This window comes from Bubalus kerabau, chromosome X (genome assembly GCF_029407905.1).
Source record: "Bubalus kerabau isolate K-KA32 ecotype Philippines breed swamp buffalo chromosome X, PCC_UOA_SB_1v2, whole genome shotgun sequence".
Classification (NCBI taxonomy): Eukaryota; Metazoa; Chordata; class Mammalia; order Artiodactyla; family Bovidae; genus Bubalus; species Bubalus kerabau.
This window is the reverse complement of record NC_073647.1, coordinates 85,653,433-85,725,521: the sequence shown is the minus strand read 5'-3', so window position 1 is coordinate 85,725,521 and position 72,089 is coordinate 85,653,433. Positions and strand designations below refer to the sequence as shown.

The 72,089-nt window shown below is 37.1% G+C and overlaps 1 protein-coding gene and 1 pseudogene across 1 annotated transcript; one reads left to right on the top strand and one right to left on the bottom strand.

Moving 5' to 3' along the window:
• The first annotated feature begins 31,519 nt into the window (after positions 1–31,519).
• On the top strand, positions 31,520–32,920 carry LOC129639778 (TLR adapter interacting with SLC15A4 on the lysosome-like). The gene is given in 2 exon segments (XM_055565015.1): positions 31,520–32,131; positions 32,134–32,920. Coding segments are annotated over 2 exon segments (903 nt in total). The 3' UTR covers positions 32,425–32,920.
• A 7,840-nt stretch (positions 32,921–40,760) lies between these two features.
• Positions 40,761–46,174, bottom strand: LOC129640085 (biogenesis of lysosome-related organelles complex 1 subunit 5-like; annotated as a pseudogene).
• Between the last annotated feature and the right edge of the window lie 25,915 nt (positions 46,175–72,089).

The following is a 72,089-nucleotide window of genomic DNA, read 5'->3' as shown; positions in this document are numbered from 1 at the left end:
ACATTGAATCTGTAGATTTATCTGAGCATAGTATTGTCATTTTAACATTATCAAGTTTTCCATCCCATGAACACAGGATGTCTTTCCATTTATTTAGGTCTTTAATTTCCTTCATGAATAATTGGCAGTTTTCAGTGTGTAAGTATTTCACCTCCTTGGTAACATTTATGCTTAGTTATTTTATTCTTTTGGATGCTAAGTAAAGAATCCACCTGCAATGTAGGAGACCCTGGTTCAATTCTAGGGTTGGGATTCTTGGGTCGGGAAGATCCCCTCGTGAAGGGATAGGCTACCCACTCCAGTATTCTTGGGCCTCCCTGGTGGCTCAGCTGGTAAAGAATCCTCCTGCAATGTGGAGACATGGGTTTGACCCCTGGGTTGTCTTTTCTGGTATCTCAGCCGGTAATGAATCTGCCTGCAATGCAGGAGACCTCAGTTCAATTAAAATGGAATTATTTTCTTGATTTTTATTTTCATATTTTTCATCACTCTTGTACAGAGACAAACTGCTCTTTTTTGTGTTAATCTTTTACTCTGAAACTTTGCTGAATTAATTTAAGCTCTAGTTGCTTCTTTGTGGATTCTTTGAAATGTTCTATATATGAAATCACATTATCTGTGAATACTGATAGTTTAGCTTTATCCTTCCACATTGGATGTCTTTTATTTCTTTAACTTACCTAATTTTTATGGCTGGAACTTCCAGTAAGAGTGTTGAATAGCAGTGGAGAAAGCAGCCATTTTTGTCTTGTTCCTGATCTTAGGGGGAAAGGTTTCAGTCCACCAATTTATACTAATGCTAGCTGTGTTGTTGTTTATATAAATTCCCTTTATCATGTTGGATAAGTTTCCTTCTAATCCTAGTTTTCTGAAATTTTTTTTTTATCATGAAATGGTATTTGTCAAATGCTTTTTTTTAAATTCAATTGAGATGATTATGTGTTTTTACTTTCGTTAATGTAGTATATTGAAATGTTTGATTTTCTTATGTTGAACTACTCACATTTACAGGATAAGTCTTGCTTGTTTGTAATAATCATTTTAATATGTCGTTGCATGCAGTTTACAAGTAATTTGGTTAATATTTTTACAAGGATATTAATAAAAGATATTAGTCAGTAATTGTCCTTTCTTGCAATATCATAATGTGGCTTTGGTATGAGGGTATGCTGGCTTCATAGAATGAGTTAGAAAACATTTCATCATTCTCTATTTTTCATAGGAGTTTGAGAAAGATTGGTGTTAACTACTTTTTTTTCCAAATGTTTGTCAAAATTTACCATTAAAATTGTCCGGTCTTGGACTTTTCTTTGTTTGGAGGATTTTGATGACAGATTTAATCTCTTAGTTCTTTCCAGATTTTCAATTTTTTCTTGAGTCAGTTTTAGTTGTTTGTATGTTTCTCAGATTTTTTTTTTCATTTCATTTAGATTAACTAATTTGTTGGTCTAAAATCATTGATGGTATTCTCATTTTTTCAACTTCTCTGAGATTAACAGTAATGTCTGCACTCCTTATTTTAATATTTTGAGCCTTCTCCTTTTTTTTCATTTTTTCAGCATAGCTACAGTTTTATAAATCTTGTTGTTTTTTTCAGAAAACCAACTTTTGGTTCCATTGGTGCCCTGTATTGCTTTTACATTTTTCCTATCTGGTCTGATGAAGAGAATAGTCCATGCACTCTCAAGAAGAAGGTGTATTCTGCTGCTGTTGGGTGGAGTCCTAAATGTTTTCCTATATGTTTAGGTTATATTGTTTTTCAAGTTCCCTATTTTGTTATTAATTTTCTGAATACAAGTTATATCTGTTTTGAAAGTGGAGCATTGATATCTCCAGCTCTTATCATATAACTATCTCCCTACAGCGTCAACATTTGTTTTATATATTTTAAGGCTCCATTGTTTTCTGTGTATGTATATGGTCAAACTTTTTTGATACATTCACCCTTTTGTCAGTGTTTAATGTCTTTCTTTGCTTATTATAATAGTATTTGACTTAAAGTTTATTTTATTTGATGCTATTATAGATATTCCAGCTCTATTTTTATTATTTGCATGGGATTCTATTTACATTGTTTCAGTTATTATTATTATTTTTTTGAAGCGTGTGTCAGAACCTCCTTCCTTCCTCTTTAAGGTTGAATAATATTCCATTGTATACATTCACAGTTTTTAATTTATTTTAATATAAATTTATTTATTTTAATTGGAGGCTAATTACTTTACAATATTGAAGTGGTTTTGCCATACATTGACATGAATCAGCCATGGGTGTACATGTGTTCCCTATCCTGAAACCGCTTCCACCTCCCTCCCCATCCCATCCCTCTGGGTCATCCCAGTGCACCAACCCTGAACGCCATGTCTCATGCATCAAACCTGGGGTGGTGATCTGTTTCACATACGATAATATACATGTTTCAATGACATTCTCCCAAACTATCCCATCCTCGCCCTCTCCCACAGAGTCTAAAAGACTGTTCTATACATCTGTGTCTCTTTTGCTGTCGCACATACAGGGTTATCAGTACCATATTTCTAAATTCCATGTATATGTGTTAGTATAGTATATTGGTGTTTTTTTTTCCCTAACTTACTTCATTCTGGATAATTGGCTCCAGTTTCATCCACCTCATTAAAACTGATTCAAATGTATTATTTTTAATGGTTGAGTATTATTCCGTTGTGTATATGTACCACAACTTTCTTATCCATTCATATGCTGATGGGCATCTAGGTTGCTTCCATGTCCTGGCTATTATAAACAGTGCTGCGATGAACATTGGGGTACACGTGTCTCTTTCAATTCTGGTTTCCTCAGTGTGTATTCCCAGTAGTGGGATTGCTGGGTCATATGGCAATTCTATTTCCAGTTTTTTAAGGAATCTCCACACTGTTCTCCATAGTGGCTGAATTAGCTTGCATTCCTACCAACAGTGTAAGAGGGTTCCCTTTTCTCCACACCCTCTCCAGCATTTATTGCTTGTAGACTTTTGTATAGCAACCATTCTGAATGGCATGAAATGGTACCTCATTGTGGTTTTGATTTGCATTTCTCTGATAATGAGTGATGTTGAGCATCTTTTCATGTGTTTGTTAGCCATCTGCATGTCTTCTTTGGAGAAATGTGTTCTTTGGCCCATGTTTTGGTCGGGTCATTTACTTTTCTGGAATTGAGCTGCAGGAGTTGCTTGTATATTTTTGAGATTAATTGTTTGTTGGTTGCTTGGTTTGCTATTATTTTCTCCCATTCTGAAGTCTGTCTTTTCACCTTGTTTATACTTTCCTGTGTTGTTCAAAATCTTTTAAAATTAATTAGGTCCCATTTGTTTATTTTTGCTTTTATTTACAATATTCTGGGAGGTGGATCATAGAGGATCCTGCTGTGGTTTATGTCAGAGAGTGTTTTGCCTATGTTTTCCTCTAGGAGTTTTATAGTTTCTGGTCTTATGTTTAGATCTTTAATCCATTTTGAGTTTTTTTGTTTTGTTTTGTTTTATTTGTGTGTTTTTTTTTTTCTGTGTGTGTGTGTGTGTGTGTATCATGTTAGAAAGTGTTCTAGTTTCATTCTTTTACAAATTGTTGACCAGTTTTCCCAGTACCACTTGTTAAAGAGATTGTCTTTTCGATGTTATTCTTGCCTCCTTTGTCAAAAATAAAGTGTCCATAGGTGCATGGATTCATCTCTGGCCTTTTTATTTTGTTCCATTGATCTATATTTCTGTCTTTGTGCTAGTACCATGCATGATTTTGACTTTGTAGTAGAGCCTGAAGTCAGGCAGGTTGATTCCTCCAGATCCATTCTTTTTTCTCAAGATTGCTGTGGCTAGTCGAGGTTTTTTTTTGTATTTCCATACAAATTGTGAAATTATTTGTCTTAGTTCTGTGAAAAATTCCGTTGGTAGCTTGACAGGGATTGCATTGAATCTATAGATTGCTTTGGTAGTATACTCGTTTTCACTATATTGATTCTTCCAATCCATGAACATGGTATATTTCTCCATCTATTTGTGCCCTCTTTGATTTCTTTCACGAGTTTTTCATAGTTTTCTATATATAGGTCTTTTGTTTCTTTAGGTGAATCTCTTCCTAAGTATCTTATTCTTTTCGTTGCAATGGTGAATGGAATTATTTCCTTAATTTCTCTTTCTGTTATCTCATTGTTAGTGTATAGGAATGCAAGGGATTTCTCTGTGCTAATTTTATATCCTGAAATTTTACTATATTCATTGATTAGCTCTAGTAATTTTCTGGTGGAATCTTTAGGGTCTTCTATGTAGAGGATCATGTCATCTGCAAACAGTGAGAGCTTTGCTTCTTCTTTTCCAATCTGGATTCCTTTTATTTCTTTTTATGCTCTGATTGCTGTGGCCAAAATTTCCAAAACTATGTTGAATAGGAGTGGTGAGAGTGGGCACCCTTGTCTTGTTCCTGACTTTAGGGGAAATGCTTTCAGTTTTTCACCACTGATGATAATATTTGCTGTGGGTTTGTCATATATAACTTTTATTATGTTGAGATATGTTTCTTCTATGACTGCTTTCTGGAGGGTTTTTATCATAAATGGATGTTGAATTTTGTAAAAGGCTTTCTCTGCATCTATTGAGATAATCATATGGTTTTTACCATTTAATTTGTTAATGTGGTGTATTATGTTGATTGATTTGCAGATATTGAAGAATCCTTGCATCCCTGGGATACAGCCCACTTGGTCATGATGTATGATCTTTTTAATATGTTGTTGGATTATGTTTGCTAGAGTTTTGTTAAGGATTTTTCCATCTATGTTCATCAGTGATATTGGCCTTTAGTTTTCCTTTTTTTGTGGCATCTTTGTCTGGTTTTGGGTGATGGTGGCCTCATAGAATGATTTTGGAAATTTACCTTCCTTTGCCATTTTCTGGAAAAGTTTGAATAGGATAGGTGTTATGCCGGGAGCCACCTTGGGAGATCCCACCAATGACAAGGTCATGTGGAAGAGATCTGACGAGCAAGGCTGATCAGAACTCAAGGGACGCCCTGAATCTGTTCAAGCATCTACCCCGAAACCAAAATCTGTCTACTGTTTATTATATTATATCTTTTACCAACTCTTTTGTCATTAACAGGGGGCTATCCCCAACCAACTTTCTCTGGAAAAAATCAACTTAGGGCTTTAGTTAATTAGTCTCCTGGGCATGGTAGGAGTGTTTCAATTTAAACCCCTCTGATGGCTTTCTAGCTTGCCTGACAGGCTTATCTAGACTCTTGCAGCTACGCATGTGACTGTTCACAGCCTCCCAACCGTGAGAGACATGGGAAGCTTAAAACATTCTAAAACTATATAGCCTTTCAAAGAATTAAAAACTATTAGAGTAGTGCTGGTGTAGGATTTCATTGTTAAGCCAGTGCTTGCTGCCAAGTACCCATATCCCTTATCCATTGTACACCTGGGAGTGCATTAGTTAACATAGTTGGAATGTAAGAAAAACAAGTAACAGCCTTGGAATTAACCATATCAGACCTTTGAGCTAATTGGTTCTTTCTTTGTTGTAACTTACTGCACCTTTGCTCTGTGAGAATGTAACTCTGATTAGCACTTTCTAAGGCTGACATAGATTAGAAATATAAAGAAAAAACACTTCAAGAGAAAATAAGTTTTCTGGGTGAGCAGACTTTATCAAAAAAGGGTCATAAAATGTCCACAGGCCTCCAAGGCCAGATATTGTACACAACATTGTTTGTGGAAAATGTATGCAAAAAAAATCCTGGTTTTGATAATGACAAAACTGATGTAATGTTTGGGCTGACTCTGTATGACTTTGCATCTTTCATTTCCTTCTATGTACAAGTCAAGGTATAAAAGTTCCTTTTAAAAATAAAGTTATGGGCCTCGCTCACTGAAGCTTGGTCTCCCCATGTCATTCTTTTTTTTTTTTTTTTTCCTTTTCCCTCCTTTTCTCTCTGTTCTTCTTTCAGGAAGACTCCTTGGGGCACAGGGGCTCTCTGAGTTCACTTTTTTGCCTGGGCTTCTAGACCTGATCCGGAAGGCACCCTGCGTATTCACCAGGGAGGGGGCGCCCTGCATCCTCACCCCACCGAGAGGGTGCCTGCGGCCTCCGTGAACAGAACAAGTTCCGTGCCAGGAGTTTTATTGTCTTTCTGTGTTTAACAAGAAAGATCAAGCCCTGCTCTCTGCTTTGCTATCCTTTCACCTAGGTCGTCATCCTGAGGGTACCCCTGGATCCTGCTGGGGCTGGACCCTGGCAAGTGGCACCCAAACAGGGACCCAAAGGTAAGTCTCCCCCATTGTACAGTTTTTGGATGGCTTAGGACCCCACTCAGGGTGCCACAGAACCCCCTACATAAGATAGATAGGGTGAAGAGTGGAAAGTAAAAATCTTTTCAATAAAGAGATAAAAAAGATAGTAGACTTTCTGACATGGGTAACTCTAAAACTAAAAAACAAAAACTCTTAATAAAAATAATCTTAAAACTGTTAGACAAAAAAAAAAGTTAAGGTTAAAAAGGCTATTGTTCAATCTTTTTTTACATTTGTACAAAAACAGGAAAAAAAATTTTTTTTCCTCTCTGCTTCATTTATTTCTATCATTCTATCTTCTACCTCACTTATCCTATCTTCTGCCTCAATTACTCTACTGTTGGTTCCCTCCAGAGTGTTTTTGATCTCATTTATTGCATTATTCATTATTGATTGACTCTTTTTATTTCTTCTAGGTCCTTGTTAAACTTTTCTTGCATCTTCTCAATCCTTGTCTCTGGGATATTTATCTTTAATTCCATTTTGTTTTCAAAATTTTGGATCATTTTTACCATCATTATTCTGAATTCTTTTTCAGGTAGACTCCCTATCTCCTTCTCTTTTGTTTGGTTTGGTGGGCATTTATCCTTTACCTGCTGAGTGTTTCTCTTCCTTTTCATCTTGTTGAGATTGCTGTGTTTGTGTTGGCCTTTCTGTATCCTGGCAGTTTGTGGTTCCTTTTTATTGTGGAGGTTCCTCTCTGTGGGTAGGGTTGAATGGATGGCTTTTTGGGTTTCCTGGTTAGGGAAGCTTGCTGCAGTGTTCTGGTGGATTTAGCTGGATTTCTTATTTCTGGAGTGCAAATAAGTGTCCAGTAGTGAGTTTTAAGATGGAATTGATGTGACTTTGGGCAACCTTTATATTGGAGTTCTTGTGTTGCTGGAGAATTTGTGTGGTATGTCTTGCTCTGGAGCTTGTTGGCACTTGGGTGGAGGTCGGTTTCAGTGTAGGTATGGAGGCTTTTGGATGAGCTCTTATAGATTAATATTCCCTGGAGACAGAAGTTGTGCTGTTCTCAGGTTTGGGGCTTAAACTTCCTGTCTCTGGTGTTCAGTCTTATTCTTACAGTAGCCTCAAGACTTCTCCATCTATACAGCACCAATGATAAAACATCTAGGTTAATGATGAAAAGATTCTCCACAGTGAAGGACACCCAGAGAGGTTCACAGAGTTACATGGCAAAGAGAAGAGGGAGGAGGGAGATAGAAGTGACCAGGAAGAGAAGAGGTGGAATAAAAAGGGGAGAGAACAAGCTAGCCAGTAATCAATTCCCTACGTGTTCTCCACAGTCTGCAACCCTCAGAGAGGTTCACAGAATTACACTGAGAAAAGAAGAGGGAGGAAGGAGACAGAAGTGACCAGGAGGAGAAAAGGGGCAGTCAAAAGGAGAGAGACAGATCCAGCCAGTAACCAGTTTCCTAAGTGTTCTCCATAGCCTGGAACACACAAAGAGATTCACAGAGTTGGGTAGAGAAGAAAAGGAGGAGTTGGAGTTAGAGGCGACCTTGTGGAGAGAAAGGAGAGTCAAAATGGGTAGAGAGCAATCAAGCCAGTAATCACACTCCCAAGTAAAAATGGGTACTGAAGATTTTGTTTTTAAAGGTACAAAATTGATCACAAATACCAAAAAGCAAAGATTAAAAATCTAGAGTAGAGGTTAGGCTCTCAAAAATGCAATATTGTAAAGTTAAAAAAATAAGAAAAGAAAGAACAAAAAAAAATACAATATTAAAAAAACAAAGTCACAAAAATTATACAATATATATATGAAGTTTGCTTTAAACATAGTTTCTTTTTTTTTGCAAGGTAATAGTAGGTTATAAATATGAAAATTAAAGGGGTAATAGAGGACTAAAAATAAAAAAGAAATAAAACATTTTAAAATTGATAATAGTAAATATATATCTAGTAATTTCTCTGGAGCTGTTGTGGGCTGTGTGGGGTCAATTCAGTTTCAGATAGTTTCTTGATCTGGCTTATAATGGTCAAGATCTATAGGCCCCTTCCAATGTAGTCGGTGCTAACTGCAGGGTTTTAGTCTGTTGCACCTGTCACTTCTAAAGCTGTTCCCTTTGTTTATTTTAGCTTCTTCACTTTGCTGGTCTTTTCAGTGTCTAATTTCCCCCCTGACTCAAGGGGGTGTAAGTGGTCACTTATTTAGGCTCACTTGTTCAGTCATGCTGTGGGGAGGGAGGAACACTGCAAACATATATCACTGGCATGTGTGGGGAGTGCTCACAGTATCTTGGCCACACTGGGCTTGCCCGCACTCACGACATGTGCGCTTTCCCAGTCTACAATTCTCAGGCTCTAGGTTGCTCTGATGGGGAACTGTCTGAGGCGGGCCGTGCGTTGCATGCCCGTCCCAGGTCTAAGCCACTCAGTTTCAGGTTCTTGGGTACTCCACAAAGGTGCAGACTTGGTTGGGCCTGCGTTTTTTGCCCTTTCCAGGTCTGAGCATCTCAGACAACGAGGTGGTTGGTGAGCGCAGTCTCCCCAGGTGGTGAGTGCATCTTATCACCTCCCCAGTCCCAGCTGCTCAGTTTCCTGGGTGGCAGCAGGCGCGCCTGTCTCAAGTGTGCTGTGTGTCTCTTTTGGAGAGCTGATCTCTGTCTGTGACCCTCACGGTGAATGTCAACCATCCAGAATCCCAAGAAGTCTTGGTTAGCGACTGGAAGCCTGCTTACAGTTTGGTAGAGGATGCCTCTCTGGGACTGAGATTGTCCCTTTCCAGCTCTCGTTGCTCCCCCGCTACCTCCCTGTCTCTGGTTGGGGATGGGCTGGCCCACAGTCAGCTAGCTCTCCTCTAGTATTCGCTCAGTCCTTTGTTCTGCGAGCGTGCCTGGCAATGCCTTAGGTTAGGGCTTTTTGCAGGATAGTTCTCTCTCTCTCTCTCTCTCTCTCTCTTTTTTCTCTCTCTTTCTCTGGCTATCCCACAGTTTGGGTTGCTATCTCACATTAGTTCCCTCTGATTGCCCTCAGGGTATTCAGGCCCAGTCCTTACCCTAAGCAATGCAGCCTGCGCCTCCCTGTTCAGCCCCCGCTTGCTGGTGGTGGATGCGAGAGCTAGGAGTTGCTGTTAGGCACATAATCTGAGGGTTTTATTTATTTATTTATTTATATTTTCTCCCCATTATGTTGCCCTCTGAGATTCCAAAACTCCCCACAGACCCACTGGTCAGAGTGTTTCCTGGTGTTTGGAAACTTCCCCTCTTTAAAATTCCCTTCCCAGGCCAGATCTCCATCCCTATCTCTTTTGTGTTTCTTTTTATCTTTTATATTTTGTCCTACCTCCTTTCGAAGACAATGGGCTGCCTTTCTGGGTGCCTGATGTCCTCTGCCAGCATTCAGAAGTTGTTTTGTGGAATTTGCTCAGGGTCCAAATATTCTTTCAATGAATTTGTAGGGGAGAAAGTGATCTCCCTCTGTTATTCCTTCCACCAACTTAGGACCCCCCCCCCCCATCATTTCAGCTTTAACCTGTTTGTGTTTTGGGATATAAAGTGAGTTTCTTATAGACAGCATATAGTTAGACCGTGTTATTAAATCCATCTTTCAATATACACCTTTTAGTTGAAGTTACATTTGAAGTAATTACTAATAAATAGCAGTGCCTGTTATTTTGTATTTGTTTTGATATGACACCATTTCTGTCCTTCATCTCTCCCATTACTGCCATCATTTGTATTTGTTTTTTTTCTGTAGCCTATTTATGTAGGGAGTTTTGACTTCCTTCTTATTTCTATTTGTGTATATTTTAAATATATTTTCTTTGTGGTTATCACAGAAATTGCAATTAATATTCTAAATTTATAATGTTGTATTTCTAATTGATACAACCTTGTATAAAACAATATATAAAAATTTTACTCATGCATATTTTTCCAAAAACTTTTGTTTTTATCACAAATCCATCTTTATACATTATGTAACCAATAATGCAGATTTATTGTTTTTATGCATTATCTTTTAATTCATATAAGAATTAAAAAAAAGAGTTACAAACAAAAATAAAATAAAACTGGCATTTATATTTATTTGTGTGGTTATCAATACTGTAATTCTATATATCTTTTTATGTCTTTGAATCATTGTTTAGTGCCCTTTCATTTTATCCTAAATGAACCTTTTCAACATTTATTGTGTGGTAGCTCTACTGGGTCTATTGGTAACAAATGCCCTCAGCATTTGTTTATCTGGCAAAGGTGTTTTTATTTTTAAAATTTTCTTGCTTCTTTTAATTTTTTTAATTGAGATATAGTCAATGAACAAAAACTATGTAAGCTACAGGTGTAGAATATAGTGATTCACTATTTTAAGGGTTATACTGCATTTATAGGTATTATGAAATATTGGTTATATTCCTTGTTATACAATTTATCCTCATACTTTATTTATTTTATACATTACAGTCTGTACCTTTTAATCCCCTACTCCAAAATTTCTCCTCATTTCCCCTCTCCCAATTGGTAACCACTAATTTGTTCTCTATTCATAAGTCTGTTTCTGTTTTGTTATATTCATTGGTTTGTTTCATTTTTTTAATACTCCATATATAAGTGATGTCATAGAGTATCTGTCTGTCTTTGTCTGACATTTAATTTAGCATAATGTGCTTTAAATCCATCCATGGTGCTTGTTGCAAATGGAGAAATTTCATTCTTTTTATGACTGAGTAATGAAAAGTGAAAGTGAAAGTTGCTCAGCCGTGTCCAACTCTTTGCAACCCCATGGATTATACAGTCCATGGAATTCTCCAGGCCAGAATACTTGAGTGGGTAGCCTTTCCCTTCTCCAGGGGATATTCTCAACACAGGGATCGAACCCAGGTTTCCCACATTGCATGAGGATTCTTTATCATCTGAGCCACCAGGGAAGCCCAAGACTACTGGAGTGGGTAGCCTTTCCCTTCTCCAGTGGACCTTCCTGACCTAGGAATTTTGACCCTAGAATCGAACTGGGGTCTCCTGCATTCCTGCATTGCAGGTGGATTCTTTACCAGCTGAGCTACTGAGAAAGTCCATGGCTGAGTAATTATATATATATATATATATTTCTCTGTTGATAGACACAACTTACTTCCCTATATCAGCAATCATAAATAATGCTGTTATGAACATTGGAGTGCATGTATCTTTTCGAATGGGTGATTTTGTGTGTGTGTGTGTGTGTGTGTTGGATGTATACTCAGAAGTGATATTGCTGTGTCATGTGTTCAGTCACTGAGTCGTGTTTGACTCTTCACAACCCCATGGACTATAGCACACCAGGCTCCTATATCCTCCACTATCTCTTGGAGCTTCTCAGAATTCATGTCCACTGAGTCCATGATGCTATCTAACCATCTCATCCTCTGCTACCCCCTTCTCCTTTTGCCTTCAATCTTTCCCAGCCTCAGGGTCTTTTCCAATGAGTTGGCTCTTTACATCAGGTAGCCAATGTATTGAGGCTTCAACTTCAGCAAATAATCCTTCCAATGAATATTCAGAACTGATTTGCTTTAGGATTGACTGGTTTGGTCTCCTTGCAGCCCAAGGGACTCTCAAGAGTCTTCTCTGGCACCATGATTTGAAAGTATCAGTTCTCCAGCACTCAGACTTTGTGGTTCAGCTCTCACATCCATACATGAATACTGGAAAAACCATAGCTTTGACTACATGGACGTTTGTTGGCAAAGTGATTTCTCTGCTTTTTAATATACTGTCTAGGTTTGCAATAGCTTTCCTTCCAAAGAGCAAGTGTCTTTTAATTGCATGGCTGGAGTCACCATCCACAGTGATTTTGGAGCCCAAGAAAATAAAATCTGTCCATGCTTCCACTTTCTCCTCTTCCATTTGCCATGAAGTGATGGGACCAGATGCCATAATTTTAATTTTTAATGTGGACTTTCAAGCCAATTTTTCCAATCTCCACTTTCACCTTCATCAAAAGGCTCTTTAGTTCCTCTTCACTTTCTGCCATTAGAGTGGTATCATCTGTATATCTGAGGTTGTTGGTATTTCTTCCAGCAATTTTGATTCCAGCTTGTGATTCATCCAGCCCAGCATTTTGCACGATGCATTCTGCATATAGGGCTTCCTAGGTGGCACATTGGTAAAGAATCCACCTGCCAAAGCAGGAGATGCAAGAGAGGTGGATACAATCCCTGTGTCAGAAAGATTCCTTGGGGTAGACGAAGGCAGCCCACTCTAGTATTCTTACCTGGGAAATCCCATGGAGAGAGGAACTTGGTGGGCTACAGTCCAGGGAGTCACACCAAGTAGGACATGATTGAGTGACCGAGCACACACACACACACACACTGCTTAAAAGTTAAATAAGCAGGGTGACAATATACAGCCTTGAACTTTTTCCCAATTTTGAACCACTCAGTTTTTCCATGTCCAATTCTAACTGTTGTTTCTTGACCCTTATATAGGTTTCTCAGGAAATAGGTAAGGTGTAGTTCATCGTGATCTACACAAAGGGTCATGTGTTAGTTCTCTTTTTAGTTTCTGTAGGAATCTCCATACTATTTTCCATAGTAGCAGCACCACTTAACAATTAACAGTGTACGAGAGTTCCCTGTCCCTACATCCTCACCAAAAATTTTGTGGTCTTTTCGATGACAACCAGTCTGACAGTGTGAGGTAGTATCTCATTTTGTTTGGTTTTATTTCCATTTCTCTTATAATTCACAATGTTGAGCCTCTTTTCATGTGCTTTTTGTCCATCTGTATGGCATCTTTGGAAAATATCTATTTAGATCTTTTGCCCGGTTTTTTATTGTGTTGTTATTGTTATTTTTTTTGAAGTTTACTTGTATGAACTGTTTATATATTTTGGACATTAATCCATTATTGGTCATGTCATTAATAAATATTTTCTCCTATTCAGTAAATTTTCTTTTCATTTTATCAATGGATTCCTTTCCTGGGCAAAAGATTTTAAGTTTAATTAAGTCCCCTTTGTTTATTTCTCATTTCATTTCCTTAGCTTTAGATAGATAGATCCAAAAAAATTACTATGTTTTATGTCAAAGAGTGTTCTGCATAGGTTTCCTTCTAAGAGTTTAATGGTTTCTGGTATAATGTTTATGTCTTTAATGCATTTGAGTTTATTTTTGTATATAGTGTGAGAAATGTTCTAATTTCATTCTTTTACAGGTAGCTGTCCAGTTTTCACAATACCACTTATTGAAGAGTCTGTCTTTTCTCCATTGTATAATCTGCTTCCTTTGCTGTAGATCAATTAAATATAAGTGTATGGGTTTATTTTGGGCTATCTGTTCTGTTCTGTTGATTCATGTGTCTGTTTTTGTGCCAGTACCATAATGTTTTGATTACTATAGCTTTGTATTTTTAGTCTGAAGTCAGAGAGTGTGATTCCTCCAGCTCTGTTTCTCTTTCTCAAAATTGGTTCAGCTATTTGGGCCTTTTCATTTCCATAATATTTTAGTATTTTTTGTTCTAGTTCTGTGAAAATTGCCTGTCATGTTTTGATAGGGATTGCATTGAACCTGTAGATTGCCTTTAGTAGTATGATCATTTTAACAATATTAATTCTTCCCAATCAATGAACAGTATAATTTTTCATGTTTGTCCTTGACATTGTTTGACTTTCTAAATACACTAGTATACATGGGTACATTTGAATGCCCTAATTCCCCAAAGAAACTCATTCTTCAGGGATTCCTCTCAAGCTTTAGGCAATGTATTCTATATCTTAATTATAATTTTTGCCCCAGGTGACTGTGGGTTAATTCATCTTGAAAAGTTTTGAAGCAGTGCTCACTGCTTTTCTATCCTGAGTGAGTTCTGAGTTTAAAACTATTAAAAAATATATACTGTAGTATTTTCTTGTGTTTCATTTCATTTTTCAGAAATGCTGGTATCATACAACTATGTTAATTTCATTGTGTAGCCACTTTCCTTTTCAAACTATCTGCATTGCAGAATTTATAAAGGTTACTTGAGACTTGGGAATGACTCTTGCTTTATTCTACTAGCTTTTTCATTTATACTGTGAATTTAGGGGCATCCCTGTGTTCATCCTCTAATGGTATAATGGGAAACCTTTTCCTCTTTTGACTTTACTCACGTCCCTAGAAGTTTTTATTCTCTTTTGTCTTAATTTTGGGAAATTGCACATGGGGCATAATATGAGTTTCCTTTGACTTACATAACAAATTACCACAAAATGAGTGGCTTAAAATAGTAGATATTTAATATCTCACAACCCTGAGGTCAGAAGTTTGAAATAAACGTGTTAGTAGGTTTGCATTCCCTTTGGAGTCTCTTGGGAGAAACCATTCTTTGCCTCTTTCAGCTTCAATTGTTTCCAGACATTCTTTGGCAAGAGGTCACATCACTCCAATCTCTATCTCAGAGGTCATGGTGGCTTCTCTTCTTTCTATAATATCACTCTAATAAGGACTATTGTCATTACATTTAGGACCCACATGGATAATTCAGGGTGATTTCCTCATCTTAAGATTCTGACATTTGCAAAGGCCCCTTTTCCAAATAAGCTAGTATTAATAAATTCTAAGAATTAGGATGTGGACATATCTTTTCAGAGGCTACCATTCAATCCATTACAGGGAATTTTGAAGGGGAGATGATAAAAATGCCTTCTCAGTGGATGATTGTCAGGGTGTTGTATCTGCAAAGTCAGTAAACTTTTTATATTCCCCAGATTAATAGTCCTTTGGGCAGCTCAAGTTAATGTTGTTATGCTGGATGTCAATCATCCTGAGTTTTCTTATTCTCTGGGGAATAAGGGGTTAAAAGGGGCAAAATGTTTTCATATGATAGGCATTTTCTCTATTTTAAAGGAAAAGCTGATTTTAAATTGTCAATGATATATCTATCTCCCTTTATTCTCTGATCACCAGGTTCATAAAAGTCTCCCATCATCCATTTCGTGAACTTGAAGGTTTCTATATCTGCTGGCTCACCCTCAACCACCTTTGATCCTTTCTTATAATGGAATGTGAAACTGAATACACAAATAGACAAAGGCCAGTTCTTATATGAAAACAGACATCAAACCCATAACCTGCAACAGCTAACTCAGGAAGCCAAACCACAACCTTTGCAGTACTGAGCAGGAAGTCAAACAACCTCCTGTAGCAATAAGTTCAAAACAGCCAGAACACAATCAACAACTGCCAGCTTCCCTAATTTTTGGTTCTGCTTACAAATTAGGACTAAGTGACAGAAACAAAACATGCTTCCCTAACAGATTAAACCTAATATGCCCTGCTTCTAGTTAGTCTGCTTTCAGCTTCCCCTTGCCAACAGTTTCCAATCAGAGCATATCTGAAGCCTTCATTTTTTTCCATTATAAAGATTTCCTACTCCTTTGCTTGCCTTTAAGCTTTTGAAAAATGTAAGTGATGGTGACTACTTATTATAGCAATATCTGATTAAATAAGCCTTTATTGTTTTCACTTGGTTGGTCTTTGTTTATTCCCATAAGAGGCATGGGAAAGTTTGGGATGTTCTTTCATTCACTGTAATGGAGGAATAAGGGTTTACCAGGCTGCCCTCAGCCCCATTATCCTAGACCCTTGCTTAAGAATTTCAATTTCTCAGTTGTGATGCAATGAGAGGCTCTGGCTTGACTTTAGAAACAAGAGGTACCACTCTTTTCTGTTTTGTGGTTCCCCTAAACCTAGGTGGGATTTTTAAGGACTCTATTTCCCACCTTTCTGGGAATTTTGACCACAAGGAGGGCCAATATGTGAGACTTCTTTTATAGGGACACACACCATAGACTCACTTTTTGCTGCTTTCTCTCCTTTTAGATCCTCTTCTTCTCCATTAAAATAGGGCCTTTTACCTCACCTATGTAATGGGTCAAAAATCTAGATTTATCACTTATTAACTCTGTAGCTTTTTGAAAGTTTCTACTTGGCAATTCATTTTCCTCATTCATAAAATAGGTATGATTATAGCACCTATCTCACAGGGTTGTAAACACTCTATGTAGGTAAACTCATACAGAGCACTGTAGAACAGTGTCTGGAACATAGTGAACACTGAAGAAGTACTTACAATTATGACTTTCAAAGAAGACAGTAGTTCTAAACTGTTATTAGTGCTGTGATAAAAATAGGTATTAGGTACCATCTAGGTTTAAGGAAAAATGGTGTTTCATTCTGTTAGGACAAAAGAGGTCACAAAAGGCATTTTAGAGGAATTTTACTTAAAATTTCAGTAATTACTTGTCAAGCAGATGGCGAGACAATATGGGCTTGCAAGTGTGTAAAAAAAAGGCAAGATAATGCAAAACTTGTACATCTAGGAAACTATAAATAGGTAAGGAAGGTTAATGGGGAAGATAGTTGGATGTAACTAAAAAGTGTGAAAAGAATGATCTACAGAAATTTGTTTCACAGAATGAATATGGAGTTTAGATTTTTAACCTATAGATAAAAACTTCTCAAAAATTAGTACATAATCTGAAGCTGCTCATGTAAAATTCAAATATCTTTGCTCAGTTTTAGAGGTCTGGGGAAAGGTCCAGGAATCCACATGTTTATTAAGTTGTGCAGATGATTCTGAGGGCCGTGGTTTTCTCATACCACACTGTGAGAAACTTTTTGCTGCAGCTACATATATTTGATTAAATTTATGTTTTGAAAGATCTAATTCTATTGTTCACAACTCGAGGTGCACATTAAAATCATTAAAAATGGGATCCAGACAGTTTTTTAAATTCCTCAGATGATTCCAATGTTCAGTCAAGGTTGAAAAGTCTTGACTTAGCACCAATGCAAAGGGCAGATATTAGAATAGTAAAACTGGAAGCAAGCAGTTAAAATATTTGCAAGAATGATGAGGACAGGAAAAAGGGCAATAGCTGGAGAGCTGGAGGAGTAGCTGAGATATTAAGACTAGTACATCTAGAGTTTGGTAATTTATTGCATACAGAAGTGAGGGATTGGGCGATATTAACAGTGAGTCTCAGGATTTAGAGTTAGGGTTTGAGTGAAGGAAGGTGCCATTCAACAAGATAGAAACCACAGGAGGAGAAACAGATTTGGAAGAAGACTACCATTTTATAGCAGAAGTGGAGGGATGACCTAACATTTTTTTATTCTTTGGTACTGGTTCCCAGACTTTAGTATACCAAAAAGAAAAAAATAAAAGTCACCTGGGGGGTTTGTTAAAAATACAAATTCTTATTTCCTCCCTATTTCCATCTGGGAGGATTTGGAATGGAGCCCAGTGATCTTTTTTTTACTTTCATTCTTTTGAACAGCCCCAGTACAGTATATAGGCCTTTGTTAAATGTATTGATAAACGTTTACAAAAAGTAAATTAAAAATTGCACTAAAAGTCTATTTCATGACTATGAATTGACAGCTACTAATGATTTAAAAGAAGAGTCTGGTGTTGATATTAAACAATATTCTTCTTTTTATACAGTTCCAGATTAATAAAATGTTTACAGTATAATAGAGAGATTTTAATGCATAATGGAAATAGAAAGTCTCATATAAAAAAAAAGAAAGTCTCATATGTTAGTGATTACAACTTAGTCTAGGTAGTGATTAACTTTAATGAAAGTTTAACTCTTATAAATAAAAACAACTGATGTATATGGGAGTATATGTAGATCCACCTTGCTAAATATATTTTGTGTTATTGCTGACCATTAATTCTATCTTCAGAAATTTCAGAATCTCTTTGCTCTCTTTTGCCTTGTGAAGTATTTCAAAATCCTAAAAAAATGAATAAATAAAATAAAATAAAGTTATAATATCAATACTGATAATTTCCAGTATGAAGTTGTTAAACTCAAGTATCTAGGTAAGTTTGCTAATTATCTTACCTGGGCCTCTACAAACTGCTGCCAGCTAAGTTAGAGAAAAAAAATTTCCTCAGAGGATCAGTCATTTTATACTGTAATGTATGATGAAAAATACCAGATAAGTATCCCAAAACATGGTTCATGACAAAATTTCCTTTTGTGATGTTTTCATAATAAAATACAGATTTCCTTATCTTCAGGGACATAATTAAGTCATTCCAAAAATGGATATACCTGTACTTCTTATCCCATGAATATTTTATTTCCTCATATAAATGGCCTTAAAATATGAAGTCAAAATAAAACAAACATGGGCATTTATTCTTACTCCACAATATTCTCGGTCTTTGAATATCTGAGGTGGTAGAGCCTTAAGGGTGGAAATCTTCATCCTCATTTCTTGAAGTACTTTCAAACTGACAGAAATGTCTATTAATACATACTTTATTTTGTAAGTATCTAAAATTCTGGTCACTTCTTCCTGTCTCTGCTTCACCTAGATAGACAAAGATATAGAAAGGAAGAGTTCAACTGATCTCAATGTTTTATGTTTTATTTTCCCTGTCCATTATGCTATAGAAGAGGAACAGCTTTTAATGGCATAATATTTTTGAGGCACTCCAACATAAAAACAGACTTAAAGAATACAATATGTAACCATTTGACCTAAATTTACAGAGAAAAAGAAGTTAAGCAAAGTGAAGAAGCAGAGAACTACTCTCAATTGAAAGCAAGGCAAAACACTGAAAAAATAAATAATGAAACCAAAATAAAGAATTTACCAGATAGAACATTCAAAATATTGATAATAGTAGTGTTAAATCAATTACAAAAAAGAATCGATCCAAACACTGAATATTTAAACAAGGAACTAAAAACTAAAATATACCCGATCAAAAATAAGTAATTCAATACCTGATATAAAAATTACCCTACAATGAATGAATACTAGATAAAGAGATACAGAAAAATGAAAAAGTAATCTGGAAGATAGAATAATGGAAATCACACACTCAGAGCAGCAGAAAGAAAAACTAATGTTTTAAAAATGAAAGCAATCAAAGAGACTTCTGATATAACATTAAGCACTTTAATATTCACAGTATAGGGGTACCAGAGGTAGAAGAGAGAGAGAGGGGGGTGTCAAAAACTTATATGGAGTAATATGGATGAAAACTTCCCAAATTTGAAGAAAGGAACAGATATTCAGGTACAGGAAGCACAAAAGTTCCCAAATAAGATGAAGCCAAAGAATCCCATACCAAGATATGTCACAGTTAAAATGACAAAGATAAAAAAGATAATTCTAAAAGAAGCAAGAGAAAAACAATCAGTTACAAGGGAATCCCATAAAGCTATCAGCTAATTAATTTTACAGCAGAAACTTTGCAGACCAGAAGGAGTGGCATGATATTTAATATATTCAAAGTGTTGGAAGGGAAAAACCTGCAACCTCAGATGTTCTACCCAGAAAGATTATCATTTAGAATAGAAAAAGAAGGCTTCCCTGGTGGCTCAGTGGTAAAGAATCTGCCTGTCAATTGAGGAGACAGAGGTTCAATCTCTGATCGGGGAAGATCCCACATGCCTCGGAGCAACTAAGCCCATGTGTCACAACTATTGGGCCTATGCTCTGGAGCCTGGGAGTCACAACTACTGAAGTCTTCACACCCTGGAGCCCATGCTCCACAATAGGAGAAGCCACTCCAGTGAGAAACTCGAGCACTAAAACTGGAGAATAGGCCATGCTCTCCGAAACTAGAGAAAGCCAGAGCAGCAATGAAGACCTAGCATAGCCAAAAAGAGATAAATAAAATTATAAAAAGAAAAATAGAAAAAGAGATAAAGAACTTCCCAGACAATCAAAGACTAAAATAATTAATCAATACTAAACCTATCCTTAAAGAAATGTTGAAGGGTCTCTCTCAATGGAAAGAATTAAGAATTCACAGGAAAGGGAAAAATCCCACTAGGAAAGAAAAATATAGTAAAAAATGAAAAACACCTAAAGTAGCCAATATATAGATTAAAATACAAAGAAATTGTAAAAGCAACTACAATGAACTATTAAGGGATAAAAATGATGATGTAAAATAAGACATCAAAAAGAAAAAATATGAAAGAAGGGAGTAAACAATATAGATCCTTTAGAATGCATTTGTCATGAGAGGCTACTGTTAGCAACTATATTCCAATAAAAATGGACAGCCTGGAAGAAATGGACAAATTCTTAGAAAGGTACAAACCTCCAAGATTCAACCAGGAAGAAATAAAAAGTATGAACAGACTAATCACAAGTACTGAAATCAAAACTGTGATAAAAAGTCTTCCAACGGATGGCTTCACAGGCAAATTCTACCAAACATTTAGAGAAGAGCTAACACCTATTCTGTTTCACCCTGATACCAAAACCAGACAAAGATATCACACACAAAAAAAGAAAATTACAAGCCAATATCACTGATGAACATAGATGTAAAAATTCTCAACAAAGTCTAGCAAACAGAATCAACAACACATTAAAAGGATCAAACACCATGATCAAGTGGGGTTTATTCCAGGGATGTAAGGATTCTTCCATATATGCAAATCAATCAATGTGATACATCATATTAACTAATTTTTCAACACAGTTCAACACCCATATGCAATAAAAGCTCTCAGAAAATCAGCATAGAAGGAGTCTACCTTCTATAGTAAAGGTACATAATAAAGGTACAACAAACTCACAGCAAACATTACTGTCAATGGTGAAAAATTGAAACCATTTCCTCTAAGATCAGGAACAAGACAAGTGTGCCCACTGTCACCACTGTTATTCAATATAGTTCTGGAAGCCCTAGCCACAGCAGTCAGAGAAGGAAAAGAAATAAAAGTAATCCATACTGTAAAAGAAGAAGTAAAACTCTCACTATTTGTGGATGACATGATAATATATATAGAAAATCCTAAAGATAATATCAGAAAATTACTAGAGGTAATCATTGACTTTAGTAAAATCACAAATACAAAATTAATAAACAGATATCCCTTGCATTCCTATATACTAACAACAAAAAATCAGAAAAAGAAATTAAGGCAATAATGCCATTTATTATCACAACAAAAAGTATGATGCCTAGGAATAAACCTACCCAAAGAGACAAAAGACCTGTATGCAGAAAACTAAAAGACACTGATGAAAGAAATCAAAGATGACACAAACAGCTGGAGAGATACACCATGTTTTTGGATGGAAAAATAAATATTGTGTAAATGACTGTACTATCCAAAGCAATCTACAGATCCAATGCAATCCCTATCAAATATTTTCCAAAGAACTAGAAGAAAAAAAATTACAATTTGTATGGAGACACAAAGCCCCAAATAACAATTTTGAGAAAGAAGAATGGAGTTGGAAGAATCAACCTTCCTGACTTAAGACTATACTACAAAGCTGCAATCATCAAGACAGTAAGGTAATGGCACAATACTAGAAATATAGACCAATTGAACAAGATAGAAACCACAGAGATAAACCCACACACCTATTGACATGTTATCTTTGACAAAGGAGGCAAAATATACAATGGAGAAAAGAGCCTCTTCAATAAGTTATGCTGGGAAAATGGGACAGCTCTGTGTAAAAGAATGAAATTAGAATACTCCCTCAGTTCAGTTCAGTAGGTCAATCATGTCCGACTCTTTGCGACCCCATGAATCGCAGCACGCCAGGCCTCCCTGCCCATCACCAACTCCCAGAGTTCACTCAGACTCACACCCATCGAGTCAGTGATGCCATCCAGCCATCTCATCCTCTGTCGTCCCCTTCTCCTCCTGCCCCCAATCCCTCCCAGCATCAGAGTCGTTTCCAATGAGTCAACTCTTTACATGAGGTGGCCAAAGTACTGGAGTTTCAGCTTTAGCATCATTCCTTCCAAAGAAATCCCAGGGCTGATCTCCTTCAGAATGGACTGGTTGGATCTCCTTGCAGTCCAAGGGACTCTCAAGTGTCTTCTCCAACACCACAGTTCAAAAACATCAATTCTTTGGCACTCAGCCTTCTTTACAGTCCAACTCTCACATCCATATATGACCACAGGAAAAACCATAGCCTTGACTAGCCAGACCTTTGTTGGCAAAGTAATGTCTCTGCTTTTCAATATGCTATCTAGGTTGGACATAACTTTCCTTCCAAGGAGTAAGCGTCTTTTAATTTCATGGCTGCAGTCACCATCTGCAGTGATTTTAGAGCACCCAAAAATACAGTCTGACACTGTTTCCACTGTTTCCCCATCTATTTCCCATGAAGTGATGGGACCAGATGCCATGATCTTCGTTTTCTGAATGTTGAGCTTTAAGCCAACTTTTTCACTCTCCACTTTCACTTTCATCAAGAGGCTTTTTAGTTCCTCTTCACTTTGTCATCTGTTACTATACTGTATTTCCCCCATCGTCTTTTCCCCTGAAATACAGATTACCTCTAAAGTAAAACTGCAATAGTTGGTTATCTTTTAAAACTGTTTTATAACTACAACTTTTTGTTAATAGCTGTAACATAAATTTTAAACTTTGAGGTTTCTACATTTTCATATGATAGTCTTGGAATAAAACCTGTGATGAATAGAATTAGAAAACTTATGTGAAAGCGTTTTGACATGCACAAACTCCAGCTTATTCAAATAAGATTTTTTTGTTTGGTGACTTGAAAATGTTATCTAGTCATGCCTAGAAAATGATGCTTATTTCCAACCACTGAGACATTTCTGACATTTAAAACGCAGCATTTTCACTTTCTCAGGCTCATTCGTTTTCAAAATTGCAAAAGCATGATGCATGTGACTAAGTCAAATTTCTATAGTGGTTTTTCAAAACCTTTTCAGAAGAAACCATTAAGAGAACAGTTGCTTAGACCAATGCTAGTCTGAGTGTGGTTCATAAGACTAGCAGTATCTGCTTATCTCATCTGAAAACTACAGTCAGAATTTCTGGGAGTGGGTCTCAGGAATATTTTAATACATCTTCCAGATTTTTATGTTACAGTTTGAGCTACACAGATCAACACTTGGGTGAGACTTCTACTGTATCCACTGTAGTCTCTACTGATTGAAATCACTCCCTGTTACTCAGTACCATATCCAATAACATGATTCACAATGCTAAAAAAAAACAAAAACAAAAACATAATCAAATGGCCCATAATTTTCTTTTTTAAACTACTTTTTGTTATTGTTTCTTAGTTAAGTGTTAGTCACTCAGTCGTGTCTGACTCTTTGTGATCCCATGAAGAGTAGCCCGCCAGGCTCCACTGTCCATGGAATTTTCCAGGCAAGAATACTGGAGTGGGTTGCCATTCTCTTCTCCAGGGGATCTTCCTGACCCAAGGATTGAACCCCAGTCTCCTGAATTGCAGGAGAAGATTCTTTACCAACTGAATGACCAGGGAAACCCATTGTTTCTTAGTATCCAGGTGAAATAAATCCCTAATCTACTTGCTGCTGCTGCTAAGTCACTTCAGTTGTGTCCGACTCTGTGAGACCCCATAGACAGCAGCCCACCAGGCTTCCCCGTCCCTGGCAAGAACACTGAGTGGGTTGCCATTTCCTTCTCCAATGCATGAAAGTAAAAAGTGAAAATGAAGTTGCTCAGTCGTGTCCGACTTTTAGCGACCCCATGGACTGCAGCCTACCAGGCTCCTCCATCCATGGATTTTCCAGGCAAGAGTACTGGAGTGGGGTGCCATTGCCTTCTCCGAATCTACCTGATGAAGTTTTATGAAAGCAATGCACTCTTTCTAGGCTGAGACCAAATCTCTTTCCTAGCGTGTATCATAGTATCTGACACAGAGCAGGAGTTTGATGAATGTTTGTCAACCATATATAACCAATCTCACCTCTTTTTTAAAAAAGTAGCCACTTAAAATTATGTATGTGGCTCAAAATATATTGCTGTTGGAGAGCACTGTTCTATAGTACTTCCTACATCTTGGTTAAAAACAATTCATCTAAACTTCAATTAAGCTAAGAAACGTCTGATTTATGTAAATACACGTTCTACTTTGAAACTAATCAGTTTGTCTTTTTGGGGTTGCCCAGGCTTCTCTTGGCACCCTGCTCCAGTACTCTTGCCTGGAAAATCCCATGGACAGAGGAGCCTCGTGGGCTGCACTCCAAGGGGTCGCTAAGAGTCAGACACGACTGAGCAACTTCACTTTCAATTTTCACTTTCATGCATTGGAGAAGGAAATGACAACCCACTCCAGTGTTCTTGCCTGGAGAATCTCAGGGACGGGGAAGCCTGGTGGGCTGCCATCTATGGGGTCGCACAGAGTCGGACACGACTGAAGTGACTTAGCAGCAGGCTTCTCTAAAGATTCTGGCCATTCACTCAATGGCATTTTCCCCCTCTCATTCTAAACAAAGTTCTTTATTTCTTCCATTTGAAACATCCATAACATTATTGGAAACCCTTAAGATGAGCTCAGAACACAGAAACCTCCCAGATCAATCAGTTCTTAGAACACAACCTGGGTGAGGGTGTTAACCACATTCCCTGTTCTCATCTGCACCTGGCACCCTGAAAACCTAGTGAGGAGGAGCTGAACAATGAAAAGCAGGGAGGAGATAGTAATGTCTTAGCACAATCCTGAAGTTCTCAACTGGAATTTCTTCAGTATTTTCTGCCTGCTGGGGGCTTTTTTCTTTCCACTCATCTCCCTAGAGCCTGACATGCTGGTATAATAGATTTTACTGGAGCTTACTGTTTGTACTCTGAAGCTGTTTTGTAGAAGTAACACAGCCAGCCTGATGATTCCAGCTCAGCAATGCTAGATGCTGTGTCCAAAGGCCCAGCCCTTCTCAGGGACGTTGCTAAGGGCCAGGGACCCTGTGCTCAGATTGGCTGGGAAATAAGTGCCCTCATGGAGCAAGAGCTCACCCATTCTGGGAACTCTGGGCATCTGGTGACTAACAGGTTATAGTCCTCACTGGCCTGGTGGGAGGGGCTAAACTCTCTTGGAGAATAAACTCTAGTTAAGGGTTCTTTTCTCTCCTTATCTCTGCAGCCCAGGGAAAGAGTGGCAGGAAGAGCTGAAGGACTCTGCATTCCTGCTGCCTCTTCTCCCACTTCCTTGCTTGGGAATGGTGGTGAGTGTTAGCTTTCATACTTGACAAAAGTGGCCACAAATGAAGTGTCAAGACACCTGAGGGAGAAAATGAGCAAAACACAAAGTGATGTGTGAACAAAACAGACATATTAGAACTCATGTTGCTTAGGTTTGTAGGAACAAAGCAAATGGTGCCAGTGCTTACCTGTATGGGACTGGACCACCACAACAACCTATTTTTTATCTTTTCTCTTAGGCCAGGGAGGTACCTTCTTTCCCTCTCCAGTCCCTCCCCCTACTTGAGGATATACTTTGCATGGCACACCTTCCTTCCTGGAGTTGAGCGTTTTTGGTTTGTAGTCTCTGACACTCCTCGGACTTCCTCTCTCCCTGCAAAAAGATGACCCCACACTTTAATGTCCATTTTCCCTTCAATAACTTCATAGCTCACTATCCCAGCTTTTATTCTTGAGTTTTGATCTTTTCCAGTAGTTGAAGATCAGAATAACATTTACAAGATTTGGGGGGTTTTCCAAAAATGGGTAATGAAAAGTGAGAGAGAAGTGGCAAAGAACCTCAGCACCAGCTGTGTTAGGCAAATCTGGATTCCACTTCATAACTATAGATCTTATTACATATAAGATAAATTATTTCACCTCAATTTCTCTATTGTTAAAGTGAGAAAGGTGATGTTTACCTAACAGCATCATCTGTGAAGAGTAAATGAATTGAGTATGTAAAAGTGGTCTGACAAGACAATAATTATTATCAAGGATAATAAATACCAGATTCTTTGCATGCTGCTTGGAAACAGCCACATTAATATGAAAAAAAAAATAATAAATATCTACGTTCGAGGAGCTAAGAGAGTGGTGATTGATGAGGTAAAAGCAGTGTAGAAAAGTCTAAAATAGGCTAGGTGGGTCAAGACACTTCAGGGATTTGAAAAAATGAGTGCTAGTCTGACCTTAAGGATATATATTTGCCAGGAAATTACAAGAATGAAGGAATTTTAAGTAAGATGAAAGTCATGAAGCAACATGGTAATTTCAACTTCAAAGTGCACCCGGCAGAAAGAAGGCTAAAAAAGTGAACAGGAAAAAGCACATAGAACTTCAGGTTTCATGTTAGATTTTTATTTTTAGCATTTCCCAGGCTATTTTCTGTTTTGTTAAAGTGTATAAAATCATAATTTACAGATTTTCTGAGATTAAATAAGTGCAGATGTTGCTTAAAAGCATCTTTCACATGTGAGACACTCAATAAATTATATCTATTCCTATTATTAATCAATTAGAATCCATTGAAGGATTAAACAGGTTTGTGTGATAGGTGGATAAGTCTAACATGTCAACTGGATTTGAAAGGGGACAAGATTGGAAACAGCTGCATAATCCAAGAATGAATTGACAGTAGTGAAAGGCAGAGATATTTAGAACAGAAGACTGCTAAAATTTGGATCAGCCAGATATAGAAATGAGTAAGGAAAAAGAATTATACAGTGGAAGTGACAAATAGATTCAAGGGATTAGATCTCATAGACAGAGCGCCAGAAGAACTATGGACAGAAGTTCATGACATTGTACAGGAGGCAGAAATCAAGATCATCCCCAAGAAAAAGAAATGCAAAAATGATTTTTTTTTTTTTTTTGGTCTGAGGAGGCCTTACAAATAGCTGATAAAAGAAGAGAAGTGAAAGGCAAAGGAGAAAAGGAAAGATATACCCATTTGAATGCAGGGCTCCAAAGAATAGCAAGGAAAGATTAAAAAAAACCTTCCTCCATGCTCAATGAAAAGAAATAGAGGAAAACAATAGAATAGGAAATACTAGAGATCACTTGAAGAAAATTGGAGATGCCAAGGGAACATTTCATGGAAAGATGGGCACAATAAAGGACAGAAATGGTATGGACCTAACAGAAGCAGAAGATATTAAGAAGAGGTAGCAATAATACACACAACTATACAAAAAAGATATTTATGACCCATATAACCACAATGGTGTGATCACTCACCTAGAGCCAGACGTCCCAGAATGTGAAGTCAAGTGGGCCTTAGGAAGCATCACTACGAACAAAGGTAGTGATGGAATTCCAGTTGAGCTCTTTCAAATCCCAAAAGATACTGCTGTTAAAGTGCTGCACTCACTATGCTAGCAAATTTGGAAAACAGCAGTGGCCACAGGACTGGAAAAGGTCAGTTTTCATTCCAATGCCAAAGAAAGGCAATGCCAAAGAATGCTTAAATTATTGCACAATTGCACTCATCTCACATGCTAGCAAAGTAATGCTCAAAATTCTCTAAGCCAGGCTTCGACAGTATGTGAAGCCTAAACTTCCAGATGTACAACCTGGATTTAGAAAAGGCAGAGGAACAAGAGATCAAATTGCCAACATCCACTGGATCATTGAAAAAGCAAGAGAGTGCCAGAAAAACTTCTTCTGCTTTATTGACTATGCCAAAGCCTTTGACTGTGTGGACTATCACAAACTGTGGAAAATTCTGAAAGAGATGGGAATACTAGAGCACATTACCTGCCTCCTGAGAAACCTTTATGCAGGTCAGGAAACAACAGTTAGAACTGGACATGGAACAATAGACTGGTTCCAAATAAGGGAGGAGTACATCAAGGCTGTATATTGCCACCCTGCTTATTTAACTTATATGCAGAGTACATCATGAGACATGCTGAGCTGGATGAAGCACAAGCTGGAACCAAGTATTTGGGAGAAATATCAGTAACCTCAGATATGCATTTGACACCACCCTTATGGCAGAAAGTGAAGAAGAACTAAATAGACTCTTCATGAAAGTGAAAGAGGAGACTGAAAAAGTTGGCTTAAAGCTCAACATTCAGTAAACTAAGATTATGGCATCTGGTCCCATCACTTCATGGCAAATTGAGGGGGAAACAATGGAAACAATGAGACACTTTATTTTTTTGGGCTCCAAAATCACTGCAGATGGTGACTGCAGCCGTGAAATTAAAAGATACTTGCTCCTTGGAAGAAATATTATGACCAACTTAGTATATTAAAAAGCTGAGACATTACTTTGTCAACAAAGGTCCATCTAGTGAAAGCTGTGGTTTTACTGGTTTTCATGTATGGATGTGAGAGCTGGACTATAAAGAAAGCTGAACTGTGGTGTTGGAGAAGACCTCTGAGAGTCGCTTGTACTGCAAGGAGATCCATCTAACCAATTGTAAAGGAAATGAGTCCTGAATTTTCATTGGAATGGCTGATGCTGAAGCTGAAACTCCCGTACTTTGGCCAACTGATGTGAAGAACTGACTCATTGGAAAACACCCTGATGCTGGGAAAGATTGAAGGCAGGGGGAGAAGGGGACAACAGAGGATAAGTTGGTTGGATAGCATCACCTACTCGATGAACATGAGTTTGAGTAAGTTCCAGGAGTTGGTGATGGACAGGGAGGCCTGGCCTGCTGCAGTCCAGTTCAGTTCAGTCTCTCAGTCGTGTCCGACTCTTTGCGACCCTGTGTACCGCAGCATGCTGTCCATCACCAACCCCCGGAGCCCACCCAAACCTATGTGCATGGGGTCACAAAAAGTCGGACATGACTGAGCCATTGAAATGAACTGAAGGCAAAAGAAATGGAGTATAACCAGTAAAGTTTAGATTAGAAACAATTTCTCCATTTCCTTTTAATATTCTTTTGTGATAGCAGTGGTAGAAAATCTATTTTTTCAATAATTGTTTTCATTATTTTTCTGGTGTGGAATTGTGGAACATTCTCTCATTTGCTATTCCTGCCCTTTCAAGCTATGTTAATGCACTATTCTTAAAAGAAGATGTCTTTGACCACCTAAAAAAGAGATTGGTATGATTCCTATAACTACAATTAACCTATTCTGTAGGCTATTTGTGATGCTTATTTTGAAATAATTATTTGTAAAACAAAAGCTATATTGATAACTGTAGCTGAAAGTATCAACTATGTAGAAATATTATTCATGTTTTACAGTCTACTTTGGCAGTTTGTATTGTGTTTAAAATCATTCTAAATAATGGGCTAGACCCTTGTGAGATTGAGAAAATAGACTTAAAGAAAGTAGCATCGATTTTTTTTTTGTACTCTTATGTATTTGGGTTATTTTTAATCAAGCAAATAACACATGAATACATAGGCATCGTATCAATATAATGATTAAAGCCGTATAGAAGTATAGGGAGTAAAAGATAAAATTACCAGTTCACCTTCTCCTTGCCAACCCTCTCCCACTGGAAACTACTATTAACAGTTTGGTTTGTATTCTTTTCCACAATTATATGTATATATATATATATATATATATATATATATATATAGCCAATTAAAGGGGATAAAAATCTTCTATAGCAGGAAAATTAAGCACATGGGCTTTGAAGTCAGGCTGCCTGGGTTCTAACTCAGATTCTACCACTTAAAGCTGTGTGATATTGGACATCTTATCTTACTTTTCTGTCCTTCAGTCTCTTCTTAAGTACAGTGACAGTTAACATATCTGCTTAACAGAAGTGTTTTGAGGATTAAATTAGTATTGTGACTAATTTAGAAAAGTGTTTGGCATATACTATGTGTGTGCACTGTATATATGGTTCTGCAACTTGCATCCCATCAATAAACATAAAGGCAATACAGTTTAGTGATTTAAGATTATGGATTCTGAATCCAATTGCATGGTGCAAATCTTAGTTCCAGTATTTACTAGCTTTGTCTTTGTTTCCTCTCTAAAAAAGGGACAATAGTTTCTGTTTTACATTAAGCCTTGTGTGATTTAGAATGACATTTATTCACACATGATTTAGAAAGGCATTTAGAATGACTGTTGTATAGTAATTACTTATTTTCTTATCATTCCATCATTAAAAGTCCTCAGTTTGGTATTTCATATAATAGAGGTATAATAAGTAAATCATTGTCTTTTATTGTTTTAATTATACATTATTGCAAAATATGCTGGTTACCATACTACTTTTTTGCTACTTAAAACATTAAAATATTCTTGTCTATATCTTCACTTTAAAGAAGAGAGCTATTGCTGTTAACATTTCCCACTGACATTTGCATCTTGTATTCAGTACTTTCAAGATCCTCTTTTAGTATGTGATCATTACCATACCATATATGTGATAAACCCACACTATTTTCCTATTAGTTGGTTCAGTCCTAGGGTATGAATGGAAAGGGGAACCATTTCATTTTGTGTGGTTACAGTTATAATTCTGAGGTATAGCAAGAGCTGAGAAAGAACAAGACAAAAGGGACTATTCCTGTGTTTGGACTGTTGCAATCTCAGAAGACTAAGTCTTTCTTTAGGTATCCTGACACTCAGAAAAGGTAAGTCTAAATTTTCATGTATTTTAGTTTGTGTTGTTTTATTTTCTACAATAAAAGGTTTTAAATATGAATAAGTAGGTTTCCTGGAGACATTTATAGTAGACACTACAGAACTATTAAAGGAAAATTGTTTCTTGAATCAAATCTGCTTTTCCCTTTTGAACTCTTGTAGCATTTTTAGGGAAAACTCAAAGTCTTAAAATTGCACTAAATAATCATATAAAAGACTGGCATAAGTGCTCTGGAAAATAAGATTTAAGTCCAAAAGAAAAGAACAAAAGGGAGGAAGGGAAAAAGGGAAAGAAAATAAAAACAAAAAAGAATGGTAGTGAATTTGACAAACCTATTTGTATTTAGATTACTGAAAAAGTAAATGGATATATTTATAGCTTAAATCAGACAGTTTGCAGAAATTCAAACTGTATATAAATATCTATCTCTCAAATACATTTTGAGGTATAGTAATTGTTTTCAACATGACTCAAGTAATATTAATTAAAGCACTGTTAAGACAAATTCCTTAAAACAGTCTTGGTTTTAAGCAGACTCTTTGAAAATAAAGGGTTAGGCACTTTAACTAATAAATTTAAAGTAAATAATTCTTGACAGTTGAGTATATATTAAAATAAATATACATTTTTAGAAATTTGTACTTTTAAAACATTTGCATGTATACCATATAACATCCTGATAATTACCCAGTGAAAAACTCTAGGGAACATTATTATCAGAATTTACCAGGAAAATCAATATCCAGGAATGGTAAATAAATTACCTGATAGTAAATAGGTAATGACAGAATTGGAAGCCAAGTCTCCTTACCCCAGTCCTATTCTCTATCCTTTGAGCAATAGTGTCTCCCTTAATTATTTGTGTTTTCATATAGCAGTTAAATCTTCATTAAATATTTTAAAATATGTTGCCTTAATGAATTTTTTTTTTAATTTTCAGGATATATTGCATTCTTCTGATTAGAAACCTTGTCTATTAAAATGCTTGGAGAATCCTTCCTAATTGAACTCCTATACAAAGAACAAGTTACATGTAAGAAAACCTCAAATGATGAAAAGGAAACTTGGAAAAGGCAACTTTTAGATATAGAAGATAATTCACATTCCCCTGATAAAATGGAAAATGAAAATAAGATCATGAAAGAAAGTTTAACAGAGAAAAGTAATGATACAAGTAAAATAAAATCTGTGGATGAGATAACTGTAGCAAAATGCAAGAGTGCATCCTTTCCAGGGAATGTGTCTGCTGCACTGCCCATTCCAAAGAGAGAGCAACATGATGAAAAACAACTAGATTTATACAGATCTTATTCATGTACAAGTATTTGCCAGAATTATCCTGACCTACAGATTGGAGTAGACCATGTAGGTAACATGTATGATTCTGGCTGCTTTGTGGAACACATACGGGATGATGTTTTTAGTGGTCCTCTTTTGTTTTCAGTAGATATACCATTGGGTCATTCTCCCATCATTGAACCTCCAGACAAACTACCTACCTCAAAGCTTTTGAATGGGGATGAAATTCGAGAAAGAAGTATGTTGTTTCATAAACAGCCCCTCTCTAATTCTATGCTTAATAGTTATATGGAAAAAAAAAAGTGGATGAACTCTATAAACTGTTTTTGGAAGAAAATCTCACTCAGTGCTGCTCCATAACCAACCTCATGGCTTCCAACTTGTTAATGAATAATATAAATCAGATTAGCCTCCAAATCTCTCAAGAGCAGAACATAGAGGCATTAAAAGTTCGGGAAGTTCTTTTATATTCTTTAACAAGATGTAATCTCTGTAACATTTCCCATGGAAATAGTTCTGAATTCAGCACTCCTAATTTACAAATATCAAACCAGAGAAGTAGAGAACTTGTACCACATCTACAATAAGAATCAACTGCAGTTTGGTTGGACTGATTTATGAGACTGGAGTAACAGTAGTCTTCTCTAGTTTATCGTGTCACACCAGCCCCTTTGTGGTGTGATTACTATAGTTTTTGAGAACTTATTTGATCACTGGTACATCTGAATTCTTGTAGGAGACAATATAAATAACTAACTTTTATGACTATGCTTTTGTTTTGACATCTTTAATGGTTGTTACATTCAAGTTTGTGTATTCCATATGTGTGATCTATCTAATTGCCACCAGCATCCAAAGCTGATTACTTCACTCTCACTCATCATATTTGTTTACCACAAAAGTGATTTTAAAAAAGTGAGATGTAGACAGAATTTTTCTCAGCTACTGAAAAGACAAGTAGAAACGGTATCAGATATAAGCATATCTTTCTCCATAAAAGTGTTTAAAGACATATGCTGCTGCTGCTAAGTCACTTCAGTCATGTCAGACTCTGTGGGACCTCATAGACGGCAGCCACCAGGCTCCCCCATCCCTGGGATTCTCCAGGCAAGAACACTGGAGTGGGTTGCCATTTCCTTCTCCAATGCATGAAAGTAAAAAGTGAAAGTAATGTTGCTCAGTCTTGTCCGCCTCTTAAACATTTTTCTTTTTATTTTCAACATACAGAATTTTTCACACTGACAATCATAAATTATTCAAATAAAAGTTGGATTTAAATGATACTTGAAAGAAATGTGGAATGAGAGCTTAAGGAAAAATGGAGACTTTGCTATTAATATTTGGAGTTGAACTTCATGCTTTTGAACTTTCTTGGGACAAGCATCAGCTTTTATATATCACTCTGTTAAGCATGGTGTTTTTCAGCTATGGGAGGAAGGAAAGCATATACATAGAGTGAACAAAGTGAATAGAGAACCACCATTTAGAAATAGAGAGGCTCTCTTGGTAACTTTTTACACTTCTTATATTATCCTCAATCAAGATACTGGCTTAGGATAAAAGCAGGATATTAGAGCAATTTTGGAATTCAATTAAACTAATTAGTAAAAGATATCTAAAAGAATGGTATAGTTTATTGCAGACATGGAAAAAAGACCCAATAGCTCACACTTCTCTCTTATGTATAGTAAATTGATTAGCATGTACTTTTGCTTGTAAAATGAAATGGTATAATTTATGTTATTGAATTGTTATGGTTGATAAAATTTGTACCATAGCACTCACATGTTCCTTTCTAATAATTTATCTGGTCTTCATTTAAACTCTAAAGAATGTGTTAGTCAGATGCTCTTATGATTTGTTCTTTGTGATCACAGAATCATTAATTTATTTTAATCATTTGCAAATTTCTGTGATCTAGTAATAAGTACTCCTGATTTATTTCCTGTTTTTATTTACATAAAATACAATGTTCTTCTTTAAAATAAGATGTTGTTCATAAAATAAGATGTTTTTCTTTCTCCAACATTTTCTCCAATAACCCTCTCAATCCATTTCCATCATTCTGACATTTGATTCTGAAGAGGCAATGGATAAGAGTTTTTTAACAACTGTCTTAGTGTTTTGTAGATACAGAAACTCAAGCAAGGGCTCTGTATCAACCTAGAGGGATGGGATGAGGAGGGAGATGGGAGGGAGCCTCAGGAGGGGATATATGTATCAGTTCAGTTCAGTTCAGTTCAGTCGCTCACTCATGTCCAACTCTTTGTGACCCCATGAATTGCAGCACGCCAGGCCTGCTGCATGCCAGTCCATCACCAACTCCTGGAGTTCACTCAAACTCATGTCCATGTATACCTATGTCCAATTCATGTTGAGGTTTGACAGAAAACAGCAAAATTCTGTAAAGCAATTATCCTTCAATAAAAAATAAATTAATTAAAAAAAGAAAGAAAAACAGTTGTGTGTACATTGTTTTATATACTACTAAATTAGTACATTTTAATATGAGTTACCAAATGATAAAATATTAATGTAAACTTTGTCTTTTCCAAAGTGAATTAAATGTTGTTGTGCAATATTATTGGTGTGAAATTTTCTTAAATATTGTAATATATATTAATACTTTATTTATGAAGCAGATATATTCATAAATATTAAGACTGCATAGCATTATATATATTAAAGAAACAATATCTATCAAGCATCAAATTTAGAAGTATATTATACTCTCAGATTTAAATCTTTTCCCTCTTGTTTATGACACACAAATACTTAATTTCTAAATATACTCACTTTTAAATGGCCTAAGAATTCAATGTGATATATAAGCAAGGAAAGATTATAAATTTAGTGTTCTTTTCTTTTCTTTTTACTCTTATTTGCTTTTATTAGCTTATGAATAGTAAAAAGAATTCAACAGAATAGAAACAATCAAATTAGCTCACAGACAAGAAGCCAAATAATAATAATAATTTAAAAAGAAACCACCAAATAGAAAATATTAGGCACAATGACTGAAAGAAAAGATATCATCCTTTATACTAGAATATGGGCATGGTGTTTTAGGAGGGAAATTTGAACATAATAAAATCAATGTATACCTCTCTAACATGCCATTTCTTTTTTCTGGTAACTTATATTTTTTGACATTTTTAACTTTACTTTGTATTGGGGTATAGCTGACTAACAAACAGTGTTGTGATATTTCCAGGTGAACAGCGAAGGGACTCAGCTATACATACACATATATCTATTACTCCCCAAACTCCCTTCCCATCCAGGCTGCCACTTAACACTGGGAGGTGTTTCCTATGCTGTATAGTAGGTCCCTGTTGGTTATCCATTTAAAATAAAGGCATGTAAGACACTATATCTGTACAGAGAAATCTCACTAGCTACTGAATACCTCAAATGCTAGAGAAAATTTAAACTGTGTGTGTGTGTATGTATATATATATATATATATATATATATATATATATATATATATAATGGATCTTCCCTGGTGGCTCAGACTGCAAAGCATCTGCCTACAATGCCTACCATGTGGGAGACCCGGGTTCAATCCCTGGATCGGGAATATCTCCTGGAGAAGGAAATGGCAACCCACTCCAGTATTCTTGCCTGGAAAATCCCATGGATGGTGGAACCTGGTAGGCTACAGTCCATGGGGTCGCAAAGAGTTGGACATGACTGAGTGACTTCACTTTCACTTTTATATATATATATGGCTGAGTTCATGGCAAATTAATGAAAACAACTGAAGGCAGACTGGGAAAAGCTGAAATTCCATAAGACAGTTTGGCTACAGAACTGATAACTGTCCCAGGTCCCACTGCTGACACCTAGAAGGACCCCAGTTTTAAGGACTATACCTGCATGGGGGCAGGAACCACAGCCTGGGACTGTGTTGGTCTGCTTGGGTCACCATAATACAACTCCACAGATGGGCAGCTTACACACAAGAAAATTATTTTCACATGGTTCTGGAGGCAAGAAGTCCAAGATCAAGGTGCCAGAAAATTCCATTCCGTTGAGACCTTTTTTTCCTAGTTTGCAGACAGCCACCTTTTCTGCTGTGACCATATGACCTTTTCTGTGTGCACATGGAGAGAGGTAACAACACAGGTTCTGTCAGAACAGGGCCCCACGATTCTGACCCCATTCAACCTTAATTATCTCTTTATAAGCTCCATCTCCAAATACAGATGCACTGGGGGCTCGGGCTTCAACATATGAATTTGAGGACATGATTCAGTTCACAACAGGGACTGAGCTGGACTGCAGTACCACTGATGACTCCCCAAAAGGCACCTCTCAGTGAATGAACTAGGAAAACACCTTAAGTTTTTTGTCTGTGTTCCAAGTAGAGATATGAAGGATGAAAAAAATCTCTAGGGATGTCTTATCACAGCCTGCAACCATTGTATATTTGAGGAGGAAATTCACAAGGCTTGTGAGTGTCAGTGAGCACACATACACACTGAAGGACAGAGAGGGAGCAGTAGGAAACCCAAGGGGAAATCTGACTCTGAAGTGGTCCAGGGTTAGCAGGGCCAAAATAAACAAAATGGAGGTGATAGGGAAAAAAACAAAAACAAAAACAAAAACATAGCAAACTTCTCTGTTGGAACATATTAAAAATTCCCCAAAATGGAGTTCAGAGGAATGCCAATTCACAATGAAAATTCACTAATCACATCAGAAAACAAGTCATATACTTGCTTCAGCAAAACAAACTATAGATTCAGATCCACAAAAAAAGGATAAAAATATTGAAATTATCATATACAGAATGTAAAATAAGAACCTTTAATATGATAAAAGAAAAGAAAAAGAGAGAATAGAGGAACTACCCCAAATGACCAAGAAAGTTGGATAAAGAACCAAACAACATTTCTGGAAATGAAAAACTATAATCACAATTAAAAATGATAGATAGGTTAAATACATTAGAGACAGCAAGAAGACAAAATTAGTGAACCGGACAATGGATGTAAAGAAATGATCTAGTGTTCAACACAGAGACAATGAGATAGAAAAATATGAAACAGAGATTATGAGATATAAAGAACAGAGTGAGATGGTAAAACACAAGTCTAATTTGATTTCCTAAAGGAGAGAATTGAGAAAATGCAAAGGTATATTACTCAAAGAGGTAAAAGTTCAAAATTTTTCATAATTCACAAAAGGCACCAATTCTCAGATTCAAGAAGCTCAGTGAATCATAGTTGATTAATAAAAAAGAAATCCACAGCAGACAGGTTGTAGTATAATGACATTTGATTGCAGAATGTCAAAGATAAAGAACTTAAACATAAACTGAAAGAGAAAATTGATTACCTACAAAGGAATACTGATCAACTGACAAGTGTCATTTCAGAGGCAACAATGGAAACAAGACAACAGTGGAACAGTATTATTAAAAAATGAGAGAAAATAACTGTCAATCTAGGCTTGTATACCCAGCTAACTTTCAAGGATAATAAAACAGTAAACTTACAGGTAAATTTAAACAAATACTGACTGTATATAGTAACTATTTTGGAATTAAACTGAGATAAAACTAAAATTCTAACACATAAATTAAGGGAAGGCAATCAGATTTTGTTCAAAAGTCTTATGAATTAAGGGAAGGCAATCAGATTTTGTTCAAAAGTCTGATGTTCAGCATAAGAGTGAAAACATAAAACTTTAGATTCTGTTTACAATGCAAACTAAAATTCACAGTAAGCACTAAAAAGACAAAATTTGAGTTTTACCTTTTAAACTAGCAGAGAAAAAGTAAATGGAAAACCAAAAAACTCAATGCTGAAGATGGAGGGAAAAAAACACCCAAGGGCAGAGAGATAACAAAATGGTAGAACAAAAAGCACAGTAAGATGGTATAGATAATCCCTCATATGTTAGCAATTTCCACTAATGTAAATCAATTAATGTCTCCAGCTAAAAGATCAATAGAAAGAAAAAAAAATCTAGTTAGTTTTTAGTGGGTACATGAAACACAGCATAAAGGTCTGACAGAAGAATAGAGAAACATATACCATACAAACACTAACCAGCTGGTGTGGCCTATATAAATATTTCTTTCAGAAACATAAGATTTTAAGGCAACATAAAATGATACAAAAACATTATTAGAAATAGAAGCTGTGACAACAAATATAAGATTCAATTCTAAACATGGAAGATAAACAATTTTAAACGTGTAATATACTGAATAACAAAGTTTCAGGATATATAAAACAAAAAGTAACACAACTACAAAAATTAGAAAATCCACTATAACAGAAAATTTTAACACCTCTTAGAATCTGAAAGATCAAGTAGAAGAAAAAGAACATTAAAATAGAGACAATTTGGCCAACACAATTAACAGTTTGGTCTAATGAACACCCAACAACTGGAAACAGGCATACTTTCAAGCACTAAAACAACATTTACAAAACTGACTATATTTTAGGTCAGATGGAAAATCTCAACAAATTGTAACATTTCAGTATTATATGAATCTATTTTTGGACCATAGTCCAATGAAAGCAGAAATCAATAAGAACAGAACTTAGAAGTCTACATGCTAGTAAATTAAAAAAAAAAAAAATCCACGTATGCAAGTAAAAAAAAAAAGAAAGAAATCATGATGGAAAATAAAAAATAGTTAGAATTTCAAAACAAACATTTCTATAGCACTTTAAATTGACAATACATTACTTCATTTGCTCATTAGAAAGTAATCCTGTGAGCCACTCAGAAGCCATATTCTCTCTGCTAGACAACATAACAGCAGAAATGCTGTTTATTATGTAACTACTACAGCAGATTTTTATATACAAATGAAATACATATCAAAAGTGATTTAGAAACTGAGAAATATAAGTGAAAGTGTTCACTACTAAAAATATTAAAAGGAAAGAGAACCAACCATCTCTTTTAGAAGGTATATTGAATAGCTAAGCAAGTTACAAAGAAGAGATTTAGCATCAATGTTTAAAGCTAAAAAAGTTCATAAAGTCATTTTGGTTTAAGAAGGCCCTTAGATCCTCATATAATATATACAAACTCATATGGTAAAGCATTTATTATTCACATGAGATGAATGAACATGGTCAAAAATCTATGCACAAGTGGAGGAATCATTAATGCTCTCACACATGGTCCTGGTTTCCTGGTTCTAGCATCTGTTCAGTGGTGCACTGGCAATTAATAGCTCTTCTGAAACTGCCTACAGTACAAAGGGAATTTTCACTTAAGGTTCCCCTCCCTTTTCATGTGCAGGATATTTTTGGAAGTATGTTTTCTTTTTCCATCCACTGAAAGAGAATTAAGAAAATTCCAACATGCCTGCGTGTCAGCCAGCACTCTTTTTGGTCTAGGTACCAGAGGATGATGGATGAGCTTGTCAAGCCTACAGTAGCAGACAGAGGGAGTTGGCAGAAGTTCTGTGTTATTGAAAGAAATCTCAAATACTTATTTCATTTATTAACTTTAATCACATTTTCAACATGCAACCAAGAATGAAGCTTTGACAGTAAGCCATAAATTTACACAGGCAGACATTGGCACTTTTCTGCAGGAGCAACACTGAGCTAACACAAGTGAGCTGGTTATTTTCTTTCTTGTGCCTTTCTTCACTGAAGAGCAATGAAAAAAATACCTGAAAGGTCTATCCATATCTCACATTCATTTGCCCTAAATCTCTTGAAATTATTGCATATAATTCTGCTTTCAGTTCAGTCCCTCAGTCGAGTCCAAATCTTTGTGACCCCATGAATTGCAGCACGCCAGGCTGTTTGGTTCATGGTAAATTAAAAAAAAAAATCTATTTAGTTCATCAATTAGACTGTTAAATGCAGATTTTTAAAGATCACAATGATGACAGAATTGGCACATGTTTCATCATAATACACCTGCTTATGAGAATGGACGTTCAACACTAAAAAGGATTTACATTTTACATGGATCATTTGTTGTGTGGGCAAATACTTCTGGTTTACTCAAAGCCAGGATCTTTATTCGGTTCCAGAGGGAGGCCTTGGCAGAATTTGCTGATTACTCATTAAATGGCTGAAACATGTAGAGACGTTATTTATCTTACAAAGCTTACCCACAGCAAAAACATAGGTAAAAATGAGGTAAAGACTATGGGTAAGATTATGGTTCTTGGAAAGTTTAAAAGTTAGCTGTGTTTCTGGTAAGCTTTTCCTTGTAAGCATGTTTTAAACAAAGCTGAAAACATGAAGTGTTGGAAGGCCACAATCTTAACAAGCATGTCTTGTTTTCCAGCAAAAACACAGCACTATACAACAACTTCTCCCAGCAGGCCATTCAGAGACCAGTGTGGCCCCATGTGCACAGCAGAGACATGGTTCTGATGCTCCTCTCTCTTCAATATGATCTCTGTTCCCTGGACAGTTGTTTCTGTCTGCATTACTCATGGAATAACACTGTATACATTCCTTCAAGAACCAAGGAATCCAAGACAGGCAGACACCATCTCTGCTTTCTAAGCCACAATGATAAATTAACATTAATCCTGCAGAAGGATGAATTAAATTACTTCCCTAAGAAGTCTGTACTTACCCTTAGTTCTCTGAGATAATCAGTCAATGGAAACCAAAACTGGTCCACATTAACTGAGAGCACGTGGACACCACTTTCCTCCAACTCCTTCCCCTTTGAATGATCATCGAGAGGCACTTGAAACTGGAAGGATGTGGCACTCCTCTAGGAAATAGCGAAGACTCCAGGAGAGGGCTCCCTTTTCCGACAGAAAAGTGCCATCGAATATATTGTTAAGCCTGAAGCAGAGGCTAAATGGTTTGGTGGGAGCAGTTTTTGTTGTTGTTGTTGTTGTTGTTTTTTGAGGTGGGGGGGATGTCAGTTTTTTCTCATTAGTTTGTCATTGCTGTGGTTCAAGTTCTCAGAAGGTTGAGAATCTTGCCAGGTCCTTCTCCATCTCTGGATACTGCTCTGCTCTCTCAGCTTCTCCATGGCCTTCCTGTGCTCCTCGTCCACTTCTGCCTGTTTGCTGTGCTGCTCTTTCATGAAATCCTCCCACTGCGTTACATGCTGTTTCTCACTAGCCATTAAAAGGTCATTATGAATCTTTTTTCACTCCTGTTCCCTCTGGTGGAATCTACAGACCGAGTCAGTAGCTGCTTGCAATCTCTGGAGAACTTGGTTTAAGTTGTCTTGCATTGTTTCTCTACATGTCAGAAGAGTATGTTCACTTGTCCCATGGATCATATTCTTCAGATTTTCAAGAACTTGCATTTCTCAAAGACCATGTTTTACTTCAAATTCTTTCACAAAATAACGGGTTTCACCTTGGATAACTGGTCAGTGATCTAACAGCCTTGAATGAATTTCTCCAAGATCCTTGATAATGAGGTATGCTGGCGAGCCTGCAAACCCCAGAGAGTCCTTCTTCTTGCCGCCGCCACCACCTAGGGTGGCCTCACAACCCATTAGGGTCTCTGTCCCACTGACACTCACCCCACAAATTTAGTGTTATTTTCATCTTGACTTCATATTTACTGCCTTTAGTGCTTGAATGAAATATGCATAAAGGTTGCTGTTTAGTGTATTTTGACACTAAGTAGTGACTTTTCATTCTGTCTTTCATCATAGGTTTCACTTATATTACTGTGCAGGTCCCTTTTAAAATGTTATTTGAAATGTATGGAATGATGAATTTCTTTGTCTTACTCTTTCAGGAATTGAAAGTATTACTTTTGTGATTCTATAAATATGGAGAATGTTATAGATTCAACAGTGTAAGAGGATCATCATATATCTAGGTAGGGAAGAATTCTGGCACATTAAGAATGATGCCCAATATAGTGTCACTCCTTCCTTGTAAAGGCCAGTTGACTTTATATACCATATTTAGGTTTCAGGCCACTATTGTGGAACCCAGAGTGGGTCTGATACAGTTACAAGTAATTTTCTGTCAGGACCATCTTAAATTATTAAAAGCAATTCAAGAGATAAACTACTAGACTCCTGAAATTTTTAGGTTTCGACTTCCTGTCTCATGAGTTAGTCTTTGAAAGAAGTCAGTCTACCTGAAGTTCTTTTTTTCCTCCTGAGGTTCTTAAGGCCAGAGATAATACTAACCTGCTCCATTCAAAGTCATAAGCAGATTTTCTGGCTCTTTCTGACCCTTAACAGTTGGGTCTTATTTAAGCTGGTTTTTGGAAGTAAAGAAACAAATAAATTGCTTTCTAGGAATATCTTTCCACATGCAATTTTCCTTTTTGTAGGGTTGCTTTGAGGCAAGAGTATGTGTATTATATCCAATAAAATGAATTTTCCAGGTAATTTGACTAATATAGCATTATTACATAAAGCATGTTTGGATGAAGGGTGGAGGGGTGATTTGATGAGGATAAGTATGTAGAAAAACCAGAATAATTATGCAAATTAATCAGCAATTATTTTCAGTTAGTATAAGAAGGAAATAAATTTGTAAATTAATGTTTTCATGACTATACATTTGCACGGAAAATTAGCCAATCAGTTATGTATATGTGAAAACTCATGAAAAAAATATTTGAAAGCAAAAAGGAATGGAAAAAATGTTTTCATAAAGAAAAAATAACTATAACTGTCCTCTTGAAAAGAGTTTATTACAAATTTGGGACTTTTGATCCCATCCATGTAGTGTTCATTTCCTTAAGACTTAGTAGAAATTAGTAAAAATGTTGGTTTCATATTTATTATAGTGTAAATGTACATGTAAAAGTAGGAAGTGAAGAAACACCTGGAGTAACAGGAAAATTTGGCCTTGGAATACGGAATGAGGTGGGACAAAGGCTAATAGAGTTTTGCCAAGGGAATGCACTGGTCATAGCAAACACCCTCTTCCAACAACACAAGAGAAAACTATACATGGACATCACCAGATGCTCAACACCACAATCAGATTGATTATATTCTGTGCAGCCAAAGATGGAGAAGTGCTATACAGTCAGCAAAAACAAGACTGGGAGCAGACTGTGGCTCAGATCATTAAACTCCTTATTGCCAAATTCAGATTGAAATTGAAGAAAGTAGGGAAAGCCATTGGACCTTTCAGGTATGACCTAAATCAAATCCCTTATGATTATACAGTGGAAGTGAGAAATAGATTTAAGGGACTAGATCTGATAGATAGAGTGCAGGATGAACTATGGGCAGAGGTTCATGATATTGTACAGGAGACAGGGATCAAGACCATTCCCAAGAAAAAGAAAAGCAAAAAAAGCAAAATGGCTGTCTGAGGAGGCCTTACAAATAGCTGTGACAAGAAGAGAAGTTAAAAGCAAAGGAGAAAAGGAAAGATATAAGCATCTGAATGCAGAGTTCCAAAGAATAGCAAGGAGAGATAAGAAAGCCTTCTTTAGCAATCAATGCAAAGAATTAGAGGAAAACAACAGAATGGGAAAGACTAGAGATCTCTTCAAGAAAATTAGAGATACCAAGGGAATATTTCATGCAAAGATGTGCTCGATAAAGGACAGAAATGGTATGGACCTAACAGAAGCAGAAGATATTAAGAAGAGGTGGCAAGAATACACAGAAGAACTGTACAAAAAAGATCTTCACGACCAAGATAATCACGATGGTGTGATCACTGACCTAGAGCCAGACATCCTGGAATGTGAAGTCAAGTGGGCCTTAGAAAGCACCACTACGAACAAAGCTAGTGGAGGTCATGGAATTCCAGTTGAACTATTTCAAATCCTGAAAGATGATGCTTTGAAAGTACTGCACTCAATATGCCAGCAAATTTGGAAAACTCAGCAGTGGCCACAGGACTGGAAAAGGTCAGTTTTCATTCCAATCCCAAATAAAGGCAATGCCACAGAATGCTCAAACTACTGCACAATTGCTCTCATCTCACACGCTAGTAAAGGAATGCTCAAAATTCTCCAAGCCAGGCTTCAGCAATATGTGAACTGTGAACTTCCAGATGTTCAAGCTGGTTTTAGAAAAGACAGAGGAACCAGAAATCAAATTGCCAACATCTGTTGGATCATGGAAAAAACAAGAGAGTTCCACAAGAAACATCTTCTGCTTTACTGACTATGCCAAAGCCTTTGACTGTGTGGATCACTATAAATTGTGGAAAATTCTGAAAGAGATGGGAATATCAGACCACCTGATGTGCCTCTTGAGAAACCACTATGCAGGTCAGCAAGCAACAGTTAGAACTGGACATGGAACAACAGACTGGTTCCAAATAGGAAAAGGAGTACGTCAAGGCTGTATATTGTCACTCTGCTTATTTAACTTATATGCAGAGTACATCATGAGAAATGTTGGGCTGGAAGAAGCACAATCTGGAATCAAGATTGCCAGGAGAAATATCAATAACCTCAGATATGCAGATGATACCACCCTTATGGCAGAAAGTGAATAGGAACTAAAAAGCCTCTTGATGAAAGTGAAAGAGGAGAGTGAAAAAGTTGGCTTAAAGCTCAGCTTTCCAAAACTGAGATCATGGCATCTTTCCCATCACTCCATGGGAAATAGATGGGGAAACAGTGGAAACAGCGTCAGACTTTATTTTTGGGGGCTCCAAAATTACTGCAGATGGTGATTGCAGCCATGAAATTAAAAGACGCTTGCTCCTTGGAAGGAAAGTTATGACCAACCTAGATAGCATATTAAAAAGCAGAGATATTACTTCGCCAACATAGGTCCGTCTAGTCAAGGCTATGGTTTTTCCAGTAGTCATGTATGGATGTGAGAGTTGGACTGTGAAGAAAGCTGAGCACTGAAGAATTGATGCTTTTGAACTGTGGTGTTGAAGAAGACTCTTGAGAGTCCCTTGGACTGCAAGGAGACCCGACCTGTCCATTCAAAAAGAGAACAGTCCTGTGTGTTCATTGGAAGGACTGATGCTAAAGCTGAAACTCCAGTACTTTGGCCACCTCATGTGAAGAGTTGACTCATTGGAAAAGACTCTGATGCTGGGAGGGATTGGGGACAGGAGGAGAAGGGGACAACAGAGGATGAGATGGCTCGATGGCATCACCGACTTGATGGACATGAGTTTGAATGAACTCTAGAAGTTGGTGATGGACAGAGAGGCCTGGCGTACTGCAATTCATTGGGTCGCAAAGAGTCAGACACGACCGAGCGACTGAACTGAACTAAGATTTACAGCATAACTTGTTGAAATTTAGTGAAATAGTCTTTAAATAATTAATTTTAAGAACTTATCTAAAAAAATGTCATAAAGTATATTGATATCAATGAAAAATACTGAATCATTGCTGTGGGCAGCTAATTCTTTGAATAGTTCTGCTATTTCTATTTAAAGTTGAGAAATTTGTAGCTTGCAGAATTGTAGTGTAGTTCTGGTTTTTACTTCCCTAAATGTATAGAGGCAGTTTATCATGGGGAACATATTGTCATAAGATCTTGGTTTTAACTGAGAGTGACTAAAGTCCATAGGTAGGCTGTTCCTGAAATTTATTTCTGTCGATGGACATAAGTCTGAGTGAACTCTGGGAGCTGGTGATGGACAGGGAGGCCTGGCGTGCTGCGATTCATGTGGTCACAAAGAGTCAGACACGACTTAGTGACTGATCTGATCTGATCTGATAGTTGTAAACTGGATACATATTTGCCAAATAAACTTTTGAGTGGAATTGAAAAAAAAGTTTAAGAAACAGGTCAGGATACCAGTGACTTGTGTGGTTCGGTCCTTCACATTTAAGGGTTCAGGTCTGCTTTAGGGAAGCCATATAATCATAGAGCACTTTAGTGTTCTCCTGAGGTGAGGCTTAGGAAATGATATCCAGGAGTTCAAATGATAGGAACCAGTTTCTGTCTGGAGCAGATCTCCAAGGGCAGTTCAAGATCAGAAGGAATTCTCAGAGCTTTTCATCCTCTAGAAAGATTTGTTCTTAGGACACTCCAGGCACTAGGAGAAACTGACTGGCTCTTTATTCATTAAACAAATATTCATTAGGCACTGTGATAGGCAATCTTGATAAATGATGAACAAAATTGATACCATTACTACTTTTCACTGAGTTTGCAGTCCACCTGACACAGAATCAAAGAACAAAAGTAAACCACCACAATCCAACTTTAGGGTCATAAGAGTTATAACACATAGCTCTAGATAATCTCTGTTGGTAGTTTTGCCTGCTTGGCCTATTCATACCCTAGTTTGGATCTTGTATCCAGGGCTGCTGTTTGGTTTCATTCACCAGAGTACCTTTGCTGATTATTAAACATGTTGAAAATTTCTGTACCAATTGGCATGAAGCTGCTACACTCTAATCCTCCAAATCCTTCCTCCCATAAATACCCTGGCCACTCTGACTCCTCCATCTGAATCCTTGTATCTCTTTATGATCCAGTAACAAACAAATGAGGGATCTTTAATTCCCAGTTCTAATACTACCTACTGCATTTCCTGCTCATGTGAGTTGTTAAATATTTTGACCTTCTCTTCTGCTTGTATCAGTATTGACATTCTTGTTCCAAAACCCACTCATTAATGCTATTATTCCTAGACTCTGGCTCTGCTTTTTCCCTGCAGCTCTTAAGTAAATGAAGATATATTCATGAACACTGAATCTTTTGACTGGGTCTTCCTTATTGTTAGTAATTTTCTTTGATTTTTCTTGCCTTTCTTTGAATCTTTATTTTGGTGTTTTACTCTAAAGTTATCTGCTTCTTGATATATTACCCAGATGCAGAGTGACTTATGAAATTATCACTTGCCATCTGTTGACAAAATCAAGTGACCTGAGACACGAAAGAGAGGACCACATCTTCGGTGTAAGACACTGATTACCTTGAATATTCTTCTTTAGTATCCCAGTTTTATATGATGTCTCAGACCTAAAAGCTACTGATATTGTATTGTGCTTCATAACAAAACAGTTATTTTTTTCAAGACACTGATGAATTGTACTTAAAATTTAGGTATATAAAAATGACCCATGCATGCCTTGAGAAGACTAGCTATCTATGTGAAGTTCTCTAAATTTCTACTATAGAGCTTTATCCATGTAACTGAAGATTTTCTTACCTGTTAAATGCACATCTATCTAACAAGGGGAACGCTATTATTAGTCATTGTAATTTAGTAATATCAATGGCTACCATTTTGATTATATGATAGACAATCTACATTTTACTCATATATCATAATTCTTTCAGTAATCATTATTAGATAATTAATATCATTATCCTCATTTTAGACAGAAGGAAATTAAGATAAGAGATGCTAAAACTTTTTGCTTAAAATCATGCAGCTACTCAGAATAAACATCAATATTCAAATGAAGTCATTCTGACATCAGAACTTGTGCTGTTAGCATCACCAGATTTAGCAGATAAAATATTTTAAATGTCTATTTAAATTTGAATTTCAAGAAAATAACAAATTACTTTTTAGTATTAATATACACACATGGAATATCTGGGGCACAAATTCAGATTTAGTTGGGCTTCTTGGCATCCTGTATTTTGTCTGACAATGCTACCTTAAACACTACCCTTTGCTTTTTCCAGGGTAATTAAAACAACAGTGAACATTGAAGGTGGAGCAAGAACAGTGGTGCAAAACATGATGGCAGTGGGCAGAGGACTGAAGGACCAAGTAAGAGGTGAAAAGACCAAGAGCTCTGGAGGCTATTATCAACTTAAAACACACACACACACACACACACACACACACACACACACACACACAACATGAGAGTTTTATTTGCAACAAAATGAGGACAATAGTCCAGGAAACAGCATTTCAGATATCTCTGAGAAATTGCTCCAAAGAGGCAGGGTGGAGGGAAAGTCAGTACATATATGATTTTGGTGAAGGTGGAGTACATGCAATCAAGCACAATTCTTTTTGTAGATTTTTCTAGTCATGAGGAGCAGTCATCACCATGAAGGATTTTAGTGTTTTTCTAGATATGAGGAGATATAAGAATTGGGCTCATAAAATTGGCTCCTGAAAATATCTGAAGACCTGTTCTGCCAGTCCTCCTCACATCCCCCCCATGCAGATAGACTCATTTCTGCTCTCCATCCTGAACTCTTTTCAAGAGGTGGTGTTGAAAATCAGCAGCCAAAGCAGCACATGATCTAATCCTTGTAGAAATAGATGGCAAGTACCAATTTGTAGCTTACTTGCCCCCCTCATGATCATAAGTTCAACCATGGCTCATGAGGCATTTCATGACCATTTCATCCCACAGTGCTAGGAAGGCTCATTCCTAGGGCTGGCAAATATTTCACTGATAGGCCACTCAATGTATTTTACTGGACTAGGTCATAACAGCAGCTAAAGGACTCTGGATGACCTGTCTTACTAGTCTATTATTATCCAGGAAAAATTCCTTTTTATTGTAACTTTCCATATCTAGAATTACACTATTATAATTATTGATCTCATATAAACTATATATTTTGTCAGAGGCTCAGTCATACATTTGTTAATGCAGGAAACAACCATCTTGCAAAACAGCAAAGTAGGAATAACATAGATAGCAGTATTAATGAAGTTGCAAGTAAGAGTTAAGTCAAGAACTTCCATTACATGCAGCCCAATATACTCTCAGGTCATCTGACTTAGTCTATTCTGTACCATTATTATCTTTCAGGAAAATTATGTATTGGCATTGTCCATAAGTCTCTCAACCCAATTTCCTAGTGTTACCAAGCTGGTTATCCTTAGTTTAATGTAATTGTTTCCAAGACAGAAGGGCCCTTAAAACTCAAATGACCAAAGTCTGGTGTTAACCACATAAATTCATCCTGTAATTGTAGGAGGTTTCATTCCTTGGCTGATTTATTTCCTTGTTGCTTTGATTGAGTTTAAATAACTTTAGAGGAAAACTCATATTTATGACCAGGGTCAGAGTAGGTATTATAAACTGGCCAGATGAGAGGATCCCATCTAGTAATATTAAGAGTAGACTGAACTTTCTTTCCTCTAAAATAAATTTCCTAAGAGCTATCCAATCAGAATCTTGGAGGGGAGAAATCCACCAAGCTAACCCCAAAATACTAGACACAGATAATTGGCTGCAAACCCAACAATTGGATTGTTTTTTAAAATAGGAATAAAGTCATACCCATGATCAGAAACACTTGATTCATATACAAAGTTCCAAGATATTAAGAAAGCATTATAAACGATTATATGAGTCAGGTCCAGGATCTTGGGCTAGCTGCCTACTTCTGATTGTCTTCTCATTCTGGTCTAAGTGAAGAGTCTTCTATTTGAGCATTGTTTCAAGGTGAGTTTGAGGTCAGCAGTCCTCTCTATAGACCAGTCTGGTTCAGGGGCCCTTTTTTAATTGAGAAATATGAATCTGAGGGTCAGTTACCTTTAGTTTTGCTGGATATTAACTAGTTAAGAGTACCTGCTGAAAGCCTTTTCATCTGAGTTGTCCTTTAAATAATGTCTTTTCCAATATGTATAATCCCCTGGTGGCAGTAATCTTCATCCAAAAATTACTGAGATAAGCTACAGAAACAAACTTAGAGTGTCCTTTTAATAATTCAATTAAACTTTACATTAATATAGTGTAACAGCAAAGAACTATCCAGGAAGTGAGTCTTAGTCAATGCAGAACTCCATGAACAAAACTTGGATTTAACATTCATTGAAACATCTTTTTTTTCCCTCTCTAAAATTACCCTAATTTCTATCAAATATATTGACATTAGCACTAATTTATTTGCAAAATAAGTTTAAAAAGTTGTCCTGATAATTTATATAACTCTAACTGAATATATATTTTTCTTGCTTTGGTGAAACGTTTATAAGGTGTCTCAGACTAAACCTCTGAGGGTTAGTAAGATCATGCCAAGTGTTTATCACAGATTTTCCCCAATAGATCTAGGTGAATTCCTCCCTTTTCAAGGCCCCCAAAATACCCTGAGATTTCTATATCTGTTAGTAAGGTAGCCCTCCTAATTTATCTGATAAAACTGCAGAGAACCTAAGTGTTTACAATCTCTGGAGGGAGCAGATAGAGAAAAAAGATAAATGTTTCATTTCTACTTACAAAGGTATAATAAACTGAATTACTATGAGTCATAGTTTGAGGGAAATATTTCCTTATACCTGGAAAACACATATTTAAATCAGTAATTTTTCAGATAGAAACCATAAAATTTATAACCATATTTACCAGTTTACTCAGTCTTAGGCAATGAATCCTTTTTGTTAACAGTTTTATGAAGCCATCAGGTTTCCCATTAGAATTATTTAATTCCTTTCCCAGTTCAGCATTACAGTCTGAAGATCAGAAACTGGTATTTATTCAAAGGTCCTTTCCATAAATCTTCTTGACAAAGAAGCAGAGTCATCAGAATAAAACCATAACTGCCTAGAACTACAAAAGACCTAAGAAGGCATGTTTAAAACCTTATTATAATGCAATTGACAAAGAAAGTTGGTTACTGCTGTGACATACAACACTTTAAGATAATGACTAGTATTTTGACTGATAACATTTTACCAGGACATACCAGATTTTAAGGAATTTGATATAATTTCTAGGTTATCTATGTTAATAACATTTATTATACTATATAACATAAGATTTATTAATTTCACAATGACAATGCTTTCTGTGTAATTTAATATAACATTGAGACTAACTAGATTAGTATCTCTCTTTTAGATGTTTCAAGGCCTCTTTGAAGCATCCCAAAGTTAGCTAGCAGTCAAAGGAGTTCATTAAATTTTGATTTTGTAAGTTTTGTAAATAAATATCAAAAGAGTTTAGAACACTCAGATAGGATCATAGATCACTGTGAAACAATAGTTAATCACTTAGTCAAAGTAACAATAAAAGATTTCAAAAGCAAATACAGAACACTTAAAAGGTAACAAACTTAAAATCTGTTATCCAAGGTAGTTCAACATCTAAAGAACATTTGTCCTCTTAGAGAAAAAAGAGATATTCAAGTTTTGTACCAGTTTACTTTTAAAATTAATTTACTCAATTAAATTTATTTTAAACTTAGTCAAACTTTACCAAGCACAAAACTCTCTTCTTGAGAGGTGGTCCCAAGTTGGTGGAGGAATAGGATGGAGAGACCATTTTTTCCCCCACAAATTCATCAAAAGATCATTCGAATGTTGAGCAACTTCCACAGAACAATTTCTGAACACTGGCAGAGGACACCAGGCACACAGAAAGCAGTCTAATCTCTTCCAAAGGAAGTAGGACAAAATATAAAAGATGAAAACAGAGAAAAAGATTTAGGGATGGAGACCCATCCTGGGGAGGGAGTCATGAAAGAGGAAAAGTTTCCATACAGTAGGAAACTCTCTCACAGGTGTGTCTGTGGGGAGTTTAGGAATCTTAGAGGACAGCATAAACAGGAGAAAAAAAAAAAACAACAATAACAACAAACCACAGAATATATGCCTAACTGCAACTGCCAGTGGAGAAGTGGCCCAGACCTTTGCGTCTTTCACCAGTGAGTGGGGGCTGGGTGGGGAGACATGGGCTGGATCATCAGTCCTTATGGTAAGGACCAGGCCTGAATGCCCTGAGGACAATCTGAGGGCACTAATGTGAGATAGCAACCCAAACAGTGGGATCACGAGATACACACACACACACACACACACACACAGACCTTTCCCATGAAATGCTCTAGTCACTTACAGAACAAAGGATTGAGGGAATGTCAAAGGAGAGCAAGACAGCTGCCATATAGGGTCCTCCCTCCCTGGAGGCCGAGAGACAGACCTGCAACAGCCAGAGCCAGAAGGCAAGGGGCTGCTGCAGCCTTGGCCCCAGAGATCACATCTTCCACAAAACTGTGAAGAGGCTCCCAGTTGCTAACCATGTCTTCCTGGGACTCTGGATGGTTGACATCTGCCAGGAGTGTCACAGCCTGAGATCAGCTCCCCAGAGGAGACACACAGCATATCTTGGACTATGCTATAGTGTCACACCAGGGAAACAGAGCAGCCGGGACTGAGGAGGTGAGGAAGACACACAGCGCACCTGGGGCAGTGCATTTGCCAAGCACCCAGTCGCCTGAGATGCTCTGGACCTGGGAAGGGAACAGAAAACACAGGCCATCTGGGTTTGTGTCCCTGTGGAGCACCTGAGAACCTGAATGGCTTAGTCCCAGGAACTTCACAAAACACAGGGCCCACCTGGGACAGTGCCCCTGCAGAGCACCCTGGAGCCTGAGCAGTGTGGACCTTGGAAGTACATGCCACCTTGGATTGTGGTAAACCCAGTGTGGTCCATCCACTGCGAGCAATCCCCACACATGCCAGTAGTATTTGTTTGCATTGTCACTCTCTCCCCAGAATGTAACTGAACAGGTGAGCATAAATAAGTGGACATCTTCACTCCCTTGTGTCAGGGTGGAAATTAGACACTGAAGAGACTTGCAGACAGAGGAAGCAAAAATAAACAAAGAAGGGGCATCCCCAGTGGAAGTGACAGGTACAACAGATTAAAACCCATTTAATACTGAGACTGTGTATTTGAAGGGCACCTATAGAACTCGAGAAAAAGTACAAACTGGAACAAGGGACTATCTGACACTGAACTGACCCCACACTGCCCATAACATCTCCAGAGAAATCCCCAGATATATTTTCACTATTATAATTTTTTAATTATTTTTTAAAATCAGTTCTTTATTACTCCCTTAACTTTTATTTTTATAGCCTTTCAAAATAAACCCTATTTTCTAAAACAAATTCCATATATATTTAAAAAAAATTTGTGATTGATTTTGTTTGTGTATATATATATATATATATTATATATATATCTATATTTTATATATATATATATATATAGTATTTTTGAGAGTCTAGCCTCTATTCTAAGTTCTTAATCTTTGCTTTTTGATACTTGTTACCAATTTTGTACCTTTAAGGATCTAATCTTGAGTATCCATTTTCACTTGGGGATTTGATTATTGGTTTCATTGCTCTCTCCCCTTTTGATTCTCACCTTTCTCCTCCAGGCCACCTCTATTTAAGTTGTGGTACATATGCACAATGGAATATTACTCAGCTATAAAAAGGAACACATTTGACTCAGCTCTAATGAGGTGGATGAAACTGGAGCCTATTATAGAGAGTGAAGTAAGTCAGAAAGAGAAACACCAATACAGTATATTAATGCATATATATGGAATGTAGAAAGATGGTAATGCCGACTCTGTGTGCAAGACAAGAAAAGAGACACAGATGTCAAAAACAGACATTTGGACCATGTCAGAGAAGGAGAGGATAGGACGATTTGAGAGGATAGCATTGAAGCATGTATATTACCATACATAAAAGAGATGACCAGTGAAAGTCCCATGCATGAAGCAGGACACTCAAAGCTGGTGCTCTGTGACAAACCAGAGGGATGGGATGGGGATGGAGGTGGAATGAGAGGGGGATTCAGGATGGGGGGACACATGTACACCCATGGCTGATTCATGTTGATGTATGACAAAACCCACTACAATACTGTAAAAAATTAGCCTTCTATTAATGTCAATAAATTAAAAACAACTGATACAATGCAATTCCATTTCTCATACCTAGTTTACTGACAACATACATCCTCCTTTCCTTAAGTAACCAGGAACTATCCTTTAAATCAACCATATGTAGATTGGTGAACATAAATCCTAACAACAATTTCTTTAAAAAGGTGCCTTTTTATAGAAAATATTTCAGTGTGTCACCAATTCTATTTATTAATAGTCCAAAATGTCTTTGATATTTATGCAAGAGGTAGCCAGTGTTCAATAATTCATGCTTAAATTTATTATTCTCTTTGGGAATGACAAATAAATTTCCATCACTTAATTTAACGTAACTCTAGAAATTAAAATTACCAAAACCTTGAGAGGCTATTTTAGATAGACATTGCTAAAGTATAAATATTCTTTTAAAGAAATTGATTTATTTATTTAAATTGGAGGCAAAATACTCTACAATATTGCAGGGTTTTTTTTTTTTTTTTTTTTTTTTTTTTGCCATACATTGACATGAATCAGCCACGGGCGTGCATGGATTCACCATCCTGAACTCCTCTTCCACCTCCCTCACCATCCCATCCCTCAGGGTCATCCAAGTGCACCAGCCATAAGCACCCTGTCTCATGCATCGAACCTAGACCAGCGATCTGTTTCACATATAGTAATATACAAGCTTCAATGCTATTCTCTCAAATCATTCCACACTCAGATTCTCCAACAGAGTCTAAAAGTATGTTCTTTATATCTCTATCTCTTTTAATGTCTCACATATAAGGTCATTGTTACCATCTTTCTAAATTTCACATATATGCGTTAATATACTGTATTGGTGTTTTTCTTTCTGACTTACTTCACTCTGTATAATAGGCTCCAGTTTCATTCACCTCATTAGAACTGATGCAAATGCATTTTTTAATATCCAAGTAATACCACATTGTGTATATGTACGAAAACTTTCTTATCCATTTGTCTGCTGATGGACATCTAACTTGCTTCCATGTCCTAGCTATTGTAAACAGTGCTACGATGAACATTGGTGTACATGTGTCTCTTTTAATTCTGGTTTCCTCAGGGTGTATGCCTAGCACTGGGATTGCTGGGTCGCATGGCAGTTCTATTTCCAGGTTTTAAGGAATCTCCACACTGTTCTCCCTTGTGGCTGTACTAGTTTGTATTCTTATCAACAGTGTAAGAGGGTTCCCTTTTCTCCACACCCTCTCCAGCATTTATTGTTTGTAGACTTTGATAGCAGCCATTCTGACCAGTTGAGTTATTTCAAATCCTGAAAGATGATGCTGTGAAAGTGCTGTGCTCAATTTACCAGCAAATTTGAAAAATTCAGCAGTGGCCACAGGACTGGAAAAGGCCAATTTTCATTCCAGTCCCAAAGAAAGGCAATCTCAAAGAATGCTCAAACTACTGCAAAATTGCACTCATCTCCAACGCTAGTAAAGTGATGCTTAAAATTTTTCAAGCCAGCCTTCAGCAATACGTGAACCATGAACTTCCAGATAGATGTTCAAGCTGGTTTTAGAAAAGGCAGAGGAACCAAAAAATCAAATTGCCAACATCCACTGGATCATGAAAAAGTGAGAGTGTTCCAGAAAAACATATATTTCTGCATTATTGACTATGTCAAAGCCTTTGACTGCATGGAACACAATAAACTGTGGAAAATTCTGAAAGAGATGGGAATACCAGACCACCTGACCTGCCTCTTGAGAAACCTATATGCAAGTCAGGAAACAACAGTTAGAACTGGACATGGAACAACAGACTGGTTCCAGAGAGGAAAAGGAGTACATCAAGGCTGTATACAGTCACCTGATTATTTAATTATATGTAGAGTACATCATGAGAAACGCTGGGCTTGAGGAAGTAGAAGCTGGAATCAAGATTGCTGGGAGAAATATAAATAACTTCAGATATGCAGATGAAACCACCCTATGGCAGAAAGTGAAGAAAAACTAAAGAGCCTCTTGATGAAAGTGAAAGAGGAGAATGAAAAAGTTGGCTTAAAGCTCAACATTCAGAAAACTAAGATTATGGCATCCTGTCCCATCACTTCATGGCAAATAGATGGGTAGCCAGTGGAAACAGTGTTTGACTTTATTTTTCTGGGCTCCAAAATCACTGCAGATGGTGATTGAAGCCATGAAATTAAAAGATGCTTACTCCTTGGAAGGAAAGTTATGACCAACCTAGACAGCATATTGAAAAGCAGAGACAGTACTTTGCCACCAAAGGTCCGTCTAGTCAAGGCTATGGTTTTTCCAGTGGTCATGTATGGATGTGAGAGTTGGACTTTAAAGAAAGCTGAGTGCAAAAGTATTGATGCTTTTGAACTGTGATGTTGGAGAAGACTCTTGAGAGTCCCTTGGACTGCAAGGAGATCCAACCAGTCTATGCTAAAGGTGTTCATTCCTGGATGTTCATTGGAAGGACTGATGTTGAAGCTGAAACTCCAATACTTTGGCCACCTCATGCGAAGTGCTGACTCATTTGAAAAGACCATGATACTGGGAAAGATAGAGGGCAGGAGGAGAAGGGGATGACAGAGGATAAGATGGTTGGATGGCATCACCGACTCAAAGTACATGGGTTTGGGTGGACATTGGGTGTTGGTAATGGGCAGGGAGACCTGGCGTGCTGTGATTCATGGGGTTGCAAAGAGTTGGGCACTACTCAGCGACTGAACTGAACTGATTCTGACCAGGGTGAGATGGAACTTAATTGTGGTTTCGATTTGCATTTCTCTGATAATGAGTGATGTTGAGCATCTTTCCTTGTGTTAGTTACACACCTGTAAATCTTCTTTGCAGAAATTTATGTTTAGTTCTTTGGCCAATTTTTGATTGGGTCGTTTATTTTTCTGGAATTGAGCTGTGTGAGCTGCTTGTATACGTATGAGATTAATTCTTTGCCTGCTGCTTCATTTTCTATTATTTTATCCCATTCTGAAGGCTGTCTTCATCTTGCTTATAGTTTCTTTCATTGTGGAAAAGCTTTTAAGTTTAATTAGGTCCCATTTGTTTATTTTTGCTTTTATTTCCATTACTCTGGGAGGTGGGTCACAGAGGATCCTGCTATGATGTATGTCAGAGAGTGCTTTGCCTATGTTCTCCTCAAGGAGTTTTATATTTTCTGGTCTTACATTTAGATTTTTAGTCCACTTTTAGTTTATTTCTGTGTATGGTGTTAGAAAGTGTTCTAATTTCATTATTTTACAAGTGGTTGATCAGTTTTCTCAGCACCACTTGTTAAAGAGGTTGCCTTTTCTCCATTGTATATTCTTTCTTCCTTTGTAAAAGATAAATTGTCTATCAGTTCAGCTCAGTTCAGTCACTCAGTCGTGTCCGACTCTTTGTGACCCCATGAATTGCAGCACGTCAGGCCTCCCTGTCCATCACCAACTCCCGGAGTTCACCCAGACTCATGCCCATCGAGTCGGTGATGCCATCCAGCTATCTCATCCTCTGTTGCCTCCTTCTCCTCCTGCCCCCAATCCCTCCCAGCATCAGAGTCTTTTCCAATGAGTCAACTCTTCACATGAGGTGGCCAAAGTACTGGAGTTTCAGCTTTAGCATCATTCCTTCCAAAGAACACCCAGGACTGATCTCCTTCAGAATGGACTGGTTGGATCTCCTTGCAGTCCAAGGGACTCTCAAGAGTCTTCTCCAACACCACAGTTCAAAAGCATCAATTCTTCAGTGCTCAGCTTTCTTCACAATCCTGCTCTCATATATATACATGACTACTAGAAAAACCATAGCCTTGACTAGATGAACCTTTGTTGGCAAAGTAATGTCTCTGCTTTTGAATATGCTATCTAGGTTGGTCATAACTCTCCTTCCAAGGAGTAAGCATCTTTTAATTTAATGGCTGCAATCACCATCTGGAGTGATTTTGGAGCCCCCCAAATTAAAATCTGCCACTGTCTCCACTGTTTCCCCATCTATTTCCCATGAAGTGATGGGACCAGATGCCATGATCCTCGTTTTCTGAATGTTGAGCTTTAGGCCAACTTTTCCACTCTCCTCTTTCATTTTCATCAAGAGGCTTCTTAGTTCCTCTGCACTTTCTGCCATATAGGTGGTGTCATCTGCATAGCTGAGGTTATTGAGATTTCTCCCAGAAATCTTGATTCCAGCTTGTACTCCCTCCAGCCCAGCGTTTCTCATGATGTACTCTGCATAGAAGTTAAATAAGCAGGGTGACAATATACAGCCTTGACGTACTCCTTTTCCTATTTGGAACCAGTCTGTTGTTCCATGTCCAGTTCTAACTGTTGCTTGCTGACCTGCATATAGGTTTCTCAATAGGTAGGTCAGGTGGTCTGGTATTCCCAATTCTTTCAGAATTTACAACAGTTTATTGTGATCCACACAGTCAAAGGCTTTGGCATAGTCAAGAAAGCAGAAATAGATGTTGTCCATAGGTGTTCATTTGTCTCTGGGCTTTATATTTTGTTCCATTGATCTATATTTGTCTTTTTGCCCGTACCATACAGTCTTGATGACTGTAGCTTTGTAGTATAGTCTGAAGTCAGGCACGTTGATTCCTCCAGTTCCATTCTTCCTTCTCAAGAATGCTTTGTCTATTCAAGGTTTTTTTTTGTATTTCCATACAAATTGTGAAGTTACTAGTTCTATTTCTGTGAAAAATACCATTGGTAGCTTGATAGGGATTACATTGAAATGCAGATTGCTTTGGGTAGTATACTCATTTTCACTATATTGAGTCTTCTGCTTCATGAATATGGTATATTTCTCCATCTATTTGTGTCATCTTTGATTTTTTTTTCTTTTGTTTTAATTATTATTTTATTTAACTTTGCAATATTGTATTGGTTTTGCCATATATCAAAATGAATCTGCCACAGGTATACATGTGTTCCCCATCCTGAACCTTCTTTGCTGCTCCCTCCCCATACCATCCATCTGGGTCATTCCAGTGCACCAGCCCCAAGCATCCAGTATCATGCATCGAACCTGGACTGGCGACTCGTTTCATACATGATATTATACACATTTCAATGTCATTCTCCCAAATCATCCCACCCTCTCCCTCTCCCACAGAGTCCAAAAGACTGTTCTATACATCAGTGTCTCTTTTGCTGTCTCGTATACAGGGTTATTGTTACCATCTTTCTAAATTCTATATATATGCGTTAGTATACTGTATTGGCGTTTTTCTTTCTGGCTTACTTCACTCTGTATAATAGACTCCAGTTTCATCCACCTCATTAGAACTGATTAAATGTATTCTTTTTATTGGCTGAGTAATACTCCATTGTGTGTATGTACCACAGTTTTCTTATCCATTCATCTGCTGATGGGCATCTAGGTTGCTTCCATGTCCTGGCTATTATAAACAGTGCTGCGATGAACATTGGGGTACTCGTGTCTCTTTCCCTTCTGGTTTCCTCAGTGTGTATGCCCAGCAGTGGGATTGCTGGATCATAAGGCAGTTCTATTTCCAGTTTTTTAAGGAATCTCCACACTGTTCTCCATAGTGGCTGTACTAGTTTGCATTCCCACCAACAGTGTAAGAGGGTTCCCTTTTCTCCACACCCTCTCCAACATTTATTGCTTGTAGACTTTTGGATTGCAGCCATTCTGACTGGCGTGAAATGGTACCTCATTGTGGTTTTGATTTGCATTTCTCTGATAATGAGTGATGTTGAGCATCTTTTCATGTGTTTGTTAGCCATCTGTATGTCTTCTTTGGAGAAATGTCTATTTAGTTCTTTGGCCCACTTTTTGATTGGGTCATTTATTTTTCTGGAATTGAGCTGTAGGACTTGCTTGTATATTTTTGAGCTAAGTTCTTTGTCGGTTACTTCATTTGCTATTATTTTCTCCCATTCTGAAGGCTGTCTTTTCACCTTGCTTATAGTTTGCTTTGTTGTGCAGAAGCTTTTAAGTTTAATTAGGTCCCATTTGTTCATTTTGCTTTTATTTCCAATATTCTGGGAGGTGGGTCATAGAGGATCCTGCTGTGATGTATGTCGGAGAGTGTTTTGCCTATGTTCTCCTCTAGGAGTTTTATAGTTTCTGGTCTTACGTTGAGATCTTTAATCCATTTTGAGTTTATTTTTGGGTATGGTGTTAGAAAGTGCTCTAGTTTCATTCTTTTACAAGTGGTTGACCAGTTTTCCCAGCACCACTTGTTAAAGAGATTGTCTTTAATCCATTGTATATTCTTGCCTCCTTTGTCAAAAATAAGGTGTCCATATGTGTGTGGATTTATCTCTGGGCTTTCTATTTTGTTCCATTGATCTATATTTCTGTCTTTGTGCCAGTACCATACTTTCTTCATGACTGTGGCTTTGTAGTAGAGCCTGAAGTCAGGCAGATTTATTCCTCCAGTTCCATTCTTCTTTCTCAAGATAGCTTTGGCTATTTGAGTTTTTTTTTTTTTTTTTTTTTTTTTTTTTGTATTTCCATGCAAATTGTGAAATTATTTGTTCTAGCTCTGTGAAGAATACCGTTGGTAGCATGACAGGGATTGCATTGAATCTATAGATTACTTTGGGTAGTATACTCATTTTCACTATATTGATTCTTCCAATCTATGAACATGGTATATTTCTCCATCTATTAGTGTCCTCTTTGATTTCTTTCATCAGTGTTTTATAGTTTTCTATATATAGGTCTTTAGTTTCTTTAGCTAGATATATTCCTAAGTATTTTATTCTTTTCTTTGCAATGGTGAATTGAATTGTTTCCTTATTTTCTCTATTTTCTCATTATTAGTGTATAGGAATGCAATGGATTTCTGTGTGTTGATTTTATATCCTGCCACTTTACTATATTCATTGATTAGTTCTAGTAATTTTCTGGTGGAGTTAGGGTTTTCTATGTAAAGGATCATGTCATCCGCAAACAGTGAGAGTTTTACTTCTTTTCCAGTTTGGATTCCTTTTATTTCTTTTTCTGCTCTGACTGCTGTGGCTAAAACTTCCAAAACTATGTTGAATAGTAATGGTGAAAGTGGGCACCCTTTCCTTGTTCCTGACTTTAGAGGAAATGCTTTCGATTTTTCACCATTGAGGATAATGTTTGCTGTGTTTTTGTCATATATAGCTTTTACTATGTTGAGGTGTGTTCCTTCTATTCCTGCTTTCTGGAGAGTTTTTATCATAAATGGATGTTGAATTTTGTCAAAGGCTTTCTCTGCATCTATTGAAATGATCATATGGTTTTTATTTTTCAATTTGTTAATGTAGTGTATTACATTGATTGATTTGCGAATATTGAAGAATCCTTGCATCCCTGGGATAAAGCCCACTTGGTCATGGTGTATGATTTTTCTAATGTGTTGTTGGATTCTGATTGCTAGAATTTTGTTAAGAATTTTTGCATCTATGTTCATCAGTGATAGTGGCCTGTAGTTTTCTTTTTTTTGTGGCATCTGTGTCAGGTTTTGGTATTAGGGTGATAGTGGCCTCATAGAATGAGTTTGAAAGTTTACCTTCCTCTGGAATTTTCTGGAAGAGTTTGAGTAGGATAGGTGTTAGCTCTTCTCTAAATTTTTTTGTAGAATTCAGCTTCTGAAGCCGTCTGGACCTGGGCTTTTGTTTGCTGGAAGATTTCTGATTACAGTTTCAATTTCCGTGCTTGTTATGGGTCTGTTAAGATTTTCTATTCTTCCTGGCCCAGTTTTGGAAAGTTGTCATTTTCTAAGAATTTGCCCATATCTTCCACGTTGTCCATTTTATTGTCATATAATTGCTGATAGTAATCTCTTATGATCCTTTGTATTTCTGTGTTGTCTGTTGTGAACTCTCCATTTTCATTTCTAATTTTATTGATTTGAGTTTTCTCCCTTTGTTTCTTGATGGGTCTGGCTAATGGTTTGTCAGTTTTATTTATCCTTTCAAAGAACCAGCTTTTGGCTTTGTTGATTTTTGGTAAGGTCTCTTTTGTTTCTTTTGCATTTATTTTTGCCCTAATTTTTAAGATTTCTTTCCTTCTACTAACCCTGAGGTTCTTCATTTCTTCCTTTTCTAGTTGCTTTAGGTGTAGAGTTAGATTATTTATTTGACTTTTTTCTTGTTTCTTGAGGTATGCCTGTATTGCTATGAACTTTCCCCTTAGAACTGTTTTTACAGTGTCCCACAGGTTTTGGGTTGTTGTGTTTCCATTTTCATTCGTTTCTATGCAAATTTTTATTTCTTTTTTGATTTCTTCTGTGATTTGTTGGTTATTCAGCAGTGTGTTATTCAGCCTCCATATGTTGGAATTTTAAATATTTTTTTCTCCTGTAATTGAGATCTAATCTTACTGCATTGTGGTCAGAAAAGATGCTTGGAATGATTTCAATTTTTCTGAATTTACCAAGGCTAGATTTATGGCCCAGGATATGATCTATCCTGGAGAAGGTTCTGTGTGCGCTTGAGAAAAAGGTGAAATTCATTGGTTTGGGATGAAATGTCCTATAAATATCAGTTACGTCTAACTGGTCTATTTTATTGTTTAAAGTTTGTGTTTCCTTGTTAATTTTCTGTTTAGTTGATCTATCCATAGGTGTGAGTGGGGTATTAAAGTCTCCCACTATTATTGTGTTATTGTTAATTTCTCCTTTCATACTTGTTAGTATTTGTTTTACATATTGTGGTGTTCCTATGTTGGGTGCATCTATATTTATAATTGTTATATCTTCTTCTTGGATTGATCCTTTGATCATTATGTAGTGACCGTCTTTGTCTCTTTTCACAACCTTTGTTTTGAAATCTATTTTATCTGATATGAGTATTGCTACTCCTGCTTTCTTTTGGTCCCTATTAGCATGGGAAATCTTTTTCCAGCCCTTCACTTTCAGTCTGTATGTGTTCCCTGTTTTGAGGTGGGTCTCTTGTAGACAACATATATAGGGGTCTTGTTTTTGTATCCATTCAGCCAGTCTTTGTCTTTTGGTTGTGGCATTCAACCCATTTACGTTTAAGGTAATAACTGATAAGTATGATCCCATTGCCATTTGCTTTATGGTTTTGGGTTCGAATTTATGCACCCTTTTTGTTTTTCCTGTCTAGAGAATATCCTTTAGTATTTATTGGAGAGCTGGTTTAGTGGTGCTGAATTCTCTCAGCTTTTGCTTGTTTGTAAAGCTTTTGATTTCTCCTTCATATTTGGATGAGATCCTTGCTGGGTACAATAATCTGGGCTGTAGGTTATTTTCTTTCATCACTTTAAGTATGGCTTGCCATTCCCTCCTGGCTTGGAGAGTTTCTATTGAAAGATCAGCTGTTATCCTTATGGGAATTCCCTTGTGTGTTATTTGTTGTTTTTCTCTTGCTGCTTTTAATATTTGTTCTTTGTGTTTGATCTTTGTTAATTTGACTAATATGTGTCTTGGGGTGTTTCGCCTTGGGTTTATCCTGTTTGGGACTCTCTGGGTTTCTTGGACTTGGGTGATTATTTCCTTCCCCATTTTAGGGAAGTTTTCAACTATTATGTCCTCAAGTATTTTCTCATGGTCTTTCTTTTTGTCTTCTTCTTCTGGGACCCCTATGATTCAAATGTTGTAACGTTTAATATTGTCCTGGAGGTCTCTGAAATTGTCCTGATTTATTTTAATTCGTTTTTCCTCTCTGATTCATTTATTTCTACCATTCTATCTTCTAATTCACTAATCCTATCTTCTGCCTCTCTTATTCTACTATTTATTGCCTCCAGAGTGTTTTTATCTCATTTATTGCATTATTCATTATATATTGACTCTTTTTTTATTTCTTCTAGGTCCTTGTTAAACCTTTCTTGCATCTTCTCAATCCTTGTCTCCAGGCTATTTATCTGTGATTCCATTTTGATTTCAAGATTTTGGATCAATTTCACTATCATTATTCAGAATTATTTATCAGGTAGATTCCCAATTTCTTCCTCTTCTGTTTGGTTTGGTGGGCATTTATCCTGTCCCTTTACCTGCTGGGTATTCCTCTGTCTCTTCATCTTGTTTAAATTGCTGAGTTTGGGGTGTCCTTTCTGTATTCTGGCAGTTTGTGGAGTTCTCTTTATTGTGGTGTTTCCTCGCTCTGTGTGGGTTTGTACAGGTGGCTTGTCAAGGTTTCTTGGTTAGGGAAGCTTGTGTCGGTGTTCTGGTGAGTCGAGCTGGATTACTTCTTTCTGGAGTGCAATGAAGTGTCCAGTAATGTGTTATGAGATGTCTATGGTTTTGGGGTGACTTTGGGCAGCCTGTATATTGGAGTTCAGGGCTGTGTTCCTGTGTTGCTGGAGATTTTGCTTGGTATGTCTTTCCCTGGAACTTGTTGGCCCTTGTGTGGTGCTTGGTTTCAGTGTAGGTATGGAGGCATTTGATGAGCTCCTGTCAATTAATGTTTCCTGGAGTCAGGGTTTGGACTTAAGCCTCCTACTTCCAGTTATTGGTCTTATTTTTACAGTAGTCTCAAAACTTCTCCTTCTCTACAGCACCATTGATAAAACATCTAGGTTAAAGATGAAGAGTTTCTCCACCGTGTGGGTCACCCTGAGAGGTTCACAGCATTACATGGAGAAGAGAAGAGGGAGGAGGGAATTAGAGGTGACCCTAATGCGATGAGGTAGAATCAATAGAGGAGAGAGCAGGCTAACCAGTAATCACTTCCTTATGTGCACTCCACAACTGGACCACTCAGAGATGTTCATGGAGTTATACAGAGAAGAGAAGAGGGAGGAAGGAGACCGAGGTGCCCGGGAGGATAAAAGGAGGGAATGAAAAGGAGAGAGACAGATCCAGCCAGTAATCAGTTCTCTAAGTGTTCTCTACCATCTGGAACACACAGAGATTCACAGAGTTGGGTAGAGTAGAGAAGGGTTAGGGAGGAGACACAGGCGACCTGGTGGAACAAAAGGAGAATCCGAAGGGGGAGAGAGCAGTCAAGCCAGTAATCTCGCTCCCTAGTAAAAAATGGGTCCTGAAGATTGGGTTCTTAAAGGTACAAAATTGGTTACAAATATGTAAAAGCAAAAATTAAAAATCTAGAGTAGAGTTTGGAATTTAAAAAATACAATGTTAAAGCAAAGAAGAAGGAAAAGAAAGAGAAAAAAAAAAAAAACAAAAAACAAAGTCACAAAAATTATAAAGAAAATATAGGTACAAAATTGATAACAAATACCAAAAAGCATAAGTTAAAAATCTAGAGCAGAGTTTTTAATTTCAGGAATACAATGTTAAAGAAAAGATTAAGAGAAAGAAAGAGAGAAAGAAAAAAAAAGTCACAAAATTTATAAAAAATATATAGATACAAAATTGATAACAAATACCAAAAAGCTAAAATTAAAAATCTAGAGCAGAGTTTGGAATTTCAAAAATACAATGTTAAAGAAAAGAAGAAGAAAAAAAAAAGGTCACAAAAGTTATATAAAATATATATATGAAGTTTGCTTTTTTAAAAGAAAAAGGTCTTTTTTTTTTTTTGCAATGTAATAGTAGGTTATAAAAGTGAAAAATTAAAGGAGTAATAGAGGACTTAAAATTTTTTTAAAAATTAAAAAAAAAAGAAAGAAAGAATGATCGTAAAAATAGTAAAAATATATATATGACTTTCTCTGATGTTGTTGTGCGTATTGTGGGTTCAGTTCATTTTCAGCTAGTTCCTTGTTCCGGCTTATATTTCTCAAGATCTATAGGCCTCTTCCTATGTAGTCGGTACTAACCACGGGGTTTTAATCTATTGCCTGTCGCTCCCAAGGCGGTTCCCTCTGTTATAGCTTCTTCTGTTTGCTGTTCTCTTCAGTGTCTGATTTCTGCCCTGATACAAAGGGGGCGGTGGTGGACACCTTTTTTTTTTAAGGCTCACTTGTTCAGTCGTGCTGTGGGGAGGGAGGGACACTACAAATAAATAAGACTGGCGTGTGCTCGCAGTGCCTCAGCCACACTGGGCCTGCCCCCGCTCACGGCACGTGTAACCTCCCTGCCCACACTGCTCAGGCTCAAGATCGCTCTGCCGGGAACCATCCGTGGCCAGCCCTGGGCTGCTTGCACCTCCCAGGTCTAAGCCACTCAGGTTCAGGCACTCGGGTAGTCCTCAGAGGCACAGACTCGGTTGGGCCTGCGTTTTGTGCCCTTCCCAGGTCCGAGCAGCTCAGAAAGAAACAAGACATATACTTTTCTTTCAGTGATGAGGTGTTTGGTGAGCATGGTTGCTGCGACTTATCGCCTCCCCGCCGCTGTATCTGGGTGTACAACCAGCGCACCTTCTCAGGCAGATGTTGACTGTTCAGACCCCCAAGAAGTTTTAGTTAGCAAAGAAGCCTGCTTACAATTTTGTAGATAATGTCTCTCTGGAGCTGCGATTGCCCCCTTCTGGCTCTGGCTGCCTGTCACCCGAGGGGGACAGTCTGCAGCCAGCTACCTCTGTACAGTCCTTTGTTCCATGTGCAGGCCTGGCGGTGTCTTAGATTAGGGCTGGCTTTTCGCATGGTAGATATCCCACAGTCTGGTTTGCTAGCCCAAATTATTTCACTCAGGTAGCACTCGGGGTATTCAGGCCAGATCCTTACTCTAAGCGATGCAGCCCGTGCTGCACCTCCCTGCCCAGCCCCCGCTTGCTAATGGCAGATGCAGGCATCTGCACTGCTTCTCCGCTGGGGGAGTTACCGTAGGGCTCGTAATCTGTGGATTTTAATTGTTTATTTATTTTTCCTCCGTATTATGTTGCCCTCTGTGCTTCCAAGGTTCGGCACAGACTCGGCAGTGAGAATGTCTCCTGGTGTTTGGACACTTTTCTCTTTTTAAGACTCCCTTCTCGGGACAGAGCTCTGTCCCTCCCTCTTTTGTCTCTTTTTTGTCTTTTATATTTTTTCCTACCTCCTTTCGAAGACAATAGGTTGCTTTTCTGGGTGCCTGATGTCCCCTGCCGGCATTCAGAAGTTGTTTTGTGGAATTTACTCCACGTTTAAATGTTCTTTTGATGAATTTGTGGGGGAGTCCGCCATCTTAGCTCCTCCCCCCATCTTTGATTTCTTTCATTAGTGTTTTATAGTTTTCTATATCGGAGAAGGCAATGGCACCCCACTCCAGTACTCTTGCCTGGAAAATCCCATGGACGGAGGAGCCTGGTGGGCTGCAGTCCGTGGGGTCGCTAAGAGTCGGAGACGACTGATCAACTTCACTTTCACTTTTCACTTCCATGTATTGGAGAAGAAATGGCAACTCACTCCCGTGTTCTTGCCTGGAGAATCCCAGGGACAGTGGAGCTGGTGGGCTGCTGTCTATGGGGTCCCACAGAGTTGGACACGACTGAAGAGACTTAGTAGCAGTAGCAGCAGCAGTTTTCTATATATAGGTCTTTTGTTTTTTTAGGTAGATTTATTCCTAAACATTTTATTATTTTCAGTGCAATGGTGAATGGAATTGTTCCTTAATTATTCTTTCTGTTTTCTCACTGTTAGTGTATAGGAATGCAAGGGATTTCTGGGTGTTGATTTTATATCCTGCAAGTTTACTATATTCATTGCTTAGCTCTAGTAATTTTCTGGTGGTGTCTTTAGCATTTTCTATGTAGAGGATCATGTCATCTGCAAACAGTGAGAGTTTTGCTTCTTCTTTTCCAATCTGGATTCCTTTTACTTTGTTTCTGCTCTGATTGCTGTGCCTAAAACTTCCAAAACTATGCTGAATAGTAGTGGTGAGAGTGGGCACCCTTGTCTTGATCCCAACTTTAGGGGAAATGCTTTCAATTTTTCACCATTGAGGATAATGTTTGCTGTGGGCTTACCATATATTGCTTTTATTATGTTGAGGTATGTTCCTTCTATGGGTGCTTTCTAGAGGGTTTTTATCATAAATGGATGTTGAATTTTGTCAAAGGCTTTCTCTGCATCTATTGAGAAAATCGTGTGGTTTTTATCTTTCAATTTGTTAATGTGGTGTATCCCATTGATTGATTGCCATTATTGAAGAATCCTTGAACCCCTGGGTTAAGGCCCACTAGGTCATGGTGTATGATCTTTTTAATATATTGTCAGATTCTGTTTGTTAGTATTTTGTTGAGGACTTTTACATCAATGGTCATCAATGATATTGGTCTGTAGTTTTCTTTCTTTTTGGCATTTTTTTTTTTCTGGTTTTGGTATTAGAATGATGACAGCCTCATAGAATGAGTTTGGCAGTTAAACGTCTTCTGCAATTTTCTGAAAGTGTTTGAGTAGGATAGGTGATATCTCTTCTCCAAATTTTTGGTAGAATTCACCTGTGAAGCCAAATGGTCCTGGGCTTTTGTTCATTGGAAGATTTTTTTATTACAGTTTCGATTTCCATGCTTGTGCTTGGTCTAGTTCTTCCTGGTTCAGTTTTGGAAGGTTATACTTTTCTAAGAATTCATTCATTTTTTCCAAGTTGAACATTTTATTGTATATAGTTGCTGTTAGTCTCTTATGATCCTTTGTATTTCTGTGTTGTCTGTTGTGACTTTCATTTATAATTTTGTTGATTTGATTCTTCTCTCTAGTTTTCTTGATGAATTGGCTAACCATTTGTATATTTTATTTGTCTTCTAAAAGAACCAGTTTTTAGTTTTGTTTAATTTTGTTGTAGTCTCTTTTGTTTCTTTTTCGTTTATTTCTGTCCTAGTTTTTATGATTTCTTTCCTTCTACTAACCCTGGGGCTCTTCATTTCTTCTTTTTCTAGTGCTTTAGGTGTAAAGTTAGGTTATTTATTTGGTTTTTCTCTTTTTTCTTGAGGTTAGCTTGTATTGCTCTGAACCATTCCTTTAGCACTGCTTTTACTGAATCCCATAGGTTTTGGTTTGTCGTCTTTTTATTTTCATTTGTTTCTATGCATATTTTGATTTCCTTTTTGATATCTTCTGTGATTTGTTGGTTATTTAGAAGCATGTTGTTTAGCCTCCATATGTTTGTATTTTTAATAGTTTTTTTTTTTCCTGTAGTTGACATCCCATCTTACCACACTGTGATTAGAATTGATGCTTGAGATTATTTCTTTCTTTCTTTCTTTTTTTTTTTTTTATTTACCAAGCCTAGATTCATGGTCCAGTATGTAATCTATCCTGGAGAATGTTCCGTTTGCACTTGAGAAAAAGATGAAATTTGTCATTTTGGGGTGAAATGTGCTATAGATATCTATTTGGTCTAACTGGTCCACTGCATCATTTAAAGTTTTTGTTTCCTAGCTAATTTTCTGTTTGTTTGATCTATCCATAGGTGTGAGTGTGGTATTAAAGTCTCCCACTATTATTGTGTTACTGTTAATTTCCCTTTTCATACTTGTTAGCATTTGCCACGCATATTGTGGTGCTCCTATGTTGGGTTCATATATATTTAAAATTGTTATATCTTCTTGAATTAATCCTTTAATCATTATGTAGTGTACTTTTTCTCTTTTCACAGCTTTTATTTCAAAGTTTATTTTATCTGATATGCGTATTGCTACTCCTTCTTTGTTTTGTTCTCCATTTCCACGAAATATAGTTTTCCATCCCTTCACTTTCAGTCTGTATATGTCCCTTGATTTGAGGTGGGTCTCTTGTATATAGAATATATAGGGATCTTCTTTTCATATCCATTCAGCCAGTCTTTGTCTTTTGGTTGGGGAATTCATCCCATTTACATTTAAGGTAATTATTGATAAGTATGATCTTTTTGCCATTTACTTTGTTGTTTTGGGTTCAAGTTTATAAATCTTTTCTGTTTCCTGTCTAGAGAAGATCCTTTAGCATTTGTTGGAGAGCTGGTTTGGTGGCACTGAATTCTCAGCTTTTGCTTGTCTGTAAAGCTTGTGATTTGTCCTTCATATTTGAATAAGATTCTTGCTGGGTATAGTAATATGGGTTGTAGGTTTTTCTCTTTCATCACTTTAGGTATGTCCTGCCATTCCCTTCTGGCCTGAAGAGTTTCTATTGAAAGATCAGCCATTATCCTTATGGGAATCCCCTTGTGTTTTATTTGTTGCTTTTCCCTTGCTGCTTTTAATATTTTCTGTTTATGTTTGATCTTTGTTATTTTGATTAATATGTGTCTTGTGGTTTTTTGCCTTAGGTTTATCTTATTTGGGACTCTCTGGGTTTCTTGGCCTTGGGTGGCTATTTCCTTCTCCCTTTTAGGGAAATTTTGAACTATTACCTCCTCAAATATTTTCCCATGCCCTTTCTTTTTGTCTTCTTCTTCTGGGACTCCTATGATTAGTATGTTGGAGCATTTAACATTGTCCCAGAGGTCTCTGAGGTTGTCCTCATTTCTTTTAATTCTTTTTTTAAATTTTTTCCTCTCTGCTTCATTTATTTCCACAATTCTATCTATCACCTCACTTATCCTATCTTCTGCCTCAGTTATTCTACTCGTGGTTACGTCCAGTGCTTTTGATCTCAATTATGGCATTATTCATTATTAATTGACTCTTTTTTACTTCTAGGTGCTTATTAAAGATTTCAATTGACTCTTTTTTACTTCTAGGTGCTTATTAAAGATTTCTTGCATCTTCTCAATCCTTGTCTCTAGTCTATTTATCTGTTAGTCCACTTTGTTTTCAAGATTTTAGATCATCTTTACTATCACTATTCTGAATAATTTTTTTCAGCTAGACTCCCTATCTTCTCCTCTTTTGTTTGGTTTGGTGAGCATTTATCATGTTCCTTTACTTACTGAATATTTCTTTGCCTTTTCGTTGCTGTGTTTGGGGTCACCTTTCTGTACTCTTGCAGCTTGTGGTTACTCTTTATTGTGGGGGTTCCTCCCTTTGGGTGGGGTTTGGACTAGTGACTGTCAAGATTTCCTAGTTAGGGAAACTTGTGTCTGTGTTCTGGCGGGTGGATCTGGATCTCTTCTCTCTGAAGTGCAATGGAGTGTCCATTAGTGAGTTTTGGGGTATCTATGGGTTTGCTGTGACTTCAGGAAGCCTATATTTTAATGCTGAGGGCTATGTTCCTGCGATGCTGGAGAGTTAGCATGCTATGGAACTTGCTGGCTCTCTGGTGGAGTTTTGTTTCAGTGTAGGTTTGGATGCTTTTGGATGAGCTCTTGTCAATTAATGTGCCCTGGAATTAGGAGTTTTCTGGTGTTCTCAAGTTTTGGATATAAGCCTCCTGCCTCTGGCTTTCAGTCTTATTCTTACAGTAGCCTCAAGATTTCTCCATCTACACAGTACTGATGATAAAACATCTAGGTTAATAGTGAAAAGATTCTCCACAGTGAGGGACCCCCAGAGAGGTTCAGAGAGTTACATGGAGAAGAGAAGAGGAAGGAGGGAGATAGAGGTGACCAGGAGAAGAGGGGGTGTCAAAAGGGAAGAGACCAATGTAGCCAGTAATCAGTTCCCTACGTGTTCTCCACAGCCCAGAACACCCAGAGAGATTCACAGAGTTAAGTAGAGAAGAGAAGGGTTATGGAGGAGATAGAGGTGATCTGGTGGAGAAAAGGAAGAGTCAAAAGGTGAGAAGAAATCAAACCAGTAATCACACCCCTAAGTAAAAATAGGTACTGAAGATTAGATTCTTAAAGGTAAAAAATTGATAACAAATACCAAAAAGCAAAGATTAAAAATCTAGAATAGAGGTTAGACTATAAAAAATACAATATTAAAAATACAAAACAAAATCAATCACAGAAATTATATATATATATGTATGCATATATATATGAAATTTGCTTTAAAAATAGGATCTATTTTTTGCAAGGTAGTAGTAGGTTATCCACCCTTCATCCAAACATGCTTTATCCCAGGAGACAGCATTTCAGATAGCTTTGAGAAACTTTTCCAAGGAGGCAGGGAGGAAAGTCTATACACATGATTATGTTGAAGAGGGAGCACATGCAATCAAGCACATATTTTTTTTTCAGAGGGTCTGCTAGTCATGAGGAGAATAAATAATTTTAGTACTTTTCCAGATATGAGGAGATACAAGACTTGGGCTCATAACATTGGCTCCTGAAAACATTTAACTATCTGAAGATCTGTTCTGCAAGTTTTACCTGAGCATAGAGTGCCTCATTTCTGCACTACACCCTGAACTCCTTTAAAGAGATGTGGAAAATCAACAGTTGAATCAGCAAATGATGTATTCTTTACAGAGATAGATGGCAAATGCCAGTGGCAAGTGCCAATTTGTAGCTGACACTGCCAATTTGTAGTTGACATTTTATAGGTCACTACCTGAAGGAGAGCACAGGGAAACATTTTGTCTCCTGAAGATTTTATAAATCATTTTTTCATTTATTGTAGTTGTATTGAGACGACTTTTAATTTTGTTATCTTATCAAATCATTCAAAAAAATAGGTGGAAAGAGAGTTAGAAAAAGCAGAGGGTTTGCAATGAGGTTTGTGTTTTAGTAAAGTTCCAACATTCACTAACTGTCTGGCAAGGCAATTTGCTTCTCCAAATCTCAGTGTCTTTACCTAGAAAATGAAGATAGCAATACTTGCAGACACTATATCATAGGATTTTTTTTTGAATGAGTTAGTAGTTATGAAATCATATACAAGCTCATGTGTATATCTTTTAAAGTAAAATGTTGACTCAAGAGTTAGTCATTGAGGAAGGACAAGACCATTATCATCCTGATAACAAAACCAGGCAAAGACATGATAAAAAAGAAAATTACAGGACAATATCACTTTGATCTCTGCAAGGTGATCAAACCAGTCAATCCTAGAGGAAATCAGTACTGAATATTCATTGGAAGGGCTGATGCTGAGGCTGAATCTCCAATAACTTGGCCACCTGATGTAAAGAGCTGACTCATTGGAAAAGACCCTGATGTAGGGAAAGATTGAAGGTGGGAGGAGAAGGGGATGACAGAC